The sequence below is a fragment of the Neomonachus schauinslandi genome, chromosome 2, assembly GCF_002201575.2.
Source record: "Neomonachus schauinslandi chromosome 2, ASM220157v2, whole genome shotgun sequence".
Classification (NCBI taxonomy): Eukaryota; Metazoa; Chordata; class Mammalia; order Carnivora; family Phocidae; genus Neomonachus; species Neomonachus schauinslandi.
The window spans coordinates 47,823,370-47,895,458 of NC_058404.1; the positions used below are offsets into that span (position 1 = coordinate 47,823,370).

The window sequence follows — 72,089 nt, forward strand, 5'->3', positions numbered from 1 at the left end:
TTTATTTATTTATTTGACAGAGAGAGAGATAGCAAGAGCAGGAACACAAGCAGGGGGAGTGGGAGAGGGAGAAGCAGGCTTCCCGCTGAGCAGGGAGCCCGATGTGGGGCTTGATCCCAGAACCGTGGGATCATGACCTGAGACGAAGGCAGCCACTTAATGACTGAGCCACCCAGGCACCCCAAAAAACAACTTTTAAAACCCAACTAAGAAAATAAACAATCTGATTTTTTAAAAATTAGCCAGAGACCTTAACAGACACCTCACCAAAAAAGATAACAGGATGGCAAATAAACATATGAAAAGATGCTCTATATCATATGTCATCAGGGAAATGCAAATTAAAACAATGAGATACCACCACATACCCATTAGAATGGCCAAAATCCGAAACACTGACAAATGCTGTCAATGAGGTGGAGCAAAAAGAACTCTCATTTTTTGCTGGTGGGAATGCAAAATGGTACAGCCACTTTACACCGGAAGTTTGGCAGTTTCTTACAAAACTAAATACTTATAGCATATGATCTAGCATTGCACTACTTGGCATTTAATCAAAGGAGTTGAAAACTTATGTCCACAAAAATCCACACAGATGTTTATAGCAACTTTATTCATAACTGCCAAGACTTGGAAGCAACTAAAAGGTTCTTTGGTAGGTGAATGGATAAACTGTGGTATGTCCAGAAGTGAAATATTATTCAGTGACTTAAAAAAAACAGTTATGAAGCCAAAAAATGATATGGAAGAACCTTAAATGCATATTACTAAGTGAAAAAAGTCGATCTGAAAGGTTACATACTGATTAATTCCAATTATATGACATTTCAGGAAAGGCAAAACTGTAAGACAGTAAAAAAAAAAAAAAAAATCAGTGGTTGCCAGGGGTTGGGATGAGCAGGCTGAATAAAGGAGCACAGAGGATTTTTAGGACAGTAAAAATACTCTATGGTAACATAATGATGGATACATTCATTTTACATTTGCAAAAACCCACAGAATGTACACAAGGAGTCATTCCTAATGTAAACTATGGGCTTTGGTGCTAATGATGCATCAGGATAGGTTCATCAATCATAGCAAATGTACTACTCCCATGGGGAATGCTGATAATGGGGGAGGCTATGCATGTGTGAGGACATGGGTTATATGGAAAATCTCTGTCCTTGCTAGATATTGCTATGAACTTAAAACTGCTCTGAGAATTAGTCTATTTAAAAAAAAAAAAAAAAAATAAAAAAAAGGAACAGAGCATAAGATACCTATAGGATGTCATCAAGCATACCATCTTATGCATAATGGGAATCCTAGAGAAAATTTGCAGAAATAACGGCCAAAAACTTTCCAAATTTGATAAATTTGGAAATAAATCTTATAAATTAAACATCCCATGTTCATGGATTGGAAGACAATATTGTTAATGCTAATTACACCCAAGACAATCTACATCTTCAGTGCAATTGTATCAAAATCCTAGAAGAAAACCTAGTAGAAAATTGTTGTGACTTGAATTGGGTAAGATATGACATTAAAAGCACAATACATAAAAGAAGAGATTGATAACCTGGACTTTATCAAAATTGAAAACTTCTGTTCTTCAAAAGATACTGTTAAGAGAAACAAAAGACAAGTCTGTATACTGGGGGAAAAAATCTTTGAAAATTATATGCCTAAGAAAAGATGTGTATTGTGAATATATAAAGAACTCTCATAACTCAAAAATAAGAAAGCAACTCAATTTAAAACATGGGTAAATTATTTGAGCAGACATCTCATCAAATAAGATATATGGATAACAAGCATATGAAAAGCTGCTCAATAGCTTTTCACAATGAAACAACACTACACCCTTATGAGAATAACTAAAGTTAAATTAAAATTAGTACAATACCAGTTTTTAACAAGGTTATTGAGGAAATAACTTTCAAACGCTGCTGGGGGAAATATAAAGCAACTCTTGAAAATATTTAAGCGGTTTCTCAAGATGTTAAACATACTCCTACCATATGATCCATTCATTTACCTCCTAGGTATTTACCAGAGAGAAGATGAAATACATGTTTATATAAGAGTTTATACATAAATGTTCATAGTGGCCATATTTGTAACAGCCCCAAACTGGAAACAACCTAAATGTGCCATCAGTGCCTGAATGGAGAAACAAATTAGGTATATCCATTCAAAGTAATTCTATTTAGCAATAAAAAGCAACAAACTGGGGCACCTGGGTGGCTCAGTCGGTTAAGCGTCTGCCTTCGGCTCAGGTCATGATCCCAGGGTCCTGCGATCAAGCCCCGCACTGGGCTCCCTGCTTAACGGGGAGCCTGCTTCTCCCTCTCCCTCTGCCTGCCTGTCTGCCTACTTGTGATCTCTCCCTCTCTCTGTCAAATAAATAAGTAAAATCTTAAAAAAAAAAAAAGCAACAAACCATTAATATACAAACTACATAGATGAATCCCAATATAATTATATTGAGTGAAAGAAGCCTGGCAAAAAAGTATGTAATGTATGATTTCATTTATATAAAACTCTGGACAATGCAAATTATAGTGACAGAAAGCAGATCACTGATCACTTGGGAGTGAAAGGAGGAGAGGGACAGGAGGGACAGAATAAAAGGAGCATTAGGGAAATGTTGAGGATGAGGGATATGTCCACTTATCTGGACTGTGGTGATGGTTTCACAGTGTATACGTAAGTCCAAAGTTATCAAATTGTGTACTTACAAACATGTGATTTGTTGTATTTCAATTATTGTGCAAAAAAAAAAATTGTTTCAAGAAAAAAAATTCACAGCCAACAAGCCAACATTTTAGAACATGCATTATCTTAGGGGATACTATTCTCAGGAAGAAAACTTCAGCAAGCCAGAGGTAATTGCATAAATTGTGGCAATAGAATCCATAATGAGCAGTGAATCTGTAACTTTAGAATTGAGCTAAAACAAATGTGGGAATTACGCTAACATATTTTTGTAGAGTATACTACTGTTTCCAGTTTTTTTTTAGCCTCCTAGAATCCATTCCCTTTGCAATGTGACTTAGCAGTTGGCTCTCTGACTTGCTTTGGCCAATGGAATGTGCACAGAATGATAGTTCAGAGCTGCAGCTGCTCATTATCCTTGAATTTCTTTCATCATTATGAGGGGAACATGACCTGGCCAACCCACGGTCCAAGGAAGATGACAGACAAGGGAACAGAGCTGGATCAACTTTCACCTGAAACCAAATCCACCTGAGCTGAGTCTATATTAATTATCCTTCAGGGGCATGAGAGAAATGTTTCTTCTGCAAGCCAGTGAGTTTGGGGTGGCTCATTATTCAGCATGGCTGTGGTAATAGCTATTGGATACATACATATACTGTGATGTATAAACTAATAATATTGAAGTGAGTAATTAACAAACGGTGGTAGTGTGGAGAAAAGGGAGAAAAGAGATAGGGCAGTATGCTACTTTATTTCTACTCATCAAAATTTATTAGATTAAGTTGATAAATCAAGTGATAGATGTACAACTATATCTAAAACTACAAAGATAAATATTAAGAGAATATGATTAAAAAATGGGTAGTAGAGGGAAAGGTGGAAGAAGAGAATTATACTAATTTCATCATTGTTCCTTTCTGGACGTTAAAAGAAACTGAAGAAATGGAGGACTAAAGAAATTACATAAATATATAGTTGTAAAAGGAACTAATTGAACAAAAATAAAATTTCTAAGTTATAGGATGAGATATACTATAAAACAAAGAGACCTATGGTGAAAGATATTTTGAGATATGAAACAGAAAGCATGATATAAAATAATAATATTAAATCCAAATACATTTATATTATTAATGGATATAAATGTGTTAAACTACTGTATTAAAAAAAATTCTGATTAGATCCTAATGCAAAAACCTTTTCTGCTGTTATCACATGACCTAATAGAATGTGATTCAGAAAGGTGGAAAGTTAAAAGGGTAGATAGGTAAAGGTACACTACGACGTTGCAACTAAACAAAAACCACCACCACAACAAAAACCAGGATCATGATGTTAGTATCAGAAAAATTTGAACTGAGGACAAAATTATGACCACTTCATTATGATAAAGAGATAATTATGAATATCTGTGAATCAATTACTAAAGCATCAAATATAAAAAAAGAGATAGAAAAAATATAATCATATTAGGAGGGGGAAATGACCTCTTGAAATCCATGACACATAAAGAGGGGGAAAATATAAAAGCTTAAATGACATTATTATTATTTTTTTTTTAAGTAGGCTCCATGCCCAACGCAGGGCTTGAACTCAATCCCAAGATCAAGAGTCATAGCTTACTTTACATACATCGGTGAGAAAAACGAAGATTTTCTCCTTGCCCAGCAACAACCCAGCCAATGAGAATACATCACAATCTTGAACTCTTGCTCTCCTCCAATGAATTTTTGTTCAAAGCAACCCCTCCAAACTTTCTCCTTTCCTCTATGAAAGGATGCTCTCCTTTCTTTGGACTTGCCTAGGAATAGCCAAGGTTTGCTTGTCCTGGGTTCCTCTGCTATTCTGAACTAAGGTCGATTTTGTTGGCTAAACTGCTTACCTTCTTCTTTGGTTGGTTGACATTTCTTGGTGTTAGAAGTGGGATCAAAGGAGACAAACCCTTGAGCTACTACCAACACCCAGAACTATGCGCAGTACCCACTTGAGCCCTTTGTGCTCTTCACAAGGTGCATTGTCTTCTTCCATTTTGATTTGGGTAAGTCTCTCTCAATTCAAGCTCTCTCCTTTTGGTCAAGCTTTTGGACTTTACTTGGGATCTGTTTTTATGAAAATATCACCCTTTCTGGTGAGTATTCTTTTGTTTTCTAAATTTCTGATTGTTTTGTTTTGTGTTCTAAGCTCTCCAACTTTACTGTGCATACTTGTTCTCTATTTCTGTTTAATCCCTTCTGTTTCTGTTTCTGTTTGTTGAAGCTTCTTGGTAAGTCACCCATCCTGTTCAAAAGGTGGGAATACACATGATTCCCAGTGTTTTAAAACAGCTGTTGGAAAACAGGGCCCCTCATGGTATGTTTTAGAGAATCCAAAGGCAAGATAGGTTCCATCTGATCCTTGGACCAGGTTCTTGTGCCTTTCTGAAAACTGGGTAAATTTTTGGATACTTTGGAATTGTAATGGCCATTCTGGGGAAACTTTGTTTTAGATAAATCCACCTTAAGGGGATCCCTTAAAAGAGAAGTTTCCAAACATTTCAGTGACAATGGAATGCATTCTTAGATTGGAATGCAGAAGATCCTGAAAGACAAAATGACTCCCAAAATAGCTCTAAAAGGATCCTTGTAGCATACAAATACTTTAGTAAAAAACTTTGGCCATCTGAGGAGGTAAACTTAACTTAGGCCATTTGCCAGAAACATAATTTGGATCCAACTATTCTTTTGAGTTTTGTACCTGACATATAGCTAAAATTTTTAAAACAAAAGTGGTAAGATCTCTGTGTCTATCTATATATTATGTGGGTCTATGCTCTTATTCCCATTTCCCAACCTATTGCAAAAGGGGCAAATCTTTCTGACCGTTGACTCTATCACCAGAAACTCCAACCTATTCATAATGTCAGAGACCTCTTGGTCTTACCTGTCACCAATATCTCCTTAGTCTCAAATGCCACTACTGATTAAACGCATAAGCCTTTGAATGTTATCTAGGGTGCTAGGCTATTATGGCTAGGTGTTCCTATACTTTCCCCAGTCATAACCAGGCTAGCTCAACTAGACACCTCCATCTTTGCCAATCATACAACCTTGGTTTCCTCCCAACCCACATCTTTTCCTTACTTAAATATGATCTGTCCCCTGTACTCAAGAGAAATATAAATGGGCTAACTCCTCTTTGCAAGGCTTTTAGAAAAGACAGCTTTAGGATGGGATGGCACCTCACAGAATGTTGTCCTAATTTCTCTGACCCCTGGCTTGAAAATTTCAATCAGAAAATTCCAGCTAATGAATCTATCAATAACCAGACCTTAGCTGAAGTCCTCTGTGCTCCACCTGGTTTCATTTTTGTCTGCAGTGGATGGCATTTTCATGGGCATATGAATGTTTAGATAGCTGGTGAATTGGAGACCAAGGCTTATTGGGACATTTAACCACCCCTGTTGACATGCATAGCAAATCGGAAGCCTCTCATTGGTCCACCCATTGAGCCTCCATGGCTGACTTAAATGCGAACTTCCAAGAGGCATACATGACTCTGTAGGGAAAGCTTTTCCTCTTCGGGTTAGAGTAAATACCAGTGAGCATACGATCAGAAATCTCTCCCTAACATTAGGAGAGCTAGCCAATTCCACACCAAAGCAGTAGCAGCCCAACACTGATCACTTGACTCATCGGCTAAGATAGTTTTGGACAATTGCATAGCCCTTGACTACTTGCTGAGCAAGGAGGCATTTGTGCAGTAGCCAATACCACCTGCTGCACCTGGATAAATGCCTCTGGAGAGGTAGAGACTCATTTACACAAGATCAGGGAACAAGTACACTGCTTACAACAAATTTCACCTGATCTCCCTGGTCCTTTGATTTGTTCAGTTGGCTACCTTCAGATTTGGGTCATGGTTTAGAACCATTATACAAATTGGATTTGTCATGTTACTTTTAATTCTGTTTTGCATAATTATTTTTAAACTTGTTGCTTGTCAAATCTCTACAGAAGTGATGCACCAGATAGAATGATGTTAGCTCAACACTTTGAGATGATTTCCAAAGCTTACAATCTAGACAAGATATGACCTTAAGAGTGGAAAATACCTGAGAGCTCCTTCTTCTACTTTATTTGTTGCACAAATGTGATTTCTATGGTTTCCATCACCTCAAGGTCTCCCTGCAACCTGGGACAGGAATACCAGGAAAGGTCCTTTCTGTCACTGAGTGACACAGACAAAAATGTTTAATTAATAAATAACTAACCAACCAAATGCTTGAGCAGCAATGCTTTCAAGGACAGATCTTGATCAAACGAGGGGAATGTGAAAATGAATAAAGGAAATCTAATTCAAAATGGAGAAGGGAATCAATGAAGGGAGGGTTCTCACTCAGGTACCACTCTTGACAGCTTACCTTACATACTTCAGGAAGCTTACTTTACATACCCCAGCAAGAAGAAGGAAGATTTTCCTCTCGCTTGGCAACACCTCAGCCAATGAGAAGCTGCTGCAACCTCAAATTCTTGCTCTCCTTAATGAACTCTTATCAAAATAACCCCTCCCAACCTCTTTCTTAAAAATCCCTTTCTTCTTTCTTCTTCAGACTTGACCATGGTTCACCATAGTTTGCAACTCCTCGGCTATTCCTGAATAAACTCAATTTTGCTGGCTATACTGCTTACCTTCTTCTTTTAATGATCGACAATAGTCCTGAATGGGAAGGCTATTTTGTAAATATGTCAGTTACCCTCCCAATTAATCTATTAACTGAAACATTTCTGACCAAAATCTTAAAAAAATTTGCAATGCGATTTGACAAATTAATCCTTAAAAAACATTTTTAGTATGGAACTTTTCAAATGTATTCAAAACTAGAATAAATAGCTTAATGTAACCATCACCTAGCTTCAATAATTACCAACACATGGTCAATCTTGGACAGTCAACTTTTAAAATTCATCTAAAGAGTGATTAAATAGTCATGAAAAGTTTTAAAAAGGCAAAGGAGGACAAACTTTCTCTTGCTGTTAGCTAATAGAGCTATTGTAGACAGGCCTTAAATGGACTCATGCTTTTGAGGAAATTTAGAACGTGATAAAGGTACAGTTTCAAATCACTGTGGAGAGGATGACATAAAAATTAATAAATATTGTTGGGTCAGTTGACTACCCAATTGGGAAAAATTGAAATTAATTAATTTACAACACATCAAAAATAAATTTCAGATGGATCAAGGACCTAAATATAAAAATTAAGCCTATAAGAGGATTAGAAAAATTTATAAGGAATAGATTTAAAATCTTGGTGTGAGGGTGGTCCCAAATCATAAGAAAATAACAGGTTTGATTGCATGAAAATTTTGAACTTTTTCAGAGTGAAACAAAGTTAAAAGACAAGTGACAGACTGAGAGAAATATGTACCACACAGACCAAGGAATGGACAAAGATGTGGTTGTATGAAACAGGTGTAGCGTTTAGGAATATAAAGTAGTTTACTGTCACCCACGTATAGGGAACACGGCTTCCGATGTCAAGTCCCATTAATAGGTTAGACGTTGGTTTAGATGGTTATTTAAAATAACCCGTGGTTATTTTCTTCCGTATGTTTTCCTGGAATTTTCCATTTTTTACAATGATCACGTGTTACATTTGTAATTTAAAATTTTAAAAAATCTTTAACAACTAAAAATTCTGGCCTGCCTTACATTGTTCCCTGTTTGGAGTATTAATGTATTGCCAGCTTTGTTTTAGGTTTACGACAGGGAGGCGCCGGGGTTTTTGCTTCCTTTGTGTCACCATGAAACCTATTACAGAAATGAATCCTTGTAGTTAGTGAAAAAGAAATGCTCAGGGATTGGCTAAAGCAATGTTGGTGCAGATTTGGGTGCCAACAGATGAACACCTTAACACTTCCTCATTACACATTTCTCCCTAACCTCTATCTCAGTTCCAGCTGCATAAGTCACTCCAGCAGGCCGGTACAAATGACACGCAAGAATTCATTCCAGGTGCGCGTGTCAGCGTGACTCCCGCGTCTCCAGGTCTGAAGCTCGCCTGGGAACGCCCCCTCCCCGCTCCGTCGCTTGTTGTGTTGTCATCACGTGGCCGGGCGGGCCCTGACGTCAGGGGCGGGGGAGGGACTGCGCAGGCGCAGAAAAGGGGGCGGGGGACTCGGCTTGTTGTGTTGCTGCCCGAGAACCAGAGGCGGTCTTGCTGCGGCCACAGCTCTTCCAGCCGCCTGACAATGTCGTCTCATTTAGTAGAGCAGCCGCCGCCCCCGCACAACAACAACAACAACTGCGAGGAAGGTGAACAGCCTTTGCCCCCGCCAGCCGGCCTCAACAGTGAGTGGTGGGCGGGTGGGCTCGGTGAAGAGGATGGGGGAGGAGGAGCTGCTCCGGCCGCCGCCGCCAGCTCCGCGCGGGGGGCGGGAGGAGAAGGCAGCCCATTGGCCAAGGCTGAGGATGTGCGGGTGACTGACAGCTCCCGTCACCTGTCAGGAGGAGTTGCTCCTGTCTTTCTCTAGCCCTGTCTCCCCTCCCTCCTGAGGTCTTGGTAGGGGGTCGCTTGGGTTGGCAGTTGGGGAGGGCAGGTGGGTGGGAGGAGAAGGGGGGCGAGCTGATCCCACCTGTGGTGGGCCCCTGAGCGGAGCCAATCGGGGCGCGGGGGGGGGGGGGGGCCTGGGGGGGCGGGGGGCAGGGTGGGGGGAGCGGGCGGCGGAGGGGACGTGGGCAGGGATGGGGACGTGCAGCGGGGACGCCGGGGGATGGACGCGGGCGGCGGGCCGAGGGGAGGGGGCGGCCGGGGAACGCGCGGGAGGTCAGGTGTGCGGCGGGGCTCGGGCCTGGCCCGGGTGACCCCACCTTTCTGGGTCGGCGTTCCTTTAGGGCTCAGAATGTGAGCCCTCCAGTTCCCTTCCTTTGTTACCACACAGGCTGGTCAGGAAAATCATTTGGTAATTTAGTGGTTATTTGTTTCACGTTGGGGATGGGGGGGTAAGGAGACTATGCTACTTTTTTGTTTGTTTGTTTTTGAGAGTTGGCCCAAGTGAGTTTTTTGGTTTTGTTTTTGAAACGATGGAGTTGTGTGCCCTGAAAACCTTTTGTGAACAGCCTCTTGAACCATCCAAGATTGCATAAATTGTGGAATCTGGGGCAATAAATGTTCAGGAACGGGATTAAAACCACACGAATACAGTCGGGCGCTTGGAAGTTAATGTGCAGTATTTGAGTTACGACCAACTACAGTTGCTTATCATAACATTCTGGTGCTCAGACCTCTTGTCCTAAGGTTTTTCCCAGTTGTCTTGAAAGCTCAGTCTTCTTGGAAAGGTTCTTGCCTAACCTTTCTGTAATTGATCTCCTGAAAGAGGCTGTTGGGACAGTTAGCAAATGGCCCGATGAAATCGTTTGAAAATCATTTGGATCCTTAAATGACATTCAAAGGCATTGCAATCTCTTTCATAAGAGGGACGTGTTCCAACATGGCCTAAAAATTATTTTAGGGAAAAGAGTTCCTGTCCCCTCCCACAAGATGGGGATAGAATTTGAGTATTTTAAGATATTTTCATTGCTTGTTGCTGCTGTTCCATCTTTTGATGGGTTAATTTTTCTTAAATGTTGAGTTTTTGAAACTCAAGTGTCTTACGTTCTGGAATTTAAGATTTATATGTTACTTCCCACAGAAAGGATTAATTTATGTATCTTTAAACGTTATCTGTTTCATGTATTAATGTACACTTAAAACACTACTTACCCGTTTTTAGCATACTCTTAGAAGCATGGAATTTTAGAATGGTTAGAGACTTTAGAGGTAAGTCTGTTATTTACTGGTAAAGAGAGCAAGAGTAAAGTGTGTTGTCCAAGTTCACAGCAGGCTAGGACCTAGAGCTGAGATTTTTACTTTCAAATGAGCTAGTGTTCCTTTCAGGACGCGTTAGTGGCCCAGAATCCCCTGGTTATTTGTGTTTCCGAGTCTCTCAGTATACTGTTCTTCCTAATGTACAGAGGTGACCCGCCTATCTAGCTTTTTAGTGTACTGTTTCTTGATTGTACTCACCGTTTTCTTGCAGTACTTACAAGTTAGCTGTTTGGTTAGTATGCATACATGATTTCACAGGAAAAAAAGGAATTTTAGTTCCCTTTGCGCACCATTTAACAAAAACAAGAACAAATGGGGTTGAGCTGTCTGTGATTGTTTATCTCTGTGTCTGATAGACCTGTGAGGTATTTGATGTTTTTGGCCAATCAGTTGCTGCTACGTTTGTATTAGCTCTTAACAGAAGTGGAAGAACACTCTGTGTGTAATATCAAAATGTTGGCTTTGGGAAATCTAGATAGAAAGTATTTTATTTTGAGTAGGGTGAGCTTTGAAAAGTTACTGAAAACCTTTTAGCTAGTGCCATATTTAATTTCTCCCCTCTTGCCTTTTATTCTTTTGTGTTTTCAGTTCATTATACAACAGCGGTTTAAACAAAACAAGAAGCCTTACTGATTCCTTCAAGTGATTTTTGGGCACTAGGCAAAACAACTTATTCAGACATCTAATACTACCCAAATTGCTGATTAAGTTGAAGTTCTTTGTTGGGTAAAGTTGCACAACTATGAAACACAGGAGATGAACTCATTGTACAGGTTATCTGTGGTTTGGGATTTTTCTTCAGTTCAGGGGTCAAGACAGTTTTAACAGCAAATTATTGAAATATTTGGAATAATGAAACCTTTTTCTGACTTTTTTTTTTTTTTTTTTTTAGTTTACCATTGTAGGGGAACTGTTCATTTTCCTTACAAATCAGTGGATAAATATCTGAACTGCTGGCAAAGTTAAAATGACGTTTTTCCAGTTTTCAGTCCAGTTTTATTCTTAAGAAAACTAACAAATTAAGAATATTTGTATAGGACATTTATGCTATATAATTTGGTAGGTAATATAAGGAAAATCAAGGTAGTAGTAAAATTCTCGTTACTATTTAATGTAGGAAGTACAGCCTTTTTTTTTTTTTCTTTTTTAAACATCTTCAACCATGATGTACTTGCTTCCCCAGTATGGTGAGAAGGCTTTTAAGGCTATGGCATGTGAAACTTCACTGCTTCATGATACTGTTTTGAATACATAAGTAACTGATGTGTAAGTATCCACTTGTGCAAAATGACCAACTTTTTTTTTTTTTTTTAGAAGAATGTTGGTGACTGTTCTTGGTCTGGATTCCAGCATCAAGTATTTGAAATAAAATAAAGACTTTGAGGAGAGAACATAAGACATAATGGAATGTGTTACCCCTGGTTCGGATAAGAGTTATACATGGGACCTTGGAAAGTTGTGGAAAAAGATGAGAACTACTCTTCTTCCTTCTCTCCCTTCCTCTACCCCTCAGCTCTCCCACTCCCCTTCTTGCAAGAGGATTGAACTAGTGATTATAAAACTTTTAAAGAGTATATACAGCATATAGTCGTGAATATAATCACAATTACTGGACCAACCTTCACAATGTACTATATTACAAAATGTAGAAGTGTGATTCTCTTAGCAGTTCTGAATCTCTTAGCAATTCTCAAAGACTTAAACTAGAAAATATCTCATGTATTGTGTATGTGTAGAGTCTGGCATAAGAGAACGCTTTTCAGTTTGTAAGTAGTCTTTTAATATAACGGAGAGAGCCTGCAGTTTTTAATTTTAAAGCTTGATTATCAGGAAGAGAATTCACTCAGATTTTTTTCTACTTTGTATTGCTTGGCCAGCACAATCCTCATATCTTGTCTTGTTTCCTTTCCAAGTAGAAGGGGACTTTGTGAGAATTGGTAGAGTTAGAACATCAAGAAATTCTGAGGCTGTAAATCAGGAATGAACTAGGTAATGAAAAGCATGTGTAGTCCACCTATTGAGAAAGACAAGTTTATTTTTTTTCCCATCTTAGTCAAAAGATGAAGCTTTTAATAATCTGTGTGCATAACTTTTTCTGCAGTAATGTTTATTTCTATAGATATATCTGGAAGAGAACTTTTAAGGGAAATCTACCTTTTTAGGTGTCTTAATGCACATTGTCAAATTATCGTCTATTGAAGACCTGATTGTAATAACATAATATTAGAAACAATTTGGGTAATGGTTAACCTTGACATTTAGATAATGGTTAAAGTATGGTATATACTTATGATGAGATGCAAAGCAATTGTTTAAAAGAATAAAGTAAGGTAATATACATTGACCTTGAAAGAGATCTATAAGTTGTTAGGTAAGAAATGCTTCTTACAGGGGCGCCTGTCTGGCTCAGTCAGTTAGGCGGCTACCTTCGGCTCCAGTCATGATCTCAGGGTCCTGGGATCGAGCCCTGCATCAGGCTCTCTGCTCGGTGGGGAGTCTGCTTCTCCCTCTCCCTCTGCCCTTCCCCCTGCTCATGCTTGCACTCTCTCTCTCTCTCAAATAAATAGATAAAATCTTTAAAAAAAAAACCCAACGCTTCTTACAGAAAAATATTCATAGTACAATTCAATTTCTTTATAAAAACAAGAGCAAAAAACAACTGTATTTCATTGAAAAAGCTCTGGAAGTTGACATATAAACCTTTTAAAAGTGGTCTTTGGGAGTAGGAATGGGAGATTGGGAGGAAAAGTGTTTTTACTTTATGTTTATTTTCAAGAAACACATTTTTGCAATAAATTTTTTAAAAAGATAACAGAGTATAATTATAATAGTGGCTAGCACATAGCAGTTACCATGTACTAGTGACCTTATTTTTCTCCATGCTTTATTCATTAAATACCTTCTAACAACCGTGTGAGGTAGATACAATTCTTATTCCCAGTTTATAGATGAGAAAACTGTTAAGGGTTTAAGTAACCTGTCTAGGGTGTAACAGATGTAAGTGGTAGAGTGGGAGTCTGCCTTCAGTCTGTGCTCTTAACCACCCTAGTAATATATGCCAGATAAATACTGTCTGCCTTAAGTAGAAATGACTTCAGTTATGCTGGGTGTGAAGCCAGTCACAGAGGTCGGTTTTACTGAGGTTTCCCAGCTATGTCTTCTCAAGTTCCTAGGTTATGATTGCTCATATATTTTTAATGCAGGAAGAAGAATTTAGATATTGGTTTGGAAGTCCTTCAAAAAAGTAAGGTCTGGAAAAGATACTGTTACAGCCAGTTTTCTCTTTGATCAGCTACTTGAAGTGAACATTCACTGTATTTTAGGGAAGACTGGCTTCCACAGAGACCCATGGGAAACTCCTGGTTCCTTAGTTCTTCTATCAGAGCAGCTCAGGTCTTTTGTTTATTTTACACTTTGGGCTTCTGTACAAGAAGAACTGATTCTGTTGGCTTAAAATAAGTTTGACAGTCCTAGAAAACAGTTAAACTAGAAAAAAAATTTATCATATACCTCTTTTTCTGTCTCTTTCCTGTTAAAATACTTTGTAGAACTCTAAATTTAGGGATGCTTTTGGCATACTTATATACTCCAGAGGCACTCCAAGTATTTAATTAAATTACCTTTAGTGTTAAGTCTGTCTTAGCTTTGCTAGTTGAACTTGTTAATCCATTTTGAGTTCTGTCTAGTCTGTGTCCATTTTTGTCTGTAGAATGAGGTCACAGAGATGTCCTACAGCTGTGTTGTAGGCAGTACAGTCCCCAAGATTTGGTGGTGGTTATGGGACTGTGACACCCACTGGGACCGCCTTAGAGGGAAAGGAAGGAAAGGGTAACTTCGTTTTTATTTAGCAAACACTGTTCTAAGTACCTGACAAATAATAAAGCTCTTTTAACTAGTGGATAGCTGAACATCTCCCACCTACTGGGCACTTTACCTATGTCCTGTGTTTAATCCTCAGAGCAGCTCTGAGAGGTAGGGGTCTGTATTTTTATATCTCTGTTTTACAAATGAGAATACCTAAGCTCAGAAAGACAGGCAGAGAGTAGGTGGTGGAGTCAGATTTCTAGCCAAGTCTGCCTTTGAGCTTTTCCTTCATGTAAGGATGATGTTGAGTTCACTTTGGATTTAGAATAGTCCTCACCTCACTGAGAGTGCATTTTAAGGTTTGAGCCTCATTTGGTGGTTTTTCTGATTTACTGATGGAAGATTGGCCACAGAACTCTAATGTTCTGCTGAGAGTTTGGAGGAACGGCCCTATCAACCTGCTTGGTTATATTTTCTAAAACAAAATTTGTTATACAGAATGGAAATTAGGAAGAATTCACCCATGTTTCTTTTTGTTGTGAAGTTGGTCTATTGGCTACTGTTATCAATTCTTATTAAAATTAAAGCACCTTAATGTGTTCAGCAAACTCATTGAGCCAATAAATAAATATTTTCAAGAGCTATCTAGATTACCAGGGCCACATCCCCTTTCCTGTGGCTCCACCCTCTTTGACTGTTGGCCTGAGAAAACCTCAGTGTCTCCTGTACAGATGCAGTTTCTCCCCAAAACCAACAAGGCTTAGTGAAACCCTAGGAAATAGGGAAGTCGTGGGAGAGAAGAAAGGACAAATCCACAAGGTATGGTTAGTGCATAGGGAAGAGGATAGAAAGGGGTGAGGTATAAAGGAAAGGAAGAAACTAATTTGTGGGGTAGAGAGAAAGCTTTTTTCAGATTTTTTTTTTAGTATTATCACTGGATTTAATTAAGAGCTAGATGCATTAATTTTATGCTGCACATTTGTACACAAATTGAAAATTTTATGATTGGATTTAAGTTTTCTAGGAGCTTCTAATTGTGCTAATTAGGACAGTTGTTAACTTATTTAGATGACTTTTAAGAAGTTTCTAAGCCATAGGTTTATTTTATCTGTGGGGAGGATACAACTAAATAGCTGAAGTAGTGGGAAAAAATACATATATGTATTATGTTAAACATATATAATTAAAATATTAAAGATAAGTAGTAATAAAGTAGCCATTTATTTTCTGAAAAGCAATCTCAAAGTTTTCAGTGAAGTGCCTATCATCTATAAACTAAGATTTAACTAGAGAGAAAATTGGCTGAAAGACACATTTTCTAAGATACTAGTTGTAGAGTTCCAGCTTCTTCTAAATTGGTTGATTGCGTGAGCTACTTCAGGAACAGGAACTATATGTATTTTTAGACTTCTGTTGCTCCTTATTTATTTTCTTCAGAATACTCTTGCATTTGCTTTGAGGCAAGACCGAATTCTTATCAGAATTCACCACATTCGCATCTGTGTGCACATGACAGAGTTTGGTTCTGCTGTGGTTAACTTAAGCTATCTGACTTGTCCAACAGGTTCCTGGGTGGAGCTACCCATGAACAGCAGCAATGGCAATGATAATGGCAATGGGAAAAATGGGGGGCTAGAACATGTACCTTCCTCATCCTCTATCCACAATGGAGACATGGAGAAGATTCTTTTGGATGCACAACATGAATCAGGACAGAGTAGTTCAAGAGCCAGCTCTCACTGTGACAGGTAAGTGAGATCCATACAGATGGGTTACAAGGTTAATTCCCATTAGAAAAAATAAATCTGCTTTCATTTTCTTTTACAAAATGTGACTCCTGATTTATTGCAGCATGTGTATTTAAATCAGATAGCTAATTGACAAATACTTGAGTGCCTGGTGTTTTTCCCTAGATTAAATCAATTTCCTTATTCAGATTGTATCATTTTTTTTTTGATGTTTATCCGTTTAAAAGTCAATGGCATAAATGTTTACTTGTAGTATTAAACTTTCTCCCATTTTCCTTTGTGTCCTGTTTCACAGATCATATTCTGCCATTTACATATCTGTCCCCCCTTCTAGACTGTGAGGCTCCAAAAGGCAGGGATCATGTTTCATCTCCTTTGTACCCTTGACAGTCATGGTGCTGGTGCGTAGTAGACACTCAGTAAACATTTGGGTCCTAGAAACTGCAGGTTGATTTAAGTTATAGTGGTATTTGCATGGTTGGAAACACCAACCAGGGTCTGCAAAGATAGTTAATTTGGAAGACCATTCTGTTTCTTCAGAGGAACTTTTATTTCAGACCTCATTTTTCTACATTTGCCTTGGGAAGAGTAATTCCACTGATGAAGGGCTGCTTTTGGTGAAAAAGTAAGGATACAGTGATACGTATGAGTGGAATGAAACCGAGTTGTTCGTTTATTTTGCAGTGTAAGCTTTGTTTTTTTCCGGAGGGCTGGGTGGTATTTCTGACACTTCTTAGACTGGTGACAGCCATACTGTTAGCATTATGAGATACTGGATGATCTTTGGGTTAATTAAAATTGACATTAGTCATGTAGAAAATGCAGATGCACAAGGCAAAGACTAAGGAAACACTTAAAATGTATACTAAAGATAAAAGTGATAATCTCTAAGGGGTGGAATTATGGATATTTTTCTTCTGAATATTTTTGTACTTTGTAAAAATTGTATATATAGCATATTTTATTTGTCAGAAAAAGTTTCAAAGGAGAAAGAGGAGTTCAGTCATGTTTGAGGTTCCTGCATATCTTATAATCCACTGATGTTACCAAGGTAGCAGAGCCTGGTTTGCTGGCTCTGGCACACTGTGCGCCCCCACCACCCTGTCTCATCTCTGCCTGTGTCCCTGTGCTTCTTAGGAGCCTGGGATGGCTGTGGTTAAAAGCAGAAGCAGAGCAGATGGCTCTTTGCTGAGCAGCTTGCCATTGATTCCAGTTGCAATAGCATTCGTCTGTCTTTCAGAATGAAGTTTATATTCTATTACATTTATATTATGGGACTCATAATGGGTTTCTGAAGTTTTCTGCTTGTTCTGGGCCTGTTTATAAGACTTTTACTATACATTCAAGTACATGACCCTTGATCATTGGTATCAATGTGTCTCTTAACCTGTTGTTCACTTGCTGTTGTCACTGAGCAGAGAAGAAGTCACCTGCTTGCTTTTCTGGTCATCTTATTTCACTTGTGGTTGTAGTTATACTTGTGATCGAATATGAATTTACCTTCCCGTGATCACGTTTAAGTTAGGTTTCTAAACACATGAAGCAAGGCATGGCATGTGCTTTTGAACACTTTCCTATCCCTCAGCTTCTGTATCTTTAGGCTCTGGGTTCCTGGTCATCTTTCAGAGAAGGCCTGCAACTCTAGCTCAATAATACTCTCCTGTGCCAACACACCTTGACATTTTAAAATGTCTTCAAAATTCATGTCATTTGAGTTGCCATGCATCTCTATATTTGAAGTCATTGAGAAGTGTTTTTTGTAGGTGGAAACATTTTAGGACTGTTGGATATTCATCCCAGAACTAATTTATATGTACAGTGACCCTTGAACAACATGGGTCTGAACTACACAGCCATGTGGATTTTTTCCCATAAATCCAGTACAGTACTATAAATGTAGTTTCTCTTCCTTACGAGTTTCTTTAACATTTTTTTCCTCTAGCCTACTTTATTGTAGGAATACACTACATAAAACCTATAACATACAAGATATGTGTAAATTGACTATCCGTAAGGCTTCTTGTCAAAAGTGGTTTATTAGTAATTAAGTTTGGGGGGAGTCAGAAGTTATACACAGATTTTTAACTGTGCAGGGTTAAACCCTGCATTGTTCAAGGGTAAACCATATTTTCAATTTAAAAATTATTCCAGAGATACATTTTTGTCACTGTAGTGGTTATTAGAAGATAACCCCTTTGTGTTTTGTATTGCGTTTTACCCTATTGCAGGAGTTCTCAACCTACACACTAGATACACCCAGGGAGCTTTTAAAAATACCAGTGCACAGGCCACATCCCTAGAGGTTCATATTCTGTCATCAGGGACGGGGTAGAGATGTGAGGATATTTTAAAAGCTCCCTGGCTAATTCTAATATAAGCCAGGATTGAAGCTCTGATGCATTCCATATTGTTAGAAGCAGTAAACCGTTTACCAGTGAAACGTTTAGTATTCTTCTAAGTGAGATTGGTGCAGTGATAGAGTGTAGAAGTAGAGCAGTGCTTCTGTAGGGTTCTTGCCTATATCATTCTGCTGCCTTGACCTGCTCCTGGCTCTGTGAGGCTGACCCTTAACTTGATCTCTCTGGCTGTGAACGCAACAGTGTTATGTGAGCATAATGACAGTAAACTGAGGACAACAAGAGTGCCTCCTTCCACCTGGTTCCTGTGCTCTAGGCGGAGATTTCTAGTTCCAAAGCATCTCTGTATGTTAACACTGTACACGTGCTCTTGGTAGCTTTAACAGATAACATCTACTCCTTTGAACAGGATAAGCCTGGAGCGTTTTCATCCCTACTTCGGTTTAGATTTGGTGGGGTGGGGTGTGTGGTGGAAAATCTAGTGACCTGCTGTGGTTACGCAAGGAATCATTGATAAAGTTAAGAATAGAACTTACCAGGTTGTTTTCATCTATCATATCAAGTGTAGTTCATGATCATGTGTTTTTGTCTAAAAGTTTATCTGTAAATTTTTGTTTCTGGGAATATATTTTGTACTTTTCATTGAAGATTCTGTATTCATATATGTGCTTATATAATTCACTTTGAAATATCTCAAAGCAAATAATTTCTGAAATAAGTAGAATGGTGGTTCTGGTCTCCATACTCTTTTACATTCCTAAAAATTACTAGGATCCCCAAAGATCTTTTGTTGATGGGAGTTACATATATTGATATTTAACTATATTAGAAATTGAAAGAAATTTAAAAATACGTATTCATTCAACAATAATAAACCCATTACATTTCAGTATGAGTAACTTTTTTAAATGAAAAATAACTTTTTCATAACCAAAAAAAAATTAGTAAGAACTAGTGGCATTGATTTACATTTTTGCAAATCTCTTTCTTATCTGGCTTAATAGAAAACAGCTGGATTCTCATTTGCTTTTGCATTCGGTTTGTAGTGATAAAACACATCATGTAGCCTTTGGAAAATTTCACAATACACAGAATAAGAATGATAGACATGACAGAATAAGAATAAAAAAGGCAAATCATAATGGTATCATGAAAACAACTTTAACCTTGAAGACGCTTTGAAAGCGTGTTGGGGGAGGTGTTCGAGAAGACGTGACCGCAGTTTGACCCTGGAGCTGGACTTGGGCAATTGGAGGCTCTTCATTCCCTCCCTGTCCTTGGAATGTGCGTTCTGCTTGCCTTCCTGGCTCCCAGAAGCTGCCTCAGGAATACAGCTTTGAGACAGAAATGTGGCGTTGAGACTGTTTGAATGGTATCCGTGACTAAACCCAGTTAAGACCTCCGTATAAACTTCTAAGATGTGGCAGGCGGTGCCATCTGCTCACCTTACTGTCACGCCAAGACAAGCCTCATCTGTAAATTCCCTTGCCGTTTAAAGCTGCCACCTACCACCCTGGAGTGGCCTGCCTCTTTCCCTCTCCTTGCCCTCCTGTGTGGGGGCCGGTTTCAGAAGCTCCTTAGGAGGCTGGGAACCAACTAGACTCTGAAAACTGCTTTCACGCTTTGAAAATCACTGGTGATGTATTATTTAATGATGAAAGAACTTTGAGGAAAAGAACCTGAAATTAAGTTTCTGAATTTGAAGATCTTTGTACCTTTATTGGAAAAAGAATAAAAATGAGAAAATTTATCCTTGCAAAGGAATTCATCACCATCACAAAATTCCAGAACATTTTGGGAATAAGAGTGCTCAATTTCATTTGTTCTTTGGGGTCAAGATAATACTTTTTGATTTGCTGCTTTTTCAGAGCCATACTGCTGTGACTTAATTTTCTAATTTCCAGTGGAGGTTAATTTACTTGACAAAATGAGAATTAAAACTAATGGCTAAATTCTTTCTCTTCTAGCCCTTCCCCACAAGAAGATGGGCAGATTATGTTTGATGTGGAGATGCACACCAGCAGGGACCATAGCTCTCAGGTGTGTGCGTGTGTGTGTGCTTGTTTTTCTGATGTACGGTAAATAATTAGGAATGCAAACTCTAAATATGTTTTGCTAAAATATATTAAAGAATAAGAAGACTTTAAAAAGTAGTTGGAAGCTGGTATAAGTTCTTCAGTTTCTGATTTTGGAATTTACTTAGGATGATACAGCCCTCTTTATATGCCTTTGCAGCTGAGACTTTGGGTTCCTCTCACCCTGACAGAATCGGAAGATTCTTGTCTGTAATGTATCATTCCAGTATTCCAGGCTAGTTTCTTGAGTTTCTAAATAGAAAGCTGAGATAGAGGTTTTATTTAAGGTCACAAAATGAATGAAAAGGAAAGTTGTAGAACCAGGAGTGAAAACTTTTTCTGCATCTGACATCAAAGCAGTGACTTTTGAGATGAATTTCAACAGCTAGAGATAAAATTCATCTAAATTTTGCAGGGTTCCTTAAACTAAAGAAGGTAAATGTAGTTCACTAGGAGTTGACATTGTCAGTAAAATAGATGGCTGTAGTATTGAAAGCATACAACGATTAATATTCTGAAATTTACAGTAAGTAAGTAATTGTTATTAACGCTTTAAAATGCTCATAGCTGGCCCTTGACTGTATTGATGTGTCAACTCGTCTAAAAGTGCTAGAGTGCAAATTTGTGAGGACCAGAACCATTGTCTTTTTCTCCCGTGTTCATGGGCTAGCAGAGTATTTGTGGAAGGAATGTTTAAATGCATTCGGACAGAAACTTTGCTTTATGGGGTTCTCCCCGTATAATGTCCTATTCGCCTTTTGCACTAGAAATATTGTGCATGATATGTTGGGTCCACCCAGTATACTTTCTGTTTCAGAAGGCTTCACAGTTTCTCCCTGCTTTTTCCATATTCTGTTTGTGCTGTTCTCTAAAACCTAGAAAATCTACAGATTGGATATAAATTTATTTTATGAGCTTTATATTATAAAGAAGGCTCTCATGTACTGAGATGTTCTAACTGCAGTTGTTGAATTGCTAGCTAATGTATGTTGGTTTTGCCATGTGCATAAGCTATAACTAATGAAGAAGAAAATATGTAGTTTCCATGACAAAAGTGTACTAAGGAATCCCAAGGAAGAGAAATGAAATTAATTCTTTGCTATAGTCTTTTCTGAGGAAGATGTCCTCAATTCATATTGACAATTTGAAAATCTAGATTAGCATTTTACAGAATGTGTTTCGAGGAACATTTGCTCAATGGGAAGCTCCATAAGATAGTTCTGAAGTCAAGTTAAGTGGAAATAATACAGTCTCTGGGCTCTCTCCCCCCCCCCCCCCGCCCCACCCCCAGTAGTCACAGCACATAGTGGCACATTAAAGGCTCTGACAATTCCTGCAGTAGAAGAATCTGTTTGTTTAAACCAAGTGTTTCCCAAGCTTATTTGATCTTAGACCTCCCTTCCCCTCCACACATACTTTTCCCTCCTAATAATCTATCTAACAACGTAATAGAACACTCTGATAAGTGCTGTCTCGATTCATGGAGTGGCAGTGTACAATTAGCCTTAACTGATAATTGAATTTAAATGCAATCGTAGAGCTGAGTTCATCCTAGAGTTCCAGAGGAATTTGTGAAATTCAGGAGAGAAAATGTAACATTTTTGGCTTCTGTGTCAGATTATGGTAGTATTGCTACTGTGGTCCCAATTCAGAAACTAGTACCTAAAGGAACATTAGTTATCGTCAACGTTGTTGGGTAAGCCACATTAACAATCAGAGCAGTCCATTTAAACATCATTACATCTTTGGAAAAGCAGTTTTAAATCCCTTAAGAAAAATATGTTCTTTTAGAGTAAGACTTTTAATAAAAGAGAAATCAGTAGGTATGATTTATTTAAACTTTCAAAAAGCCTATTACATTGCTTTTTTAAAATTGCGGAAATGATCATTTAAAAATTAATAACTAGGTTTTGGGAGGGTGGATTTTTTTCATGAACGAGAAGTGAGTTTAGGATTAGCAAATAGAAGCATTTACCATAGGACTATGTTATGGGACTTGCTCTTATCAAACATTTTTATATGTGCCTATATGAAGAATATAGAATGTTTTCAGCCTTTTCTAGGAGGAGGAAGGAAAGACACTAATATATATTAAAATATTCTGGGTGCTAAATTTATTTTTAAAAAAGATTTTTCCCACTTTCAATGTTCTCAGTCTAGTGAAAGAGGTGATATTAGCCCTGAGAACAAATGGGAGAAGTGGGGCTTTGTCTTCATTAAATTACTAATCTAAGATCACAAAGCCAGTGGGTGATAGAGCCAGGATTGAAACCAGGGCTGTCTGAGCCTGCAGCCCCTGTGCCTTCTACTAAAATAAGTCCATGCACGGGATTGATTTCCGGAGAGCTCACAAGGTTGTGAGGATGAACTAAGACGTGCCCGGTGAGTGCATTTAGGAAAAGGATCATTTAGACTACACTTTTATGACCGTAGTCCTCAAGAGTCTCCGTTTTATGGCAGCAAATAGACTGTGGAAGTCTCCTGAAGTCATTTTTGCAGTGTGTTTCTGGGACTGAGGGGGGCCAGCACAGTGTTGGGTATCCCTGTATCACTGATGCACACCGAAAATGCCCTCCCTTTCCCCTCTTTTAAAACTGGGGTTTATGGACCCCATTCTGTGCGGTTCAATAGCCACACGTAGAGAACTAGAGAACTTGACATGGGCCAGGGAGGGAAAATGTAAGTGCTTTGAAGGTAAAGGACTTGCCCATGAGGACAAGCTAAAATAATCAGAGAAGGTTTTTGATTGAGGTAAAAGCATGAATCTTATTTAATTAGATTAAGTGCATTTTTCCAAGGATTGGAAGGTAATTTAAAACCTGAAACTGGCAAATTTAAGATTAATAAAGGGAAGCACACAGCAGTAGTAAATGAGGATAGCATAGGATTTCTGGTTCTTAAGGTAAGCATTATAAACTTATTTGGGGAATTTGTTTTTACTAGTAGTCCAAAGATAACTTTGCTTCACTCAACTGAGAGAAAATGACATCATTTTAAAGTAAATTAAGCCATAAAATTTTACTACATTTTAATTCTCTTTGAAAGTAGAAAATATTACCTTGTTCACAAATTTAAACCTCAGTCTTTGAGCAGTTTTAAGGAGAGGCACATGAGATCAGAATTGGAAGCTGTAAGCAGAAGTGACGTGAAATGTGTTGGGTATCGTCAGATACTGTGTGTACACAAACTGGTCTATAAGTAAATTGTAACAACTTACTTTTTTTGATTTAAGATGTTTTCAGATTTATTCCACAAAGAGCCAACTCATGATTCTGAGTAATCTCAATACCCAATGGAAAAAGCTTAATCCTAAAGGCTACATTGTGTCATTCAGTGGAATTTGCCAAGTCCAGCAGAACTAAGTAAGAATGATACTACCAGAGTAGCAAAAATCCACAGGGATTTTACTTTCAGTTTGTTAGTCTCTAGAGATAGGGTAGCCCCTTTTACTCTCTGAATTACTTTCCTGGGGCACTTAGTTCATAGAGAACTAGCCTGTCAAAAAGAAACACGTGATATATATCAAGCTCTGCATTTCATAGCTATCTACCGAAAAGAATGAAAGCTTTGGTCAAAGAGTGAATACTGTTCAAACAAAGTAACAAATCAAAACAGTTCTTTGCTTTGAGACTCTTGGGTTTGAGGTCCTAGCATCACATTCCTTAAAGCCAAGTGAATATTGCTGTCATTTTTAGGACTATCTCATTCCTGTGGGTTCTCGTGAAAGGGAAGCTATTGGGAATTTTGCTTGTTCTTGGCCTGAAACTGTAGGTTATCATTAGTAAGAAAAAGGACTTCGTTTTCATTTACCTGATGCAAAAAATGTCAAATTCTAAGTCAGTATAAAATAAATGATTCCAAAAAACTTTTGGCTTAAGTAGTTTTGAGTAAACCTTGGGAAATGTTTAGATAGTGATTTGTCAAAAAAGATGGAATCTCCTTCCAGGAAGTAAAACCTAGTGCTTAGGAGTTGGGGACTCGAGAGACAGTTTACCCAGTTTAAATACTGGCCCTGTCTCTTACTACTTACAGAACCTCAGGCACTTACTGAATTTATGTCTTCATTTCCTCATCTGTAAAATGGAATATTGATAATTCCTGTTTTTATGGGGTTGTTGCCAGGTAAAAATTATTAATGCATGTAACATGCTTAGAATGATGCTTGTCTCTTGATAAGTGATTAATAAATACTGTTATTATTTCCTCATCACATCTCCCACTTGTTTTCTCATCACTTTATATTGGTTAGCATATACTTCTGGAGTTTTTTTTTATTTTTAATAATGAAAAATTTTAAGTGTGAACAGAAGTAAAGAGAATGTTGCAGTGGGCCTTGGTATAAGTATCACCCAGATGCAACAGTTATTAATCCTCTCCACATTTTAGTGAGCATTACAGCCTGAAGTGTACTTTTTTCAGGTTCACATCCTACGCTTAGATAGAACAACAGTGAGGCCCGGTCAGGTTCTTTTTAAGATATTAAATGCCCTGATCTCAGATCATTGGGTCAGCCTTTTTAGAAAACTGGCATGTTTCTTACGTAAAAATTGCTGATGGACACAACCTTAAGAGTTTTCACATATTTTCTGTCTAGATTTGTCTTTTGTAGTAGGAACAATTGGGCTTCCTTTTTTTCTTTTTTAAAGTTGTAATTCTTCTTCACAGTCAGAAGAAGAAGTTCCAGAAGGAGAGAAAGAAGTCGATGCTTCAAAGAAAAGCGTCGACTGGGTGTCCGACTGGTCCAGTAGACCTGAAAACATTCCACCTAAGTAAGTCCTTGCACGTGTCTTCTTAGGGGACATGGCAGACGCCGCTCCTGCTCATGGGCAGCGGACCTGCTCTCTCCCAGGATGTTCTCAGCAAGTGCGTTTCTGACCCCTGCCTCTGCCTTTCTTCCCTCAGGGAGTTTCACTTCAGACACCCCAAACGCTCCGTCTCTTTAAGTATGAGGAAAAGTGGGGCCATGAAGAAAGGGGGTATTTTCTCCGCAGAATTCCTTAAGGTGTTCATTCCGTCTCTCTTCCTCTCTCATGTTTTGGCTTTGGGCCTAGGGTAAGTACTGGTGGACTCCTAATGGGTTTTCCCTTCATTTCATCCCCTGTTGTATTTCCAGACGTAAGAAATAGGTGTGAAACAGTTCGTATTTGTTTTGCTTTTAATGTTTCAGTGCAAATAGGGAGAGCTTAAAAGAATTATTGAAGCTGATACAGTGTTGGTACACTGGCAAGCATTTTTAGTAGTGGAGTTTTATTTTTCTTATTTGAAAATAAGTTGTTCATGTTAATCCTCTCAGTGGTCATCTTTAAGTGGGCTCTTCTATGCTTAATCTTTCCTTTTGCATTTTGTTCTTGTTTATGAATTACTCAAGATTAGCAAAGTTTTTATTATTTATTTATTTTTAATTTAAGTTCAATTTAGTTAGCATACAGTGTATTATTAGTTTCAGGGATAGAATTTAGTGATTCATCAAGATTAGCTAAGTTTTAAAGTAAACTAACCTGTAAGTGTTTAAATTTGGGGTTGATGTGAACATTTTTTTTTTCCCCAGATGGGAAAATACACCATTTTATTGAATAGGCCTTGAGTGAAACTGGTAGGTTGGTTCAGGATCCTGTTTTTTTTTCTTTGTAGCATTTTCATTTATTCTTCTAAAGTTGGCCTTATATTTACCTATAACTGATGAATTTTTCAGGAATGTCTTTTAAATTCTTTTTTTTTTTTGTCTTGATGGAACAATTGAGGAAATCCATTTTTGAAAGATTTTAAGAGTTAAACACTAGTTTTTTTTTTTTTAAGACCTATCTGTTATTCTCTTTAAGCATGTGCAAAGAATCATTTTCTCTATATAATATATAAAAGCTATGTGACCCCTTATCTCCCCTGTAAGGAGCTCAGCATATGGGTAAGAGATTTACTTACAGTCATAAACATGGAACCATACACACGACTTTTTCCATAGACTTCTTTTGTCTTTCTGGGTGCTTGATCTGTTTTTGTGATGGCGAAGGCTGCGATCACAAACAGCAGAATGGATGGAAGGGGTTTGTGGAGGAAGGGAGTGTGTGGGTTTTGAATGGGGTTGGTGTGAGGGCAGGCAGGGGAGGAGTTTAAATTCCCCTCCAGTATTGACTGCACAGTAGTTCATTTGCCCTCAAGGACTTGGTTTTTATACCTTCCAATAGCTTTTCCTTTCATGAGTCTTCAGATTGTCTCGCTTGCTGGTGTAAGTGTAACTATTGTTATAGATGTGTGTGGGGAAAATAGGATTTGAGAAAGTTGGTTTTATTACACGGCGGGGTGGGACTAGCTTCCTGTTTTCCTTAATTGCCCTTCTGCTTACGTTATTTAATGGTAAAATACTTGCTTGGCACGGAAAAGTAATGTTAGGCCTTAATCCTGAAGAGTTAAGAGCCCACTATAAAGCCCTGGCAGCTTTGTAATTTGGCATGTTACTGTATTTTGTGCGTGAAATATTAGTAGAACTTTCTGCCTACTCTAAGGGAACATGTCAAAGGAAGTTGGCTGTGCTTTGTTCTTTGGAGGGATCTCTTCTCTCTGATTTTACTTCGTGTGATCACTGCCCCTGTGCTGTCCAGTCCTGCCTAATGAGTAAACATAATTACCTAAAACCAGTTTGGCTGGCTGGTGACTAGTTTTAAGTAAGTCAGCAGTGATTTCAGTGTGTTAGCTGTGCACATCCACCTTCAGAGTCTTCTACAACATGGAGTTGTCGGGTGCAGTTTGGCCCGTGGCCAGTGGGTGTGCAGCCGTTGACACGGATGAGACCCGATGTACTCTGTTTCCTTTCAGCATCTATATTGGGAAGCGACTGAGCACACCTTCTGCCAGCACCTACTGAAGGGAAGAACAGCCCCGGAGAAGCGGAGAAGCGCGTGACCTGTGAAGTGGTGTATTGTCACAGTAGTTTATTTGAACTTGAGACCATTGTAAGCATGACCCAGCCTACCACCCTATTTTTACATATCCAAGTTCCAGTAACTCTCAAACCCAGTATTTTATTCAAACTCTGTTGAGGCATTTTACTAACCTCATTCCCTTTTTGGCCTGTAAGACACTTTAGAATTTCCTGACAGAGTTTACTGTTATTTAGAAATTTGCAAGGGCTTCTTTTCCGCAAATGCCACCAGCAGATTATAATTTTGTCAACAATGCTCTCGTCTCCTTTTAGTGCCACCAGACTTAGACCTGCATCATTCATGGTATAAATTTTAGTCTTGCAAGATAACTACCATCTCTCTCTTCAAATGAGATCAGGTTAGCAAATGATAGAACAGCTTTTTGTTTTGTTTTGTTTTGTTTTTTTTCAAGGCAAAGCAAACTTCCCCTAAGCTTGAATTTATAGTTATTTAAAAAGAAAACAAGCAAAAAAAAACAAGACACAAGAAAAAAAATATCCTGGGCAATAAAAGATTATTTTAAACAAGCTTTGGAGCCACATTTTGTCTAAACAGCCTCCTAATGGCGCCTTTTAATTTATAGGAGGCCGGCTACGTAAGTGATGGGTATGAAGTAGAATAAGAACTAAACTACATCAGCAGATTTTAATACTAGTATGTTGTGATGCTGTCTTTTCTATGATGTAGAATCTTTATTTCTCCTAAGGAACGTCTCAGGCCTAGAAATACATGAAATTGCTTTGGGGATTTATGTGTGTTTAGTGTTTTTACGTTTATTAGCTTTAGCTGCATGTGAATTTTTCATGACTTTAAGTTTGGGTTTTGTTTTTTTGTTTTTAATTCTTTTCTCAGAAGGGGCTTTGGAATGAGTTCCAATTTGTGGTATAAATACAGGCTTCTTGTTTTAGGAAGCGCCCCTTATACTCTGAAGCCTTTAAACTCTGAAGATAATTATTTCAGAGTGATTCCAAGCACTTGTGCAACTTTGAAAACCAGACTTGGGTTGTGGGAACAGTTGACAAAGTTCTGAAAAGATGCCATTTTTTTTCTTTGGATCTCTCCCTTTTTAATGTTTACCTGCACAAGCCTCCCAAAGTGGTGCCCGAGACTGTGCGGGCAGTGGTCATGTTCTCCTGGGGCCATCTTTTCAGTCGTGCTCGACTCCTGCGGTTCCCGAGCGCTCAGCAGCTTCCTTCAGTGATAGACTGTTTTTGTTTTGTTTGTTCGTTTCTAAAATGTGAAGCTTTAGGACCAAACTGTTAGAAAGCAGCAGGATTACCAGTTACTCCAAGTAGATTTATTGGATTTTGGAACACCTAGCATGACTCTGAAGGGGATACTATTAATGTTTTATATATAAATAATTACTGTTTATGATATAGACATTACTATTGACTATTTAGAGAACTTCTCATTGTTAATTTTAAAACTGGCCATCTATTCATTAAATAAAGTGCATCAGGTTTGCCTTGGATAAGAACACTGGCAGCCAGATTTGCCAGTTTGCAGAAACTCTTTTGTCTTTCACATCAAGTTTTGTAAAATGGACATGTTATAATGGAAAGTAACCTACAGATTAAACAAAAAAAGTTAATTTCTGACTATCTTTTTTCAGGAATATAGCTGGTTATCTTTAAGAAAGATGATATATCCAAAATAGTTTTCTGAATTATTTTCTTTCTAGCACTTGATGCCTAAATAATTTTGGGTATCTTTTTGTTATACTTTGTTTCTATCTTATTCTCAAACCTGGTAACACTTGATTTGCCTTCTGTAACCTGTTTATTTCAAGTGTTCATATTTGGATTTCTTTGGAAAGAAAGTGAATCTGATGGCCCGCTGATTTTGAAAAGCCTGAGTAAAATTGGAAAGGCTGATAAAGTTGAAAGCACTAAACTGTTAAACTGCTACAATATGCAACTCGCATTACAATTGATATCCTGGCAGGGGAAAGTAAAATCAACCTTAAAATAAGAGCAGCTTTTTTACAGGTAACACATTGCCCTCTTTTGAAACTCAGTAGCAATTCTGTCAGTAGTGTGGTTGAACTTGGGTATATTTATGATTTTTTTCAACATTGGAAATAAATTTAGTTCTGTCCTTTTTCTTAAAATATCTGTGAAATTTTGGACTATTACCTAAAACATGAATACATGATCACAGTAAAACTTCTCCTAAGATGAAATCATGCAGTATTTATTGGTAGCCTTAACATATGGAATACATGTTTATGCTCCTACCCAGATTTGTGTTGAACAGAAACCAATTGCATGATTGGAAGGGAGACTTCGACAATTAACAGTTGACATTTTAAGATTAATGTTTAAAAAGCTTTATACCTGTTTACAATTTGGGGACGAAAAGGCAGGCTTCATTTTTCTTGATTGATGAAAACTGGCTAAAAATACTTGTAAATAGAATCATGAGCAAAACTGCACAAACTTGCACATTGAAAAGTGCAACAAGTTACTTTGCAGTAAAAATATTTACTACTCTAAAAAGTGAAAATTGAAGACTTAGCCAGTCGGATGAATTTTTAAGTGAACCAGTTGTTGAAATTATTGGAATTAACTGAGCCAAAGTGATTATGCATTCTTCATCTATTTAGTTAGCACTTTGTATCATTATATACAGTTTACAAGACATGTATAACTTGTAGCTATAAACATTTTGTGCCATTAAAGCTCTCACAAAACTTCTTCTGTCAGCATATCATTTTATGTTATGTGCGTGGCGTGGGAGTTTAGAGATGAAGCCTCACCTGTCTACACAGAAGTTTTCCATCACTAAGTTCCTCAAATACTCCAGGGCCTACAGTGTGCCAAGTGCATGGGAACGAATGCTATTCCTGACCTGAGTTCCCTCGTGGGGAGACCGTCACCACAAAATACTATTTATCGGAGAAGTGTGTATGAAGTATGATGGGGCCAGAGCATTCAGAACTTCTCTTCTGCTAGATGGCATCAGGGTATTTTTTACAGAAGAGGTGATGTATTGAGTAAGTGTTCAACAAGCACAAAAGGGAATCATGAGTGTGCCTGTAAAGGAATGGCAGAAACTGACATGTGGAAAATATATTCTAGGAAGAACTGGAAGGTCATTGTGGCTGGAAAACAGGATGGGTAGAGAGGAAATTGAAAGTATAGTTTAGTGTTGAACCAAGTTGAGATTTATATGCTCTTCTGGGAGTTAACCTTATTTATACAGTTAGTGGGATGCCTTTGAGGGGTTACATGCAGGGAAATGACTCAAGATTGAAGTTGTGGATGGTCCTGAAAGGGGAGAAAGAAGAAGATCAGCTGATTCTGTAGGTAAAGGCCTGCCCAAGGGATAACCCCAGGGCTGGGACAGGTGGGCCAGGGTGGATATGAAGATCTGAGGGAAAACCAAAGTCAGTGGTGAGAAGATGATTTAGAGAAGAAGAGGCATGTGTGTCTGTCCTGCCCCCACTTTTTTTTTTTTTTTTTGCTCTGAGTTTCTATTGATGCCATTAACAGAAAGGAAGGACAGGAGGAGAAATGGAATGGTGGGGGAAAAACAGATGACTTCAGTTTTGAATACTCTGAACTTGGTTGGAACCTAACAAGTAGACCCTTCCTATAGAGCACTTGAACTCAGGAGAAAAGTCTGGAATGGAAAAGAAATACACAGAGACAGACATGCATGTGTATTATATACTATTTGAAGATTTGACCAGGAGGAAAGGAGAAAGCAGTGAAGTCCGACATTTGAAGACTGAGCAGAGGAGAAGCTCAAAAAGGTGAGTGATGTAAACAGTATAGTAAGAGAAGCACCCCCCCTACGAGGGGAGGAGGTGGCCAATCCTGTCAGACTTAGTGGTTAAGGAGGTGAATTGAAGAGAACCTTTTGATTTTGGTTGTTGAATCACCACTGGTGCTTGCCAAGAGCATTTTCTGTAGGAGCTAAAGAGGGGTCAGGTAAGATTTGTATTGGGTCAGTGAAAGACTAGCAAGTAAGAAAGTGCTGTTTTTTTTCTCAGTTAATCTGGAGATGAAAAGGAAGGGGAGGTTTCTCAGAGGAGACAGGGTGGTAGGATTGTTTACTTAAGTCAGATACAGGGATAGGAGTAGGTCTAAAAGAGCACAAAGGGAAATGTTAAAGACACAAGGGAGCAGAAAAATACTGGACTAAGACCCTGAAAGGAGTAGGAGGGATATGTTAAGGACTCAGAGGGGAGATTGACCTTGGAAAGAGGGAGAAGGACTTTGGGAGCCATTACACAAACATAAACATTCATGAGAGGAAGTGGAGAGGTAGGCGAGCAAGGGTCAAGAGAGGTCTGTTAGGAGCGAAGGAGTGAGAAGTTGAGGAAATCCAAGTCTGATAGACTGTTCTCTCCATAAAGACTAAGACTAGGTCTTTGAAGACCAAGATGGTGTAGATGTGGGAGGAAGATGGGATTGTTCTCCATCAATATCTCCCGATCCGAAAGGAGACTGGAACTAGAGCTAAGATTCTTGAAGCCTTATAATTGCTCCTGCCAGTATAACCAAAAGCATCAGTCCAGTTGACCCAGACTGGGCTCCCACTTTTCAGCCTAGTCGACTTGATACTTTTGAGCTTCAGCTGCCTTAGATTGGACTAAATAATGTCTTGGGACCTTTTAATTCTGTCATTGCTATTAGTAAATTACAGTTCAGTCTAAAAAGCAGGATTGAGAATGGCTAAATTAGGTATAGACATGATGGAATCCTAGAAATAATACTTTATATCTGGTAGTGGAACAAAAATGTGTTTGTTTATTCTAAATGTCTCCTTTATGCCTCTTGGTAAACAGACCAAGATAACCAGAATTCAGGGTAAAAGCTATAAATTCTAGATTTAGGTGAGCTAACATTCCAAGTCACAAATGATTAATCTTCAATAAACTAGTAGGGCCTATTCATGACATTTTAACTTTTATGTGTTTTAGCCCTGGGATGATTTATTGTACCTCTTCTGCTCCATGACGGGTAGAAGTTCAAAGTATTAACCACTTTTGTAGACTAATTATAAAATTTAGTGAAATCTTTGTTTAGAATATGGAGAACAGTTTGCAAAGAAGATCATGTCCTCTGCTTCATTTATTATTATTTCTTATTTTGGAATGGTAGAAATACAAATATAAAGGTCATGAAATTAGCCAGTTTATGAATTCAAATCAAAGGGAAAAGTTTTGACAAAGGTTTTTTTTTTTTCCTGCAGCTGAGAAGACAGCTCATCAGAAGTTAATAGACAATAGCAAGTTTTATAAATAACTGAAAAGAGCATTTGGGTGTGTTTCAAGGGGTTTTGAGTAAGTTCTAATGGGTGGTTAAGCTGCTGATCAGTTCTTTGAAATGCAAATTTGAAGTTTGCTAAAGTGGAATGGGGTTGGAAACTTGGGGTGAGGGAAGGAGTACAAATCATATTAAAATTATTTGGTTGCCACCTAGTAAAGATACACCTACCTCCTCTACAGTTTGTATCATGTTTTGAAATGCTCACGAAACAAAAACTCAAAGCTTTATTTCCCCAACCTCAGTGAATTTTACCTGCACTCCACCTAAACAATGTCCTGTCCTCCACTCCCACTCCCAGCATGATTACGGAAAAATTGTGGATATATTTAATAGAGAAACAAATGGCGGGTTTTTTGTGCTTTGTTTTTTTTTTAAGCGTTTCCAAAGTGATTCTGATGCAGAGCCAGGGATGTGTGTCACTGACCCACAGGTGAATGCGAGTGGTGCCCACAGCTATAATCAAGCCAGGTGTGTGCTGGGCTCCAGATCCTTCTGTCCAGCTACCTGTTAGATACGGCCGTTTCAAACTTAGCACCTCCTGACTTGTCTTCCCCATCCTGTCTTCCCCATCTCTCTTCCTCTTTCCTTCCATGTACCCGTCTTACTGTGTCGTTTGTGAAGAGCATAAGTGTCCCCTTGGTTGCCCAAACCAGAAACTTGCCAGTCTTCCACCCACACATCTAGTCGCCATGCCTGTTAACTGCTTCAAAATCTCTCTGCTGCAGCTGCTGCTTCCCCCTTCCGCTGCCTTCATCCGGGCCCCCGCCCCCAGCCTTTCTTGGTCACTGCAAGAGCTTCCCAGCTGGTCCCTCTGGCTCTGTACTTGCAAGCAGCCACAGTAACTGTTCCAAAATTCAAATCAAGGGGCGCCTGCCTGGGTGGCGCAGATGGTTGAGCGTCTGACTTTTGGTTTTGGTTCCCGTCATGATCTCAGGGTCGTGGGATCGAGCGCCAGGTCCAGGGTCTGCACTCATCGGGGAGTCTGCTTGGGATTTTCTCTCCCACTCCTTGCCCCTCCCACTTGTGTGGGAAGTAAAATAAAATTAAAATCTGATCATATCACTGTCACTTGAAACCATTAAATGCTTTCCCATTGTCCTGAGGATAAAGTTCCTAAAGTTTGCTGCCAGGCCCCTCCTCTTCAGGCCCTGCTCATCTCCAGCCTTACCGCCCCCCCCCCCGTTGCCCACCACCGCCTCCCCAAATTGTGAACATCCCTTTGTGCTCTGCTAGCCTGTCGCCTTTTTATGTGCTCTTTCCTCTGTGGGGGATCTCTCTTCCCCCACCCCTCATCCTCCATTTTTCATGGCTCAGCTCACAGTTCAGTTCCTCTGGGAAGCCCTCTTGACAACCATCACACACACACCCACACCCAGCTGGGTTAGGTGCCTCTCCAGTAATCCCCCAGAATATCTGGCATTTACCCCCATTTGCCCTGAATTATGATTCTTTTCCACTTGTCTGTTTACCTGATAGGCTGTGAGGTTCTCTAGGCAAGCGCCATATCTTGTTTGTTTCCCACCATCCCAGAACTGACACAATGCTTGTCATGATGCACGCTAAAAATATTGAAAATGACTGAATTTTATTTTATTTTATTTTTTTAAAGATTTTATTTATTTATTTTGACAGAGACACAGCGAGAGAGGGAACACAAGCAGGGGGAGTGGGAGAGGGAGAAGCAGGCTCCCCGCTGAGCAGGGAGCCCAACGTGGGGCTCGATCCCAGGACCCTGGGATCATGACCTGAGCTGAAGGCAGACGCTTAACGACTGAGCCACTCAGGTGCTCCTGAATTTTATTTTTGACACCAAACAAAAACAAAAACAAAAACCCATGAAAAACCAATCTAGTTTTGGGCTAGTTTTATTTAATTTACCTGAAGTGGAATAGCAAGATAGAGTATTTTGAAATAACCCAGGAATCAGGAAGGATTGAACTCAAAAAAAGTTGCATACCATGGCACCAGATTTTTGAAGTTTTATTTTTGAGACAGAAGAGGAAAATGTTTAAGAAACACTTAAGGAGGGGCGCCTGGGTGGCTCGGTCGTTAAGCATCTGCCTTCGGCTCAGGTCATGATTGGGATCAAGCCCCACATCGGGCTCCCTGCTCCGCGGGAAGCCTGCTTCTCCCTCTCCCACTCCCCCTGCTTGTGTTCCCTCTCTTGCTCTGTCTATGTCAATTAAATAAAATCTTAAAAAAAAAAAAAGAAACACTTAAGGAAAAGAATAGAGCTCGCAGACACCTGAAATCTCCCTAAGTAACAAGTCAAATTGATTGATTACTTAAGATTCTGGCTAAACCCAGAATCTTCTCTTCGCCCGAGCTGAGTGGGTGCCCTGTGAGTTTTGTATTAGAATTGTCACATGCAAAAGCAGCTCTGTGTGGCCATTTGTTTTAATAATGGGGTTAGAGAATACTGCAGGGTTGGCTAGCATGACATTAAACATGGGATGGATTCATTTTCACCATGTAACCTTGTTTATGGGGTGGGATTGAATTAGATGTCTTGCAATGAGATGACTGTATGTGGGAGGTGTCTGGACTAAAATTCAGCCTACAGAGAAAGGTGGGGCAAGTTTCCTACAACTTATCTCCACCGACTGTTGAGAAAAACTGCATCTGTTGGGGATTTTCTTTTTGTTGCCGAGCATTGTGGTGGCTGTCAGTTAATAGAGTCTATAGGTAATTTTATTGCCGAAGGAACCAAGGCTCAGAGGTGTTCAATAATTAGCCTGCATCCCACCATTAATAAATGACAGGATGCCAATTTGAAACAAAAGCACTTTCCAGGGCCCCAGTCTCTTTTTAAATCAAGCATCTGGGGTGTCTTGGTTTTCTCAAAGTAATCTGCAATATCAATTTATATCCTGAAAAATCACAGCTTCTCACCAAACGTTATGTAATCATTAATATTCTTGAAAATGCTTGTCAACGGTTTTACCAGTAGATGGGGGAAATAAACAGAATGGGATCAAGCACTGGGCTGTGTCGGCCGTGTGGCGCATTTTGTTACGTTTGGCAACACTAACGATCCTTGGGTAGAGGCAGATTTTTGAGCTTCAAGCTATCCATTTGGGCATCACTAGATTCGGCATCATGAATAAATCTGAAAAAGGAAATTCATACACATTTTAACCATTTCTGAAAGTTAATCTTCATATCATCTGTGCTTTTAGAAACGCTACCATGTTCCTGCCAAAGAATCCATGTTTGGGGGGATGTAATCCAGGGTGAGAACAGTATGACAAACTGTCAGTATCACTGGTTTTTTAAACATTGCCACACTTGCCGTATGATTTAATAAACAGATCACTGTTTTGGGTGAGGAGAGAGGAGCAAGGGAGGGAGGGAGAAAATGCGGAAACATCCAGGGAGCATTAAGCATGGGCCAGACATGGATTTTGGAGATCTTAACATTCTGCAGTTTAAATCTCATAACAATCCATTTGAGGTGGTAGTTTTTTGGGGTTTTACAAAAGAGAAAATCTAGGTTCAGTAAATGAACCAGGTCTCTGCCCTGCATTCTTTCTCATAGAAAAGCTCCTGAATCCCTTTGGGTTTTAGTCTATAGCTAGGTGACACTTACCTCCAAGTGAACTGTCCCTCACACAATACACGCTCCTTGGTTGCTGGTCCAACTCAATTCTTTGGTGGATGTGACCTTTTTCTAGTGGGGAGAGAAATCATATGGTAATGCAGTGGGTACAATCCTTAAGGGATTTTCAGTATCAACCAATGCAGTATTTTCCAAACTGGTTTAATATTTGTGATTTTTGCCATTTAAAGGTAAGGAGGATGGGAGTTTTAAAAATTATTCTGTGTAAGAATAAGGGATCCTCAGTCCACAAGGGCACATAGGACCCTTTTGGTTCATGCATTCTTTAAGCCAGCGAGTGTTCATTGTGTACGTGCTCGGTGCCAGGGACTCCTCTGGGACACCAAATTTATAGTTGTTGTATTAGTCAACTCTGACTAGTAGATTCTGGTATAGTCTCACTCTGGTGCCATAGTGTCTATTAAAAAGTTGATGACAAGTGACAGAATCATTGAGAGGACCGGAGAGCTACCCCACAGAATCGAGAGCAACTGCTGAACACAAAGGGCAGTGTTTTTTCATTTATTCCCAGGACCTCATTGGGCAGCTACTGCTGCTGCCACCACCAAAAGCTGCTTCTGTCCCAGGGGCCACCACACCACTGCTTCCGCCTGAAAGAGAGAAGTGAATTTCCCGTTTTCTTCTCTGTTACCAGTTCCTGAGCCCACATCCTTTAAGGATGTGTTGACGGGGCGGGCGCCTGGGTGGCTCAGTTGGTTAAGCGACTGCCTTCGGCTTAGGTCATGATCCTGGAGTCCCGGGATCGAGTCCCGCATCAGGCTCCCTGCTCGGCAGGGAGTCTGCTTCTCCCTCTGACCCTCCCCCTTCTCATGCTCTCTCTCTCTCTCTCTCTCTCATTCTCTCTCTCAAATAAATAAATAAAATCTTTAAAAAAAAAAAAAAAAGGATGTGTTGACGGGAGGATTGTCTGTGTCCTACCTACAGCAGGGGCTGGGAAAGTGAGCAGAGCTGGGGATGGTCTTTTGTGCTCCTTCCCTCTTCCACTAAGATTTATAAAGTGATTGATGGTTCCGACACAGAAAGAAGTGCAGGTGCAGGGTCACCATGAGGAAAGACAAATATCATCTACGACTGAACAGAACAGATAATGGAACTTCCCGTCTAGCAGGAAAAGTAAACAGATAAAAAACTACACACATTATAATGGTGTTAGGAAGAAGTGAAGAACATTTTGAGTGCCCGTGACATGGGGACTTGAACAAATGTGAGGGAACAGAGGAGGTCGCCTTAGACCACGCCCTGGACGCTGAGCTGCAACCGCTGGGGGAAAAGGCAGAGAACATTCTAGGCAGAGGAAGGAGCATATGCTGTTAAGGTAAGAAGAACATGTGCGAGAAACCGGGAGAAGGTCGGTGATGAGACTGACCAAGCAGTCAGAAACGGACAAACAAAACAGGCAGGCCTCGGAGGCCAAGCTCACGATGATGGATGTCGTTCCAAGAGCATGAGGAAGTCGTTGAAGGATTTCAAGCAGCAGAGCAACATAGATTTGCATTATTAAAAGACCACTCTTTTGGGGCATCTGGGTGGCTCAATGGGTTAAGTGTCTGCCTTTCTGCCTTCAGCTCAGGTCATGATTCCAGAGTCCTGGGATCAAGCCCCACATCAGGCTCCCTGCTCAGCGGGGAGTCTGCTTCTCCCTCTCCCTCTGCCTCTCCCCCAGCTCATGGTCTCTCTTGCTTTCTTTCAAATAAATAAAATCTTAAAAAAACAAAAAAACCCCACTCTTTTAAACTTAGAGAATGAGCTTGAGAAGAACAAGAATGGATATGGAATAGACTGGTGAGGATGAAGAGATTATAGTGGCTTAAAACTAATGAAGATGGGGCAAAAAATAGATTTGAGAGACATCTAGGAAGTAAAATCAACAGGATGGGGTGAATGATGGGACATGCCACCCCAAGGCTATCGGATGATGGCGCCGTTTCCTGAAGGACAGCCAGCCCAGTGGTCCCAAGGAATTGAGGGCTCATCAGAGAACCCAGTCCAAGTGTGGACAGGTCACTGGACAGACGGAGTCTTCAACCCCGAGGAAGGAGCTGGGATGCAGATGCAGATTTTGGTCTTAATCAGCAAAAGGGTGGTCAATGAAGGTATAGCATGGATGATGTAGTCTAGGGGAGAGAGGGAAAGAGAAGAGAGTCTAGGAGAAACCCCAGGGGCCTGCGGCACTGACAGATTTGGATAGAGGAGAAGCTAAAAGGAGGTTGAAGAGACAGAAAGAAACTGGAAGGAGAACCAGGCCATGGGACTAGGGAGAAGAGCGTTTTTATAGAGCTGTGATGCCACGTGCTTTGGGATGAGTTTAAATGAAGGGCTGCACAGCAGTTGGTTCGGTTCATCATTGATGGGAACCATAGACTCAAAGATTGCTGGGGATGGGAGCTAGACCAGAGTGCTTTGCTGAGTGAGAAGAGGAAGAAAGAAAGATGGCCCTTTCTGGAAAATGTGCCACAGAGGACAAGAAAGCAATAGGGTGTTAACGGGATAGAGCTTGGGGGAGGATATATATTTTTTTTAAAGATGGAACAAATTTGAACTTATTTAAATATTTATGGAAAGGATGTAATAGAGAAGTTGGAGATGAGGGTGAGGGATGGCAAGGGGCAGGGTTTTGTGCTGTTTTCTTTTTGACATGTTAAGTTTTATGACACAGAAGACAAAGCCTTCTCAAGATTTCTTGGCGGTACCTCAGTCTCCAAGCCCCTGATTGCTCCAAAAAGAAGGCCAGTGGATAGTGCCTGCTGGGGGGCGATTGTTCCGAGCACGGAATGGAGCGTGTAGGGCATTGCCTGACCGAGGGGGCGTGCGGAGGTGGAGTACTCCATTCAGGCGAGGGCAGTTCAGGCGCCTAAGACAGCTTTATGACAGGACGCTATTTATGCCAACTTGCATACACATGCCTATTTAAAAAAAAAAAAAAAACAGGAAAAAAAAGTTTGCCACCCATGGGCTTTGACTTACACTGAAAACCTTTTCTGCATCTGTTGAGAAAAAATGCTTTTCCGTCATATGTTAGTGTGGCAAATTATATTAAGTGATTTAAAGCAAATTTATTCGTGCTTTCTTGAAATAAACAAAATTCGGCCATGACTGTAAATATACAAAGCTGGATTCAGTTGTACACGAGTGGGGCTCAGGTGTCTGCCTCTCCCCCAAACTCACCAGGCCTCCCTCCTGCAGGCTCAGGGAATCCACTCTCCTCTTCCCACCAAAGGCTGGTCTCTACCCCCTCATGGACAATCCACTTGAATTGCTGAGGTGGGTCTCTACCTTTGAAACACAGAGGTCCCATAGTGGCTTCCAGAGCAACTTGCTTGCCTGCCAAATTCTGTTCTTATCCTGAAATGTGTGCCCACACGTGTGTGCACATGCACACATGCGTACACACACATACAGTATCAAAGAGGATCAGAGCTTTAGGAGTTGTAATTACAAATATTCATGTCCTCTCCCTCCTGAGACTCTACCAATATTATGGTAAAAGAACTTAATAAAGGTATAAATCGATCCTTATATAAAGGAGAGGAGCCTCAGCAGACAGATTTCAGCACCATTTTGGAAGCAGAATGCCAAGGGAACTAGGAATTCGCCCTCTCCTTACACTTACAGTGATGTCTCAGTACTCCCATGGACCGAAGCCCCGGCAGTGCCCAGCGGACCCCCTCCTGATTTGGGCTCTGCTTCAAGCTAAGCTGTTTCAATGTGCTTCTGAGATCTGTAAGGCCCAACATGAAGTCTCCTTCTGGTCTCCCTGTGTCTGTAAGGAGGTTCATGGAATTAGGCTCAGTGTGATGGATATGCATCAGAGATGAGAGGGCCAACGGGGAGAGGTGAGGGCAGAGAAAGACACGTCACGATTCATGAAGGTGGGGGGGGCGGGGAGATGCACAGGACAAATTAAAATTTCAGAGCTTAATGTCCTAGACAAACTGATAATGCTACTGAATAAAGTCCTTTTCAGCTTTTTGAATTAGCATATAAGTAATCATGGTTTTTTTACTACAATATGTGGGTTTATTTTTTTTTTTATTTTTTATTTTTTTTTAAAGATTTTATTTATTTGACAGAGAGAGACACAGCGAGAGAGGGAACACAAGCAGGGGGAGTGGGAGAGGGAGAAGCAGGCTCCCCGCAGAGCAGGGAGCCCGATGCGGGACTCGATCCCAGGACCCTGGGACCATGACCTGAGCCGAAGGCAGTCGCTCAACCAACTGAGCCACCCAGGCGCCCTATGTGGGTTTATTGATATTGACATTTGTAAACACAAACTTAGTTTTATTTTTTTAATTTATTTTTTTAAGTAAACTCTACCCCCAACATGGTGCTCGAACTCACGACCCTGAGATGAAGAGTAGCATGCTGTACTGACTGAGCCAGCCAGATGCCCCCAAAACACAAATTTATTTATTTATTTATTTATTTAATTTTATTTTTTTAAAGATTTTATTTATTTATTCATGAGAGACAGAGTGAGAGAGAAAGGCAGAGGGAGAAGTAGGCTTCCCGCTGAGCAGGGAGCCCGATGCGGGACTCGATCCCAGGACCCTGAGATCATGACCTGAGCTGAAGGCAGATGCTTAACCATCTGAGCCACCCAGGCGCCCCAAAACACAAATTTATTAATCTTTTCTCATGGAAGTCAAATTTGGAATGTCTCAAACTGATGTAGTTTGAATAGTCCCTTAGAGACCAAACAAGTGTTGTTTTTTCATTGTAGTAAAACACATAACAAAATTTACCATCTTAACCACTTTTTCAATTATTATTTTTTAGTATACTTTTTAGAGCAGCTTTAGGTTCCCAGCAAAACTGAGTGGAAGGAACAGAGTTCCCATATACTCCCTGATCTTCATATGCACAGCCCCCCCCACTATCAGCATCCCCCAGCAGAGGGGTCCATTTATTCCAACTGATGAACCTACACTGACACATCTTTATCATCCAGTGTCTATAGTTCACATTAGGGTTCACTCTTGGTGTATGTTCTGTGGGTTTAGGCAAATGTATACTGACATGTTACCATCATTACAGTATCATACAGAACAGTTTCACTGCCTTAAAATCCTCTGTGCTCCCCCTACTCATTCCTCCCTCTCCCAATCCCTGGCAACCATTGATCTTTTTACTGTCTCCATACTTTCGTCTTTCCCAGAATGTGATAGAGTTGAAATCGTTATATACATAGCATTTTCAGATGGGTTTCTTTCACTCAGTAACATGCATTTAAGTTTCCTTCATCTCTTTTCATGGCTTCAAAACTCATTTTTAAAGTCGCTGAATAGGGGCACCTGGGTGGCTCAGTCAGTTGGGTGTCTGACTCTTGATTTGGGCTCAGGTCATGATCTCTGGGTTGTGGAATCGAGCCCCGCATTGGGCTCCATGCTGCTTCTCTCTCCCCTCTCCCCCCTTTTTCCCCTCCCCCTACTTGCACTCTCTCTCTCAAATAAATAAATCTTTTAAAAATAATAAATAAAGTTGCAGAATAATATTCCATTGTCTGAATGTACCACAGTTTATCTCTTCATCTATTGAAGGACATCTTGGTTGCTTCTGAGTTTGGGCAATTATGAACAAAATTGCACAGACATCTGTGTGCAGATTTTTGTGTGGGCATAAGTTTTCAACCCCTTTGGGTAATACCAAGCAGTGTGACTGTTGGATCATATGATAAGAGTATGTTTCATTTTGTATGAAACTGCCAAACTGTACTCCAAAGTCGCTATACCATTTTATATTCCCACCAACAATGAATGAAAGTTTCTGTGGCTCCACATTCTTATCAGCATTTGGGGTTGTCGGTGTTCTGGATTTTAGCCATTTTAAGAATTGTGTAGAGGTACTTACTGTTTTTTAAATTTGTCTATCTCTGGTGACATATGACATGGATTACCTTTTCACATACTCATTTGCCATCTGTATATCTTCTTTGGTGAGGTGTCTGTTAAGGTCTTTGGCCCATTTTTTAATCAAGTTGTTTGTTTTCTTATTGTTGAGTTTCAAGAGTTCTTTGTATATTTTGGCTAACCGTCCTTTGTCAGATATGTCTTTTGTAAATACTTTTTTTCAAGTCTGTGGCTTGTCTTTTCATTCTGTTGACATTATCTTTCACAGAGAAGAATATTTTAATTTTAATGAAGTCCAGCTTATTAATCTTTCAAGGATTGTGCCTTTGGTGTCATATCTTAAAAGTCATCAAGGTCATCTGGATTTTCTCTTGTGTTATCTTCTATGAGGTGGCATTTTACATTTAGGTCTGTGATCCATTTTGAGTCATCTTACCTTTTTTTTTTTTTTTTTTTTTTTTTTTTTTTTTTTTTTTTTTTTTTTTAAAGATTTTATTTATTTATTTGAGACAGAGAGAATGAGAGAGACAGAGAGCACATGAGAGGGGGAAGGGTCAGAGGGAGAAGCAGGCTCCCCGCCGAGCAGGGAGCCCGATGCGGGACTCGATCCCGGGACTCCAGGACCATGACCTGAGCCGAAGGCAGTCGCTTAACCAACTGAGCCACCCAGGCGCCCGAGTCATCTTACCTTTTTTAAATGTGCAGCTCAGTAGTCTTAACTATATGCATGTTGTGCAACAAATCTCTGGAACTCTTCCATCTTGCAAAACTGAAACTGTACACCCATTAAACAACATCTCTCCATTTCCCCCAACCCCCAACCCCTACAACCACTGTTGTATTTTCTCTATATATTGCATTGTCTCTATACTATTCTAGATGCTTCATATTATCATATGGAATCATATAGTAACTCTCTTTTTGTGACTGGCTTATTTTCCTGAATGTAATGTCCTCAAGGTGCATCCATGTTGTAGCATATGACAGCCTTCTTTTTAAGGCTGAATAATATTCCATTGTGTGTGTGTGTATATATATATATACCACGTCTTCTTTGTCCACACACCACATTTTCTTTATCCATTCAAATGTTGATGGACACTTAGCTTGTTCTCCTGACTATATTATAAATAATGCTAAAATGAACATAGGTATACAAATTTCTTTGAGAACTTGCTCTCAGTTCTTTTGGGTATGTACCCAGAAGTAGGATTGCTGAATCATATAGTAACTCTGTTTTTAAATTTTTGAGGAACCTCCATGTTATTTTCCATTGCAGTTGTACCAATCTATCAGTGGTTCACAAGGGTTTCGATTTCTACACATCCTTGCCAACACTTGTTATTTTCTGGGCTTTTTTCCCTATTTTTTGTTGTTATAGTAGCCATCATAGTGGGTGTAAGGAGACCAAGATTTTTGTGTGTGTATATATATATATATATATATACACACACACACATATATGTATATGTATATATATACATATTTAAGATTTATTTTAGACAGAGAGAGAGTGAGAAAGCACACACGTGAGTGGGGGGAGGGGCAGAGGGGGATGGAGAGAAAGAATCCCAAGCAGACTCCCCACTGAGCATGGAGCCTGACATGGGGCTCGATCCCACAACCCCAAAATCATGGCCTGAACCGAAATCAAGAGTGGGACACTCAACTGACTGAGCCACCCAGGCACCCCCCAAGATTTATATTTTTAATTTTGACCTGGAAATGTATATCAAATAAGCTATACATCATAGTTAAAAGTTGTGTGTGTGTTCATGTGTCTAAGAGAGACTCCTGCACAGATGTACACTGTATATTTTTGCTAAACAGCAGTGAGAACATAATTGGAATCATTTGGGAGAGAAGGATGCAATGTAACATGGTGGCAAAAGCCCAGGGAGTGGAGACAGGAGTTCTTACCTGCTTTGCCTCTGGCACTTTGGGTTGGTGAGTGATCACATCAACTCCACATCTCTGTCTCTTCCTAGTGGGGATGGAAAGGAACATGCCTGTAGGAGAGCCGGCTAACATATTCAGACACTTCACCACACAGCCAGCTAGGATAGACAAAGGGAAACGACCAGAGGAGGCTGGAATTCAGCATGGAGCTGGGTTCTTCCCATTACATACAGATGTTGCTGGACCTGGGCAAAACTCTTTTGAAATACAGATAAAATTTGCTTTACACAGCAGACGTGTTGGAGAGATACTGTGCCTATGGGAAACTGCTTTTTATTAAAGCAAAGGAAAATGTAAATGTTTTCAGGGAATTCTACATGAAGGAACCCCATGGTGAAGTTAAATGTAATTTGGTAATGTAAATAATGGATGTTGATTGCCAAGTACAAGTCTTAGAAGAGTTTGTTCCTTACCCCCCCGTCTTTCTCTTTTACCCCCCATTCTTATCTTTCTCACCCCCCCTTTTTTTTTGAGAGAGAGAGAGATAGAGAGCACCCACGAGTGTGTGCAAGGGGAGAGGGTGTGGAGGGGAAGGGCAGAGGGAGAGGGAGAGAGAGAATCCCATGCAGGCTCTACACCCAGCACAGAGCCGACTCCAGGCTGGACCTCACAACCCTGAGATCATGACCTGAGCCAAAATCAAGAGTTGGATGCTTAAACGATTGAGCCACCCAGGCGCCCCCCTCCTACCCCCTTTCAATAAGGATTTGATATGCTGTATTAAAGACAAGTAAAAAAATTAAAAGATAAATTGGAGGAAGGGAAATAAAAGATAGAAAAAACTTAAAAGCAGAGCAAATATTAATTCCTAAACACATGCTTTGGGAAGATAAACTTTTTGTTAAAGGAAGCATAAATAAGATTGGATCTGAGTATCCTAGCATCCAGTGCAAAGGGAGAAACATAAACCAATCCAACATTCACACAGTCCAAAAACTGAAACAAGCCAATTGTATAGATCTGATTAGTGATGCCTGATTTTTTTTCCTGAGAGGTATTTAAAAAAGGACACAGTGTCCTGTGAATGCCTGCATCCTCAAAAATCAATTCTAGAATAAACACAATACTGAATTTTTAAAATTCAATGGGGCGGCAAAACATAACCTGGCTTATGTAGAAAATAGAGTTCTTCACCTAAGATATTGCTGATCCTACCTTGTGAGTTCTTGTGGGGTTTTTTGTTTGTTTGTTTTTTAATCTTCAGAATTGACTCATAAAGAACAAAGAAAAAGGGGATTTATTGAACACTGGGAGCTCCAGGCTTAACCTCAAAAATCCTAAGGAAAATAGTTGATGACTTAAATTTGATTTCTGAAAACATTTATACTCTTGTGTATGAACAATACCAGAAACAGTGGGGAAAGGGACCCTCGTGCACCGTTGGTGAGAATGCAAACTGGTGCAGCCACTGTGGAAGACAGTATGGATGTTTCTCAAAAAGTTAAAAACAGAACTACCCTATGATCCAGTAATTCCATTACTGGGAATTTATCCAAAGAAAATAAAAACACTCACTTGAAAAGATATCTGCACCTCCATGTTCCATGCTGCATTATGCACAATGGCCAAGATAGGGAAGCAGCCCAAGTGTCTACAGATAGATGAACGGATAAAGGAAATGTGGTATATGTATAACTGGGTGGCTCAGTCAGTTAGGCGTCTGCCTTCGGTTCAGGTCATGATCTCGGGGTCCTGGGATCGAGCCCTGGGTCAGGCTCCCCGCTCAGCGGGGAGTCTGTTTCTCCACCTCCCCACTCCCCCCCCCATTTGTGCTTTCTCTATTGCTCTCACTCACTTTCTCAAATAAATCAAATCTTTTTTAAAATATCACCTGTCAATTATACTGCAACAACAAGAAACCACACACAAAGTCAAAAGATAAACAATGAACTGAGAAAAGGTTTTTCAACACACATGACAAAGGAAAAATTGCCTCTTCTTTTTTTTTTAACATTTTTAAAAAAGATTTTACTTATTTATTAGATAGAGACACGGTGAGAGAGGGAACACAAGCAGGGGGAATGGGAGAGGGAGAAGTAGGCTTCCCGCTGAGCAGGGAGCCCGATGCGGGGCTCGATCCCAGGACCCTGGGATCATGACCTGAGCTGAAGGCAGATGCTTAATGACTGAGCCACCCAGGTGCCCCAAATTGCCTCTTCTTTAAGGCACCCTCCCCCCGACTCCGATTTGTATGTACATGGTTACTGTGTTGGGAAGGGAAGATGCTGGGGTTAAGGAAGGGCTTTATAAAAGATACTGTATTATAATTTTTGGACTTCATAAAATCTTTGTGAAATCTTTCTCTCAGAATCAGCCTTATGTAGGGATAATGTTCACCTTCCATGGTGTTGGCCTCACCATGAAGCCCTGTAACGTCTTCCATGTCCTGGCAGCCCCATGAGACCGGCCTTGATTTGTGTTGTTTAGGACCCTAGTGGTTGGGGCTGTGTAGACAGGTCCTGGGTAGCCTTAGCACCCTATGTGGGTTGTTTCATCCCAACTATAGATTTTGGCTTCCACTTTTGACTTTATATAGATAATATCTATATGTTGCCTCCTAGGACTTCACTATGGGAATATCTCCTAGTACTTCAAACTCAATGTGTTTAAGATGGAAATTGACTTCTTCCCCTCAAACTCCTCCTCCGGTTCCTTTACTGCCTCAGAAAGTATTACCACCATTCAACTCCTCCAGCCAAAAACTAGATGGCACCCATACTCCCTTCTCCCAAGGTCAAATACATTGCAAGTCTATTGATGCTGACTCTCATATTTTTCCAGCATCCACTTACTGTCTCACTCCCTACTGTTCCTCCACTGGTTTGGTCAGATTATTGAGCAGCCTCCTGATGTGCCACCCTGCCTCCAACCTTCAGAGGATTTTGCACACAGTAGCTGGAGTGATCTTTCTAAAATGCACACCTGCATATCACCTTCTGCTCAAATCCCTTCAGAGGCTTACAACTGCCATTGGTAAAAGGACCAAAACTCGGGCGCCTGGGTGGCTCAGTTGGTTAAGCGACTGCCTTCAGCTCAGGTCATGATCCTGGAGTCCCTGGATCGAGTCCCGCATCGGGCTCCCTGCTCGGCAGGGAGTCTGCTTCTCCCTCTCCCACTCCCCGTTTGTGTTCCCTCTCTCGCTGTGTCTTTCTCTGTCAAATAAATAAATAAAATCTTTAAAAAAAAAAAAGGACCAAAACTCTTATTCTTGTCGACTGGAGGAAGAAACAGATATATTAACAGATATTTAAATAAATTGTATAAATAAAGGCCCTTTAGATAATGATAAGTTGTATTTGAGCAAATAAACCAGGGTGATGCACTAGATGTGAATGTAGATGTTGATGCAGTGGGATTTGGGGAGGAAGACGACATTCACATTGACCTTGGTCTAGGACAGAGAGCATGATGGGGACCCTCCCCTCCTTACTCTCCTGCCTCTTGGAAGGCACTGTGCTTTCTGACCACCGGGCCTTCACACACAAAGGCCTTATCTCTGCCTTATTTGCTCCTCCCTCCTCCTTCACTTGGCTAAGACCTACCCTTCAGGTCACTTCTTTAAGGATGTCTGCTCACCTGCCAGAACGCGGTACTTTAGAAAAATGATGCTAAGCTGCCTTGCCCAGGGTGTGTTTCAAGTACATTCTTACTAGCAAGGTAACAAAGAGCTGGGTTCCACATATCTGTCCTCCTCCGGGTGGCTATTGTCTGTTCTTTTTCGTCTTGGCCATTTTGATAGGCACAATGATAATATCTCAATGTTGTCTTAATTTGTGTTTCTGTGATTTCAATGAGACTGGACATATTTTTATGTGTTTACTGTCCATTTGAGTTTTTCTTTTGTGATTTTCCAGTGTCTTTCCTTTAGTTATTTTTCTACTGGTATGCTCATGGTTTTATCATTTGTCTAACACATGTTTGTTGTGTGCCTACTACATATTAAGCAGTTGCTACGAATTATGCCCTCCAAAAATTCATATTGAATTGAATATGGTTAGGGTTGAAGCCCGAATCCCCAGTACCTCAGAAAGTGACTGTATTTGGAGACAGACCCTTTAAAGAGGTAATTAAGATAAAATGAGGTCAGTGGGGTGGAACCCAATCCAATATGACTGGTGTCCTTATAAGAAGAGGAGATTAAGACACGGACACACACACAGTGAAGACGATGTGAAGACAATAGGAGAAGACAGCCGTCTACAAACAAGGAGGGAGGAAGAAGAAACCAACCCTGACGACACCTTGATCACGGACTTGCAGCTGCCAGATAGTGAGAAAATAAAGTTCTCTCCTTTAAGTCACCCAGTCTGCTTTTTTTTTATGGCAGTCCTCACAAATTAGTATAGCAGTGTTCTGGACACTGGGGTGATACATAAATAGATTTATTTTATGTTATATCTTATTATATTTCAGTCTTACTGTAAATTAGGTGGTGAAGTTCCAGCTGGAGTGCAGAAGGCCAATGTACCAGCTTGAAAATCAGCAGAGAGAGTAAATTCTCCCTTCTTCCACCTTTCTGTTCTAGTCAGGCCTCCAACAGATGGGATGAGGCCCACCCACATTGGGGAGGGCAATCTGCTTTACTCAGTCTCCTGATTCACATGTTAATGTCACCCAGAAATGCCCACACAGACACACTCAGAATCACTTTTAGCCAAATATCTGGGCATCCTGTGGTCCAGTCTAGTCAACACATAAAATTATCAACATTGAAATTCTCATGGATAAATGAGAAAAACGCCCCGGTTACCAGGACAGTTCAGGACCTGGAAATGAGTTCAAAGTTGACATCGGTAGTTCATTGACTCATATAATTTTAGGTCCGGAAAGGACTTCAGAGGGCTTCCTGCTGAACCTTGTGTTTAAGAGCGTAAAGGGCTTAAGTGTTTTGCTCAGATACATATAGCAACTTAGTGGTGGAGACCCAAGTGCCCGCCAATGAATGAGCAATGAGTTCTTATGATAATAATAAGTTAACATGTGTTATACCTCACCTTGTGCCAAACGCCGTTCTCAGCTCATCCCTTGTACTGATGCATTAATAACATAAGAGCCCTTGATCTGACACATGAGGACACTGAGGCGAGGCCACACGGCCACCAAGGGAAAGAGCCAGGAATCAAACTTGGGCATGTTGATTCCAGGGCCTATGCTCTTAAAACCCATGTGAGAACATCGGAAAGATGTGCCTGACAACAGTTCAGGGGCCCGGGAGAGCTTTTCAGTAGGCATGGCTTTTATTTACTAGGTCACCTCAGTTGGACATGAGTGGCCACTGTGGGCTGGGGGAGTTTGGGTAGTTTTGGCCTCCGTAGCCTTTTTGCACCACATTCACTACTGGAGTTTCATTATAGGGGGCTCCTGCCCCTTGTGCAATCAAAAGAGGATACAGTTACTTTCTTGAATAGCTGTTCGAGAAAATGGGACTGATCTTGATTTGGGGAGCTCTCGGCTGCCCCGTGATGTTTAGGAAAAGCATGAGGCAAAATGGCGTTTCAATACCAAGGAAGGGAACCACTCAACTTACTGCTCTCCTGGGACAAACAGGAAGCTGGTCTTTGCTTCCTTTCCCCACAAACAGACTTGTTGCAGACTTTTCTTTTTTCCTTAAAAAAAAAAAAAAAAAAGAATGAATCTGGGAGTTTATTTCCCGTACTCTCATACGTGCTTTGTCCACATTTGTGTTTTACCCATCGATGGCATTATTAAAAACACCCTGTCTTGAATCAAGTCCCTAGAAGCAGGACCTGAGACAGATGCTCTTGTGAAAGTGATTTATTCAGAGAATGCTCTGCAGGAAAACCCTGTGAGGGACCAAGGGGGAAGGGCTGGGACCAAGCAAGGATGTAGTCTCAAGTCAAGTTTAGGTTTGAAACATACAAAAAAGCAGAAACAGGGCCATAAATTTAGAGAACAAACTGGTGGTTGCCAGAGGGAGGGGGGTAGGGAGATGGGCAAAATGGGTGAAGGGGCACGGGAGGTATGGGCTCCCAGTACGGAAGGAATAAGTCATGGGGATGAAAAGTAGAACAGGGAAGATGGTCAGTGGTATTGTGACAGACGGGGGTAGCTACACTGTGGTGAGCTCAGCATTACATATGGACTTGTGGAATCATTATACCACGCCTGAAACTAATGTAACATCATCTGTCGACTCTCTTTTGGCTAAAAAATAAGTAAAGTCTAGGTTTAGCTTAATCCACAGGGGGAAGCTCCTAGAACATAAACTGCACTGTAGAGCTGACCCACCTTGAGGCAAAGGGGGCAGCTCTGTAAATGACATCAGTTTGTGGCTGTGAGCGGCCCTCATCAGGGAAGGGTCACCGTGGAGGCGAGGGGGGCTGCAGGTCGCCCACAGCCAGCCCGCACAGGGGCCTGGCAGTGGTTCTGGGCAGGGCACCGAGGCTTCTACCTCACAAAAGCCGTTTGATTGCTCGGTGTCGACACCATTTCCCAACAACTGCCCCCCTCCACCTCCTCCCATGCATTGCACAGCACGGTGACCCAATGAGCAACGATGAGCGGCAGCATCGAGAAGGGCTGGGAGAGACAGAAGTGGCAGCTGTTAGGGGACAGACTCCGAGTGGCCATTTGGCTTTTGTCCTAACTCACCACATGCCTGGCCTGCTATTCACACACTAATGGGAAGCCTCAGAGTGGCGGAGCAGGAAGGGAACTTGGAAAACATCTGGGCCACGTGTGGGCAAGATGACAGGCTTTGTGTGTACTGTGCTCAAGGGCATGCGGTAAATTCGTGATGCAATCGGGACTGGAACTTCTTCTGACTCGAGGCCAGGGCCCTTTCCCCAACAGTCAGCTGCCTGCCTGCCCGCCTCCCCACGGTGTCTGCCCCTGGAGCAACCTCTTGGCTGCCTGAGGACCCTGGAGAAAGCACATGAGTGCAGGCTCAGCAAGGCTGGGATGGACGAGGAACAGGTGGGGCCTCTGTGGTCCGGGCATGGTGAAGGGCAGGGAAGGGATATTGGTCACATCATCTCTCTTGCAGAGAGGACAGAAGAGGCCAGAAATTTGTGTTTCCATTGCATTGATTTGGAACCCATGCTAGGTCTTGAAAACAGACCAACAACTCCTGTTTTGTTTCTCACGGGCGCCTTGGCCTTGGGCATCTTCAGCACCTCCCCATCTTGACTGGATGGAGATGTGGCCGGTGGGATGGCCCCCAGTAGCCCCAGAGTCAGTGCTGCATAGAGCACTGGTCGTATTAATCCCACTGCCCAGCGGGGGCCGGACCTATCCCTGCTGCCGTGAGCCCCAGGCTCAGGTGAAGCTCACACCCCCATAGGCCCTCAGCGCTACAACTTGGCCCAGATGCCGGCTGTGCTGGCCTTGTCGTTCCACTGGAGATGTGGCCGCATGTTCTGTTTGGCCCTTCCGCTCTGGTCTGGACCCGATACTCTGCCGAGCTCTCGGGCTGTTCCCCTTGGCCAGAACCCTCCTGCCCACTGAGCAGCTGGGATTGCGGTTCTTCAGCTGGTCTGCCACCTGCACACGCCCCTGCTGGGGCCCTCCCAACCTTCTCAAGTTTGCACTTCCTTGGCTCCCAGACTCAGGCAATTCCTGGGGCTTCACCACAGCCCCTGGAATGTTCTGCATTGTGCAGTCTTCCACGCACACCTGAGGCCAGCCTGACAGCAAGTTATTTCCTTAGCTCCAGCTGGGTCTGGCCTTCTCTTCCATTTCCCTACCCTCCCATGTTTCTGAGCTCCCAGCATGCCTTGCAGCTGAGCCTACCTGAGTTGTGTGGAGGGTTTCTTCCTTTCTGTTTCCCGAGAACCTGAAAGGTGCCAGATACTCTGATGTGCTATGACAGGCATTAGGCAGAAAAGGATGAAAGGAACGTGAGGGCTGATAACAAGGAACTCCAAAGAAACCTGGGGTTCTCTTCGAAACATCTCTGTCTGAACTGGGCAGAAGCTGCCAGTGGACGCTGTGGGAAGGAAGGTTAACCTGGGAGCACCTCAGGTCCACCAGCAACCTCACCAGTGGCTGCGTTAGCTTGAGTAATGATCTTAACAGACGATATCCTTGTTTACTAATTCATACAGTCCCTATTCCTCCTGCATGCAGAGTTTCTTCTTCAATTTCTCTTCGATCACGCTTTCTTTTTTAAAAAAAATTTTTTGTAGTTTTTTTTTTTTTTTTTAAGTAGGCTCTATGTCCAGCGTGGAGCCCAACATGGGGCTTGAACTCACGATCGTGAGATCAAGACCTGAGCCAAGATCAAGAGTCTGATGCTTAACCAACTGAACCATCCAGGTGCCCCTGGTCATACTACTTCCTTAGCATAAAAATCGCCATCAGAATGGCGATCCTTGCCTTCGGAATGGTCTAACTTTGTTGGTCTGGCATTCAAGGCCCTTCCCCTTACACACCCACTTATATTTCTAGTTGTATTTCCCAGTACTGACCTATTAGAACTCTCTTCTGCAACTAGTGTGGTTGATTGGCTGACAGCTACACTGATATTTCATTCCTGAGGCTCCTCGCTCCTCAGATACCCCTGCTCCTTGTGGTCCAACCTTCCCTTATACCTCAAGGTTTGGTCCAGAGACCATGGCCTCCAAGATGCCTTCCTAGCCCACATCTCTCCCTCTTTTAAATCGGTGGTTCTCACCCCTGACTGGAATTAGAATCACCTAGGGAGCTTTAAAAAATCAGATGGGGTGGGGAAAGGAGCAGCTGACCAATTTCATCAGGCTCCCCAGGGAGAGTGCCTGGGCATTTGCCTTAAAAAAAAAAAAAAATATATATATATATATATATACACACACACACACACACACATATATATTTTATATATCTATAATACATATATATTTATTTATATATATACAAATAAACTATATATATATAATTTATTTATTTGAGAGAGAGCCTGAGTGGGGGGGGAGGGGCAGAGGGAGAGAGAGAATCTCGAGCAGACTCCACCCTGAGCCCGATGGGGAGGCTCCATCTCACAACCCTGAGATCATGACCTGAGCAGAAATCAAGAGTTGGATGTTTAACTAACTAGCTACCCAGGTACCCCTGGGCATTTGCCTTTTTTTAAAAGCAACCAGATCATTCTCACATGCAGCCAGGGATGCACACATTACAAACAAATATGTATTTCTTCCACCCCTCTGGTTGCATTGTTATTTAAGACATATGCAAGAGAAACATAAACTTCCTTATTAAGGTATTCCCTGAAAACACAAGATGTGCCCTTCCTTTCTTTTTGTCCTGTGCAGAGCATACCACAGCATCTTTCACATGAAAGCACGGCAAGTATCTGCTGGACGGATGGACTTGTAGAGCACAATCTGCCTAGACAGAGTGTGGAACTGACCCAGTGAGGTGGGTCGGCCATTGTCTTGTAGATCTCAAAGGGTGAGAATCCTTGCCAGCGGCTACAATGCAGTGAATGGAATCCTCCACTTGGGCTGTGTTTTTGGAGCCCTTACTCTTTGTACAGGCAACTCTGCTGGGTGCCATCATGCCTTGGGCAGGTACATGCAAGACTAAGATCAGAGCTCATAGCCTACCGCAGGAAGTAAGCAATTCATTCTAATGTGATGTGTACTGCAACTAAGATAAGTGCCCAATGTCATGGGTGCTTAGAGGAGGAAGTCATAGTCTGACCGGGACGTATGGGACTACTTCTCATAGCAAGCAACAATTTAACTAGAAAGATCTAGAACGCTGAACTGCTTACCGATGTATTGGTTAGAAATGTCCTCAGCTGCAAGTAACAGAATGCTTAACTAGCAGTGGTTTAAAAAATAATAATAATAGGGGCGCCTGGGTGACTCAGTCAGTTAAGCATCCGACTCTTGGTTTTGGCTCAGGTCATGATCTCAGGGCCATGAGATTGAGCCCCAAGTCCGGCTCCACGCTCAGCGCAGAGTCTGCCCGAGATTCACCCTCTCCTCTCCTTCTGCCCTTCACCGTGTTTGTGTGCTCTCTCTCTCACCCAGTTGCCCCTGATCATGCTACTTTCTTAGCATCAATTAATCTTTAAATAATAATAATAGATAATAATAAAGAACTATTATATATAATATATATGATATATCCAATATATATTTATTATAACAAATAAGTTAGGCACTCAAGAAGACTCATTAGCTCAACAATGTCAGGGCTGACATTTCTGGAATTCTCGTGACCTTTAGTCACAGTCACAGGTTGGCTGCAGCAGCCCAGCCATTGTGTCCACATTCAAAGGAGAAAGATGAGGAGGACAGTGCCAGCCATGTTTTCGCCTTCTATTGGGAAAGCAAAGACTCCCAGAAACCCCCCGGCAGATTTCTCCTTATATCTCATTGGCCAGAACTGTGCCACAGAACTATCCTTAGCAGCAATAGAGTCTGAGCAAGAGACGATTTGCCTTTTCCAGCTTCTATATAGCAAGCCAGCTCAGAGAAGGGGGTTGGACTTGGCTTCTGAGTGAGCCAACTAACGGACAGATCATTTCAAACAGAACCGGATTTGCAAAAACATGCAGCTGTGAAAGCATGTGGAATATTTAAGATCAAATAATTTGGTATCACCAAAGTATGGGGCACATGGCAAGGGAGTGATGGTGGACAACACAGAGAGAGGTTGGGATGAGATTCTTTAAATTCTTGAATGACGTGCTAGTGAGCTTGGGATTCTTCTGCAGAGCCTGGGTAACCAATGATGAAATCAGTATGTTTGGGGAAAAGTGGCAGTAGGGTAGAGGAAGAACTAAGAAAGAAAAAGATGACAGGCTTTTTTTTTTTTAAGATTTTATTTATTTGAGAGAGAGAGAGTAGAGTGAGAGAGAGAGAGCATGAGTGGGGGTGAGGGGCAAAGGGAGAGGGAGAAGCAGGCTTCCCGCTGAGCAGGGAGCCCAATGAGGGACTCGATCCCAGGACCCTGAGATCATGACCTGAGCCGAAGGCAGAAGCTTCACCGACTGAGCCACCCAGGCGCCCCGATGACAGACTCTTTATAGGAATCCAGGCAAGATATGATGAGGGCCCACACTAAAATTTCTTTCAGCATGGTTGCTGGGGGAAGAGTTGGCGGGATAGCCAAGAGGCCAGGGATCTGATGAAAACAGCTGCCAAAATGTCATCTTTTGGTAAAATAGGGCATCCTACTGATTCTACTTCATAAAAACCTCTTGCATGTGTTTCTTGGAAGGAAGAGGAAGGAGGTGATACTCTGCTCAACACCGTCCCTTAGGGTTGCATTAGGTTCCTAGAGCTGCTATAACAAAGGACCACAAACTGGATGGCTTAAAACAACAGAAATTCATTCTGTCATGGATCTGGAAGCTGGAAGTCCAAAATCCAGGTGTCAGCAGGGTTGGTTCCTTTTGGAGATTCTGAGAGAGAATCTGAGGGGGAATTTCCTAGCCTCTCTCCCAGTTGCTGGAGGCACCCGATAATCCTTGGCTTGTAGACGCATCACACCAATCTCTGCCTCCATCTTCACATGGTGTTCTCCACTGCGTGTGTCTATGTGCTCAAATATCCTTTGTCTTATAAGACCCACCCTAATCCACGATGACCTCATCTTAGCTTGATCACATCTGTAAAGACCCTAATTTCAAATAAGGTCATATTCATAGGTACCAGAGGTTAGGACTTGAATGTATCTTTTGGGCGGATGCAATTCAACCCCCATAGGTCTATCAGCGCTGCTCTGGTTGAAAGTGTCAGACAAGCTCTGGCTTGAGGGGAAGAGAGGGAGTTTGTCTACTGGCAAAATTTGAAGCACATGGGAGTAGATCTGCTGTCCTCAGTGTTGCTTCATTCTCAGGAAGGATCCCTCCACAGGATGGCTAACCTACCCTGGCTGCATTCAGGTTTACAAAGGTAATCTCAGACAAAGGTCTCCCCCAAGTCTGTGGCCACACCACCATAGGAATCATAGGTCACATGCCCATGCTTTGAGGCATGGAGGCAACTTGCCCAAATTATAACAATTGAAGAGGATTATCATGGAATGTGGGGGATGATTCCACAGAGAGCTGCCAGGCAATGTTCTCTCTCTGCCTCTACCCAGATGAGGGCATGAGGGCAAGGAGAGAAAGCCCCAGCTGGAAATACCAGATTCTTCCTGGCTAACCTTGTTCTTTCGGGCAGCTTACGCAACAGACGGCACTACATCTTCTGACTTACTCTTCATGTGGTTTTGATGGATACATATCTGGCAATTATGCACTTTATTCTGTTCAGGAACCTGGCATTTCCCCCTCATGTCCTCACCTGCCCACAGGAAAGAAAAGCCTGCAAACCAGGTTGCCAAGTGAGCAAGCTGGACTCAACACCTAGAATTTCTTTATTGTTCTCTGCCTCCAGGGCCATGACACTGAGGATGGCTGGCCACTGAGCACCACTCCTCGTACTGTGACCTTTGGGACTCCTTGTGCACATCAGGTTCTCCCTTCACAAGCTCCTTCAGATGCAGAGAACCCCTGTCTTGCCTGGTGCTCCAAACTGGCCTACCTCTCCCAGCACAGGCAAGCAAGAAGCTAAAAACACCCAGAGGTCCACACCTGGATTGTCACTCCATAAACATCCCACTGCTGCCACCATCAGCACTCTCAGCATCTAAGCTGGAAAACTGCCCACTTCCCTCCAGCGGGCTTCCCGTCCATGTTGTTCATCCTCAGATCTGACCATAGGCTGGCAGAGTGAGGAAAAACCCCAGGAATAACGAATCCAGGTCCCTCTCCATATAGATGGCGAGACCTTCATTTTCACCCCCATTCACCTACAGGGAGACATTGGAGGAGGAGGGAGCACATGTTTTGCCTTGCCCGGCATGGGCCTCCTGGACCCGGTTGACCAGCTGCTTGGCTGGATGCCTTTCTTCCCTTTGTCATGGGTGAACAGGGCCCCTGGCTTGGCACTCCGTTTTGTTTTGTTTTGTTTTGTTTTATGATTTTATTTATCTATTTGAGAGAGAGTGAGCAAGAGAGAGAGAGCATAAGCTGGCGGGGGGTAAGGGGGTAGGCAGAGGGAGAAGCAGACTCCCTGCTGAGCAGGGAGCCCGATGCAGGGCTCCATTCCAGGACCCTAGGATCATGACCTGAGCTGAAGGCAGACACTTAACTGACTGAGCCACCCAGGCGCCCCTTGGCACTCAGATTTGACCCACATACTCTTCTTTAGGACCTCCCATAGGGTGAAACGGGGTATTAACATTCTCATTACTAATTTCATTATCAACAAATCATAACAACCATCCCCACATGCACACCCTGTATTTAGTCCTTTCCGACCAGTAGCTGAAAAACTAGAAATCACCCCTACTTTTGAGAAGAACACACTAAAGTTCAGAGAGAGGTTGAGTAATTTGTCCAGGCTCATAGACCTAGCGCGTGATGGGCTGTAGAGGTGAACTCTGTGGGGCAGTGGCCTCAGGCTGTGACAGGCAGCAGGGGAGGTGAGGATGCTTTGACTCCTTTTCTCTTTTCTCCTGGCACCACCTGCATTTTCCCCTCAATTTCTGACCATCCGCCGCATCCAGTTTTCTTAATTAGAAAAAAAACTTTATTTTTTGTTTGTTCACGAGGATTTTTTTCTTTTCTAAATAATCCATTTTTATTTTGTCCTCCTTAACTTCTTCCTCTTGATTTCCTCAAGTTTATTTTTCAGAAGTCAGTGTTCTCAGTGTAATTTTCTAAATGATCTAGCATTTCAGTCTCGACTTTCTCTTTGACCCCAGAGTTAGAGGGTTCTAACCTTTGCAGGTAGTTAACCTTTTGTCATTAATTACAGGTGTTCTCTCTCTCTTTTTTTTTTTTTTTTTTTTTTTGCTGGTGGAGTGAGGTGTGGGTGGGCAGGCTATTTGTGTTTGGGAATGTTTAGGAAACACTTGTTTATCTGACCTGAATTGACTGTCACCACCTGTGTGAGAGCATTATGTTGAACTCCATGGGAAACACAGAGGTAGGTCAGAAACAGTTGTAGAGAATTGAGTCCCAGTTACCTGCTTTACTGTCTAGTGCTTTTAGTTTTCTTTTCTTTGTTTTTTAATTGAGATATAATTGACATAGAACATTGCATTACTTTTAGATGTAAACATGATGATTTGATTCATGTATATCTTGCAAAATGATTACCACGATAAGTTTAGTTAACACCCATCACATAGTTACACATTTTTTTCCTTGTGATGAGAACTTTTAAGATCTACTCTTTGCAATGCTCAAATATGTAATTACTAGAATATTAATTACTAGTAATAACTAGTTTTTACTGCATTGCAGCTAGATATTGTGGTCTGCACAATTTCTACTTTTGAACTGTATGGCGCTTTTAAAAATAATTTATCTTCGGGATGCCTGGGTGGCTCAGGCGGTTAAGCGTCTGCCTTCGGCTCGAGTCGAGCCGAGCTGAAGGCAGACGCTTAACCGCCTGAGCCACCCAGGTGCCCCAATAAATAAAATCTTTTTAAAAAATAAATAAATAATTTATCTTCTCCATAAAAGTCAATCGAGAGTTCTTAAAACTATAAAACTCTAGAGAAAAAAATAGGGGAAAATCTTCCTGACGTGGGATTTGCCAATGATTTCTTGGACATGACACCAAAAACATGGGCAAAAAAAGAAAAAATAAATTGGGCTTTATCAAAATTAAAAACTTTTGGGGCACCTGGGTGGTCCAGTCAGTTAAGTGTCCAATTCTTGGTTTCAGCTCAGGTCATGATCTCAGGGTCGGCGGGGAGTCTGCCTGTCCCCTCTCTCTCTGCCCCTCCCCCCCTTCTCTCTCAAATAAATAATCTTTAAAAAAAACAAACACTTTTGTACTTCAAAGGGTAATACCAACAGAATGAAAAGGCAACCTATAAAATAGGAGAAAATATTTGTAAATCATATATCTGATAACTGATTCATATCTGGAATACATAATAAACTCTTACAACTCAACAACAAAAACCAAATGACCCAATTCAAAAATGGGCAAAGAACTTGAATAGACATTTCTCCACAGAAGATATCCAAATGGCCAATAAGCACATGAAAAGATGCTCAGCATCGCTAAGCACTAGTGAAATGCAAATCAAAACTCTAATGAGATAACACTTGGCACCCAATAGGACAGCTATTATAAAAAAAATAAAGTAACAAGTGGTAGATAAGAATGTACACAAATTGGAATCCTGGTGCTTTGCTGGTGGGGATATAAAAATGGTACAGCTGCTGTGGAAAATTCTCAAAAAATTAAACAAGGAATGGTCCAAATAATTCAGCCATCCTACCTCCGTGTGTATACTCAGAGGAACTGAAAGCAGGAACTTGAATATCTGTACACCCATGTTCATAGCAGTGTTATTCACTATAGCCAAAAGGTAGAAACAACCCCAGGTCCATCAACAGATGAACAGATAAAATGTGGTATGCACATAAAATGGAATACTATTTAGCCTTAAAAAGGAAGGAGATTTTGACACAGGCCACAGAATAGGTGAGCCTTGGGAACATCGTGCCAGATGAGATAGGCCAGTTACAAAAGGAAAAATACTGTATGAGGTACCCTGAGAGGTCAAATTCAGAGACAGAAATTAGGATGGGGGTTGCCTCGGGCTGGGGGGAGGGGGAATGGGGACAGAGTTTCAGTTTGGGAAGACGGAAAGTTCTGGAGCTCGATGGTGCTGATGGTTGAACATACTTAATGTCTCTGAACCCTACATTTAAAAATGGCTAAAATGCTAAATTTTACACTATGTATATTTTACCACAATAAAAAAGTAAATACAGAGCCCTAAAATTAAGTTAGTTTCTTTCTACAAGTCTTCCATGTCACCTTCTGCCTATGAGATGTGACCAAGAGAGAAGGAGTTAAAGTTTCTAAAATCAGTGTGATATTTGCATTCTTCTTGTTCCTTGGACAGTTTTTACTTTAAATAAGTTGACATCATACTATTCAAGACCTAAGGGTTTGTGGCTGTTATTTCTTCCTTTTTTTTTTTTTTAAATAAATGCCAAATAAACCTTTGTTTCATTTACACTTTTCCCCTTGAATTCTACTTGGCATGACACATTTATCCCTCTGCTTTCTTTCTTAGCTTGTCTTTCATTTACTCCTTCACTGCCTCAACTGTGTGCCAGGAGCCCTTGTAGGTGTTGGGGACCTAGCAGGGAACAAAATAGACCAAATCTTTACCCTTCTGAACTTACGTTCTTGTGCAGGGAGGAAGGAAGTAAAAAAAGATCAGTATGAAAATATAGTACAGTGTTTTTGATCTTTTCTATTTAAAGTGTCCTCCACAGATTCCCGGGCAGAAGGGCAGCCGCACCACGATGTGGGAACCTGTTAGAAACGCGGGGACCCATCCTGAGCCAGCTGAGTGTACACCTGTGGCAGGATGCCCAGATGATTCACAGGCGGCTTCAGGTTTGAGAAGCACTGCCTAGCCCCTGCTGAGTGCTAGGGTTTTAGGAAAATTAGGCAGGGAAGGGGTTCATGTGGGAAACAGAAGGGCAAAAGAGAAATTAAATTTCCTTACTACCTACAGCCCATTGACAAGTCCTTGACACAGGCAGAGTAACATTTCTCTAGGGACTCAACTGCCTCAACGTTAATACTTTGCTAAGGGCAAAAGGCAATCTTAGCTTAACATTACCCCGACACCCCCAGGATCCTGTAAGTCTTCTTTAACATATAAAAGTTCCTTTGGAAACTTCCTTTATCTCTACCCCCCTCCCCCCCAAGATACGTGTTGGCAATCATCTTCCAAGCAAATGGCCCACTGATAACACATATGAAGGGTGTCATGACTCAGGTTTTATTAGACAGCAATAAATGACCTTTTCCCAACACTAGCTAGCCCCCTCAAGGCCCTGGAAACCTTGCTTCCAAAAGTCCTTAGAGACTTACCCTATCCCTAACCCCCTCCCAACTTGAAAGTATGTAGCAGGCTACTCTTCCTGACCCCTGTGCTTTCTGCCCACAGGTCCTGTCCCCGCTGCTTTAATTAAAGCACCTTTTTGCACCAAAGATGTCTCAAGAATTCTTTCTCGGCCATTGGCTCCAAACTCCAACCTTTCCTACATCAGGGGTCAGGGAGGCCTCACTGGGAAGGAGTCCTTGGGGTACCAGCGGTGAGCTCTGCAGATACCTGGAGGAAGAAGCTGCAGCTAATGGTAAGGCCCCAGGGGAACTGGGAGCTGGCGAAGCAGCATCCGCTTGCACCGGACTCACGCTCAGTAAGTCTTTATTCCAGGCCCTCTTCTTTGGGTGTGTTGGGGCGCTGGTTCCAACGCTGTAATTTGAGCGGGCGCCAATTAGCCAGGCCCCTAGATGCGCCAGGCACCCTGCCCGGTGCTTACTTGGGGGCACTCACAAATAAAGCGTTATTTGCCTAGAGTTTCTGCCATTCTGTCTAAAGCTTTTCTTTTTCTTTTTTTTCTTTGGCTTTCCTTTTCCGATGCAACTTCTCCCCTTACATCAGTCAGGCTTGTAGCAGAAGAAACCGCAAAGTAACCCTCTGAATTTACTCCTTTCTCTTGGCTTCCTCAATCTTAACGTCTTCCGTAAACTCCGCCCCTCTCCCCAGCATCTTCCCGTTTTTCCAAGCCCCAACCGTCGACACTCTTAAAAGAGTAGACCAGGCAAGTGGATCTCAACCCGAGATCGGGGCTGACCGGGACAATCACCCGTGCTTCAACTTGTCCTCGGTTTCCGAGCAGAAGGGCGGTGGAGCGCGGCCTGGGCCGGCCTCTGACCCAAGCGAGCCCCGCCGCCCAGTCTGGGGCCTGGGGCGAATTCCTCTACCTCTCCCAATTTTCATCTCCTCCCCGCCAGCCTCCCTGGGTTGTTTTGAGGCCCAAGTGAGATCATTCATAGAAAAGCATTTTGTAAGTCATAAGGTGCTAACGGTAACACACGCGACAGTGGCAGCGCCACGACTACAGCCAAATGATTGACGGCGCGCCCCTCATGGCCACCACCCTCCCATCGTCTGGTTTCTTCTGCACTGCAGCCGCACTTGTGCACGCTGACTGCACACGCTGTCCCGGATTCCGCGTCTGGGGCCACAGGTTTTCCCCGGGAGCACGGACCGGATGCGGAGGAGAGCACTGATTGGCTGCGGAGGAGGTGGGCCGAGCGGTGACGCGCGGCGCCGGGAGACTGCGCCGCGGGGTGCGCGGGGGGGACGGGGCGGGGCGGGAAGGGCGCGGAGGCGCAGAGGGGCGGGGTGGGACCGGGGGGGGGCAGGGAGGGAGGGAGAGGAGGGGGAGGGGCGGAGGGAGGCGGAGCCGGAGAGGAAAGGGGCGGGGGCGGGGAGGGGGACAGGCTAGGGTGGGACGGGGGGCTGGGACGGGGGCCTGGGTTGGCAAGGAGGGAGGTGGGGGCGGCGAGGGCGAGAGCGGTTTTTGCGCCGCCGGGCGGAGGCCTGGTCTCAGGCCCCATGGCCGCGTCCCCCTTCCCGCGGAAGACAGTGGCCCTGGAGAATCATTGCTGGTCCATCAGGGGAAGGGACGGGGCCGGCGGCGCGGGAGGGGTCGGTCCAGGGCCGCCTAGGGCCCGCGACGGGCGTACCCGCGCCCGCTGAGCCTTGGCTCTCGCACTGTCGCCACGCCCAGGAGGTTTCCGGTCACAGCACGTTTCTGGGCATTTCAGTGCTTCCCAGGCTGTTCTCCAGCCGCCGCCCTTCCCTCCCTCGGCTGAGGTGGGGAGGGACGTCGGGGTCGTGTCCCTTGGTGCTTGCTGGCCGGGCGGAGGCGTGGGGGGCACTCAGCGACCCCTAGCGGGATCTACTGTGTGCCTGGTGCGGTGCGGGTGAGTGGGATGGGGACTGGATTACAGGCAACCAGGAGGACCCCGAGAGAGGGGCAGCTATAAGGGGTCATTGAAGGGGGTCTGATCATGAGATGTGTAAGCTCCAGGGCGGAGGAGGCGTGAGCCTTGGGGGCGATCTGGCTGGTGGAGAGGTGGGTGCCCCAGGCCGAGGGAGAGATGTGATGGAGGCAGGAACATGGCTTGCTGGGGTCAAGGACTGGAGGAGTGGGAGGGGAGCCGGAGGTTCCAGGTCAGTCCAGTGCCCTGCAGAGCCTGCCTGGTGCAAGGTGACGCCCCCACACTCGGCAGTGTGACCTGGCAAAGGTAGCCTTTGTGAGCCATGGTGTCCTCGGTGTCCTCGTGAGTAGGTGGGACAATAGCTCGCTGTTGGGAGGATTTGTAAGACATGCACATGAAATTGTTGTGCCTTTCCCAGCATCGCATAGCTTAATAAACTTAGCCCTTTCCCTTCTGGAAGGAGAAGGAAGGCAGCTTGTGAGGCTTCTGTGGACCCTGGGAACACAGCTGATTCCAACAGAATCGCTAAGAGTCCTCCAGAATAGGTGCCTGGCCTAGCTGGCCATCTGTTTCTGGAATGCACATCCCCTTACAGACTGGGTCCGCATTAAGGCCAGGGTCTCAACTTGTTTATTCTTTTTAAGAATTCTTACACATCACAACAGGGGGAACTTAACTGAACCGACCGCATCAGCGTGGACACACACACAAAGACACGCATTTGATGACATTCCCTCTCTCAAAGGTACACGCAACCACCCAGGTTATCGTCAGCCAGAATTCCTTGATTTGCAGCTCTGTGTTGGGTTTGGGGTTCTAGCTTTAATGGGAGAGCTCTAACAGGGTCTGAGAGGTGGGACCCTGGTACTGCGGCAGCAGAGCCCTGGGCAAAACCTCAGGCACCAGCGAGGCCGCGCTGTTGGTGATAGAGCACAGAGTGGAGGAGATACGTGCCCGAAGTCACACAACTTGTGGGTTGGGCTATGTGGGATTTTGACCCTGATGAGTCACTGGAGTGTTGAGAATGCCCTGGTAAATCATTTCCGTGACTCAGTATCACCACCTATAAATTAGGAGCAAGGATACTGGCCATATAGCTTCCCTTAGGGTAGGAACAGTCTTAAATGGCTCCTCCCACCTTAAGATGGTTGGTGGATGGGACTGTCATTTTTGAGGGATGGTGTGGGTGCAGCCTTCCAGTGAGTTCAGGGCCCTGGCGTGGCTGAGGCAACACAGAGGAGCCAGGAGGAGCCTGGTGGGGATGGTGGTACAACCCCCCCACCTCAAAGGGAGGGGAGGAGGAAGGCTAGAGGTGTAGCAGATTTGGTGGAGACAGACATCATGACACTGGGGTTCCCAGTGTCCTCTTCCCAGGGGCAGAGCATGGCTGTGTGAATGCCTGGATGCTGGCCAGGACAGGGGAAGCTTCCCTTTGTAACAAATGTGGACTCTGATTTAGGAAGTAGTTTGATCGATGGCAGTCAGGGCTGAGCCACGTTAAATGCAAACAGGTGCGCACCTTCTTCCTGCCTGAGGACAGCAGTTCCCTGAACCCTCCGGAACCTGGCCCCTGCCTCGTTTCCTTCTCCAGGTGGGCCCTGCTCTGACAAAAGGCTCATTCTTGGAGCTCTTCCTTAGGGCTTTACAGAATGTCATGCCGAACGGGCTTTGCTGATGTCAGCTTTTAAATGTCACTGAAACATCCCAGTGAGCCCTAGCGACAGCATTGGCTGGTGAGACCCCTCTTCATTCTGGCCTGGCTGTTGTCTTCCTGCCCCTTTGTCCTCTCAGCATTATGCTGCCCCTCTCCTCAGCAAGCTCATTTATATTTTTTTTACCTATAATTAAACACCCTCATATACACACCCAGAATATTCTCTCCCATCTCGGTCAGTCCTTCCCATCCTCAAGGGCTAGGGCCAGCTCCACCATCTTCTGTCCTTCCCTGACGGCTCCAGCCTGGCTCTGGGAACTGATATTCAGAGGCCCTTCACACACTTATATGCGATCATGAGGTGCCTGCCATTGTTTTGTGTTTATGAATTTTAATTTTTCATCTGGAGTGTAGGTTTCCTGGTGGCAGAGAGGCTCCCAGATATGTCTTTGTATTCCTGTGGCACCGAAAGTGATGCTGAATGTGTTTCAGGCTCTCACTAAATACTTCCTGGTATAACTGGTAGGTTGTATTCATTTCCTTCTCCCCATCCTGAGGTTCTGGGCCATGCGCAGCTAGGAAGCTGAGGCAGGTTCTTGGTAAGATGGAGGAAAGGGGTACACGAACACGCCAGGGCCTTGCTAGGAAAAGCACTCAGCTTTGGCAGCGTTTTCATTATCTTTCCAGTGTAACAACCTCCTACCCTCAAAACTTAGTGACTTAAAACCAACCGTTTGTTTGCTCATGAACCTGCCAGCCAGGCTGGGCTCAGGCAGGCGCTTTTGCTGCCCATTCTTGCCTGGGGTTGCTTGGCCGGCTGCAGTTGGAGGGGAGTCCACCGGCTTGGGACCAAGATGGCCTCCCTCACGAGGCTGCAGTCAGTGCTGGCCCTCAGCGGGCGCGCCTCAGTTCTCCATGGAGCCCCTCATCCTTTCCGTGGCCAGGCCAATTCTTAACAGCATGGCTGCTTGGTTCTGAGAGGCCTTTCTTGCCAAGGCCTTGGAGTCACTCGGTGTCACTTCTGCATTCTATTGACTAAAAAAATCACAGGGCCAGCCAGGACTCTGGGAGGGACGTGGACCCCATCTCTTGATAGGAGGAGTGGCGAGAGTTACACTGCAAAAAGGCATGCGGGGTGGGAGGGATGGTTGTGGCTGTTTTTAAAACCGTACTACCTCATCAAGAGGAGCAGGTCTTTTAGAAATGTCCTGTGCCACAGCCCGGGAGGGCCTATTTCCCTGGAGATGACACCCCCCTGCACCCCCGCCCTCTTAGCTCACCAGACCCGCATCCCCTCCAGTGCCGCCTGAGCCGGAGCCTCGTGATTCTGGCTGGATTGTGTGGGGAGAGGGAGGCTCCACAGGGGATGAGGAAAGGCAGAGAGCTGAGAGAGGGGCTGCCGATGCCCACCTGGAGCGGTCTGGTGCCCACGTGTTCCAGAGGAAAAGTGAGCAACTGGTGGGTGCTATCCTGTGGTCTCTGTGTCAGACTAGGACCACTTTCTTTCAGACAGTCGAGTTTACCTTCCGGCTTTCCACCCACAAGGGGCACAGGTTCAACAAGTGTCTTCGTGGATGTTAAGAATTTCCCTCTAATAGAAAATCCAGAAGAGCTATGTGTTTAAATGGTTGCTCGAGGCTTTTCAGGATGGAAAAAACCCATTGTCTCTCATCTCATCTGATGCTTACTGAGCATCAGAAAGTGAAGTTGTTAGGTGCAGCTGTGTGCTTCCAAGCCCCCTCGGTGGTGGAGAGGGCCCTTCTGAGCAGGCGCGACCCCTCGTTGTCACTGCAGGGCCCCCGCATCATTGGTCCTTCCCTGTGTCTGCAGCCTTCTGGGCCTGGGCCTGTCTGGCCTTAGCCCTCAGGTGGGAAGAGGCCAGATCCTTCTAGGGGCCCAGACGCAGCTCAGCTACCTCTGGAGTAAGATCTGGAGCAGCCCAGGAAGCTGTGATACCGCCAAGGGCCGGGGCGCCTGGGTGACTCAGTCGGTGAAGCGTCTGCCTTCAGCTCAGGTCATGATCCTGGGGTCCTGGGATCGAGCCCCGCGTCGGGCTCCCTGCTCAGCAGGGGTCTGCTTCTCCCTCTCCCTCTGCCCCAACTCCCACTCATGCTCAATCTCTCTCGAATAAATACTGCCGAGTGCCAAGAAGTGTGCTCTCCCTGGCTCAAGAAGCAAAGGAAATAATGCCATCAGTCTCAGCGACTGAGTGGACTGTGAGAAGTTTAGAAGGTTCACCAGTTGGAAACACCTGTGCCGACGTTGACCGCCTGCAGCGCTCAGGGCCCTGGGCTGAGTGGCGCCTGGGGCAGGCCAACCAAGGGGGAAAGGGCCTGGCCGTGTTCCTGTTCCACGGCGGGCCGTACAGGCCGTGTACACGTGGCCCTTCCGCTCTTGCTTCTGCTATGTTGCATGCTACACATGGGCCACCACACGGAGAGTACTATGGGCTTTCACGTTTAGTATCCAGGCCAGCGCTGGGCGCTGAAGGCAAACGAGAAAGCTGGGCCTAGAAACGAATACACGGGGGCACTGTTGAGTATGTGACATCCAGGGGTCGCCTCTGTTGTTGCTCTAGAGTTTGTGATGAGTGGCGCCTTCCCCCACCTCTGCCGAGAGGAACCATTGCTCCTAGGGCAAGTGGCCGGAGCGAGAGAGGACAAAAGGGGCCTATAATATTCTATTCTATTATTATTTTTTTTAGATTTTATTTGAGAGAGAGAGAGAGTGCGCACCAGCGTGAGTGGTGGGGAGAGGCAGAGAGAGAGGGATAAGCAGACTCCCCACTGAGCCTGATGCAGGGCTTGATCCCAGGACCCTGGGACCATGACCTGAGCTGAAGGCTTAACCGACTGAGCCACCCAGGCGCCCCAATATTCTGTTATTATAAGGAAGTGCTCAAAGATTGATGGGGACATTTCAAAAGACACAAGAGCCAGCTGAATGGGGCTCCCACCCCCAGGCCACCTCCCCATGCCAGAAGGAACTGTCTTACAGAGGAGTGAATGAACAATTTAGAGCTGGAGAACTTGGTTTCTATTTTTTTTTTTAAGATTATTTATTCATTTGACAAAGAGAGACAGTGAGAGGGAACACAAGCAGGGGGAGTGGGAGAGGGAGAAGCAGGCTTCCCGCTGAGCAGGGAGCCCAATGCGGGACTCGATCCCAGGACCCTGGGATCATGACCTGAGCCGAAGGCAGACACTTAACGACTGAGCCACCAAGGCGCCCCTGGAGAACTTGGTTTCTAGACCTGGATTTGAATCCTGCCTCTAACTAGTTAGGTGACCTTGGATATATTAATTCATCTTAAAAAGAAAAAGAAAATCCTACAGAAATGTTGCAAGTTAAACAAAAATTCTTTTTTTTCTCCGCTGAGCCTTTGAGAATAAGTTGCTGTGCTGCATCATGCCCCATGCCTTGGCATGTCCTTCCCACAAATAAAAACCTTCCACTTGTGTGGGACACAGCCATCAAAGTCAGGAAATTAACATTAATACCTTATTACCGTCCAATCTTTAGGCTGGAGAGTTATCCTTTGTGCCAGTAATGTTGTTTATAGCAAAGGATCTAACCCGGGGTCACACGTTGCATTTGACTCTACGTGGAACTGCTTTTCAGCCTGGACCTGCAGAAGCTTAAAACGTGTGTGGATTACATGTCAGTTGTCTTGTGGAATGTCCTCAGTTTGGGTTTGTCTAGTGTTTCCTCTTCATTGGATTCAGGCCATGGATCCTTGGCAGGAACATCATACAAGTGACTGTGTTGTTTTCACTTTGACCTCTCAGGCTGCTCCTGATTTCAATTTTAACCGTGACTGGAATGATTGCTTTTGCCATTTGATTAAGATGGTGCCTGCCAACCTCTCTCCACTGTCAAGTTTCTTTTTCTATTGCAATTATTACTTATTTTGTGGGGAGGTCCTTTGAAACCTGTTCTTCGTGAGACTTCAGTTCATGTATTTATTTACATGAGTATGGAATCATGGGTTCCTGTGTTGTTCAATAGGCTGTAGTCCATTACTACAGTTTGGGTTTTTTTATTTTAATATTCAAATTGTCCTCTGCTGGGCCAGTGGAAGCCTCTCTGAGCTGGTTCCTATGCCCTTTTGAGATGTCCTGTCCATCCTTGAGCACATCCTTATACGAATAGCAAACGAATATTCTAGTCCTCTCTTGGCCATTTGGCCCAGTAGCGCTGGTTCTTTATAGCAGAGAACGAACTCAGAAACCAAGGTTAGGGTGCGTTTGTTACAGTTGGGGTGCTGTGGCTTCCAGGCCCTCTCAGTGGACAGAGCTAGGGAGATCCGTGAAGATACATTCATATATTTCTACCTATACGTATGTATTTATTTCTATGTCTGCTGGACTGTTGAACACAGTGACCTCACACCAAGAGCTCAATGCCCGTCTAGCACCACAGGATTCATTCCAGTTCCCTCCCTTCACTCAGTTGTGTCTCTTCAACAGAGGCACATCTGGCTTACGTTCTGTGTCATATGACCACCTATTGATGGCTCCCCTCCCCGTAATCAGTCTCCCATGGTCACCGTGTCCCTCCCCCATGAGGATGCCGTCCTCCCCCAGCTTGGGCTCCCGCACCCCACTCCCACTCGCAGTCCCCTCCCTCACCCTGCTCAGGATCTCATACCCCATGCTGCCCATGAGGACTTCATCTTCCATCTGCTCAGGTTCTCCCACACCCGCCCGCCCCCCCCACAGGGGCACCCTCCACACCACCGTTGGCTCTCTTCACCCTGTTCAGGGCCTCATAGCCCACACTGAGGCACCCCCCCATACCAAGAAGCCCTTTTACCTTCATGCAGACATGCAGACATGTTCTTCAACTGCTTGGGGTAAGGTGGGGGCTCTGACACCCCAGTCTTGACCCCTTACCACCCCGTGTGTGGACACAGTGGTGTTAGGACTGAGTTCTTCAGGAAAGGAAGGAAAGAGGAAGAGCCCCATGTTCCATGTTAAGTCTCAGATTCCTCATCAGTAAAATGAGAAGAATAATGGCTCCCACCGAGACGAACCATGAGAGACGATGGACTCTGAGAAACAAACTGAGGGTTCTAGAGGGGAGGGGGCTGGGAGGATGGGTTAGCCTGGTGATGGGTATTAAAGAGGGCACGTTCTGCATGGAGCACTGGGTGTTATGCACAAACAATGAATCATGGAACACTGCATCAAAAACTAAGAATGTATGGTGATTAACATAACAATAAAAAATAATGGCTCCCACCTAATACGGTTGCCGCGAGAACCACAGGAGATAACGTATGTGAGGTGCCTCCTCAGCACAGGGCCTGGCTCTTGGTGGCCACTCACTGTCAACTGCCATCATTGTTACTATATATTAACATTTTCATTTTGTACTGCGTCATTTGGCAGGGACACATTAGAGACGCACAGAGAGAAGGCAGGAGGAGCAGGAGGAGCGGGTACGAATGGCAGATGCATCAAGAGAGGACTAATGCCTCTTTCTCAAGAGAATGGAGACACTCATTAATGTCATCTGAATTAAAATACATAAGTAAGGAGAAAACACTGGGAGGAAACATAATGTGTTGAGAGTGATGATCTTTTTTTGGTGGGCTTATGTGACTTAAAGTTTTTTAATGTGTTTTCCAAAATATAGTCAATAAATATTATTCAAACTTAGAAAAAAATTATTTTAGGATGACTCTGGTTAATTTCAACATAACTAATTGAAAACTGCTTTCAGCCTGGGTGGTTGGTTGTGTTTTTTTTCCTTCTGCCTGGTAGGTTCTGCGGAAGAGCACCTGGATTCGGATCCTGGCTCTTCCATTTCGCAGCTACATGACCATGGGCAAGTTCAGTAAACTTCTCTGTGCCTTTTTGTTTGTTTTATAAAGTGAGGAGTCTTACAGTGCCTAATTCGGGGTTATTAATCCTTTAAATGAGACGCTGCTTCTGGGGCACCTGACACAGAGTAAGCACACAAATATGTGAGCTGTTGATATTGTTGTGATCTCACGGGAAGGAATGCGGTGAGTGGTTCCCGAGATGTCTCAGAGGAGAGAGCTCGTCTCGGAGTAGCCACAGCTAGGCCTCCCCCTGAGTTAGTAGCCTGGGACCAACGCAGAGACTTCAGGCAGCTGGGCCTCCCGTGGGGCAACAGTGGTGGCGAGGGTGACCAACCAAATCAGGCAAAGTGTTTTCTTCACCTCTTGGAAGGGATTCAGAGATCAGTTCCTTCACAGACGCAGCAGCCTGACGTTAGGACGCCGTGACTGACACCTACAGGACGAATGATGTAGCTGTGTGTGAGCTGGCGTCCAGTGTGGGAATCACTCATATATTCACTCACTCACTCACTCACTCACTCACTCACTCACTCACTCATTCATTCATTCGGCTATTAATTCCACATGTATTTATTAAATGCTCGCTATTTGTCAGGCCCTGTGGTAGGCAATGGGATGCAACCATTAAAATGCAAGTGATTACGGGCACCAGAGTGGCTCAGTTGGTTAAGCGTCCGACTCTTGGTTTTGGCTCAGGTCATGACCTTATGGGTCATGAAATTGAGCTCTGCGCTGGGCTCCCTGCTCCACTGGGGAGTCTGCTGGAAGGTTCTTTCCCTCTGCCCCTCCTCCCACTCATGCTCACTCGCTCGCTCCCTCTCTCTCTCAAATAAATAAATAAATCTTTAAAAAAATGCACTTGGTTAAAAAAATATACTGTAAAATAAAAAATGCAATTAATAACGGATTCAGATATCTGTACACCCATGTTTGTAATAGTATTATTGACAATAGCCCAAAAGCTAGAAGCCACCCAAGTGTCCACTGATGGATAGTGGATAAACAAAATGTATATACATACAAAAGAATCTTATTCAGCTGGAAAGAAGGAAGAAAATACTGACACAGCCTGCAACATGGACAAACCTTGAGGACATTGTACTGAGTGAAATAAGCCAGTCACCAAAGAACAGATACTGTACCTAGAGTGGCCAAATTCAGAGAGACACAAAGTAGAATGGTGGTTGCCGGGGGCTGGGGTGGGGGGAGGAGTGGAGAGTTGGTGTTTACTGGATCCAGAGTTTCAATTTGGAATGATGACAAAATTTCTGAAGATGGGTCGTGGTGACCATTGCATGATAATGACCGTGTACTTAGTACCACTGAACCGTACAGTTAAAAACAGTGAAAATGTAAGTTTTATGTTGTGTATATTTTACCACAATTTTTTCAAGTGTGAAAAAATGATAACTTTAGGTAGTGGAATAAAGCATAGAAATTAAATTCATGGAAAAAAATTTACCTAACAGGGTTAGCTTTTACAATTTGTTTTCTTTTAAAAACTTTTGAACAGACACATCAGTAACCAAGATGTATGGGTAACAGATAAGCATGTGAAAAGAGGCTCAACATCATTAGTCATTAGGAAAATATAACTTAAAACCAGAATAATACAACATGACACACCAAAGTGGTTAAAATTGAAGAGATTGACCATACCCA

The 72,089-nt window shown here is 42.8% G+C and overlaps 1 protein-coding gene across 1 annotated transcript; it reads left to right on the forward strand.

Moving 5' to 3' along the window:
• Positions 1–8,850: 8,850 nt before the first annotated feature.
• On the forward strand, positions 8,851–30,150 carry BNIP3L (BCL2 interacting protein 3 like). Its single transcript, XM_021699033.1, has 6 exons — positions 8,851–9,035; positions 15,920–16,103; positions 20,428–20,500; positions 25,201–25,304; positions 25,438–25,587; positions 27,346–30,150. Exons 1-6 carry the CDS (start codon positions 8,936–8,938, stop codon positions 27,392–27,394), a joined length of 660 nt encoding a protein of 219 aa, XP_021554708.1. The 5' UTR covers positions 8,851–8,935; the 3' UTR covers positions 27,395–30,150.
• Positions 30,151–72,089: the final 41,939 nt, after the last annotated feature.

What these genes read in the sequence shown, in the direction of transcription:
- BNIP3L (XM_021699033.1), top strand. Translation starts at nt 8,936, where the DNA reads ATGTCGTCTCATTTAGTAGAGCAGCCGCCGCCCCCGCACAACAACAAC. An exon ending in CCCGCCAGCCGGCCTCAACA is followed by an intron (nt 9,036 to 15,919) that starts GTGAGTGGTGGG and finishes CTTGTCCAACAG; the next exon opens with GTTCCTGGGTGGAGCTACCC. An exon ending in GCCAGCTCTCACTGTGACAG is followed by an intron (nt 16,104 to 20,427) that starts GTAAGTGAGATC and finishes TTTCTCTTCTAG; the next exon opens with CCCTTCCCCACAAGAAGATG.